We start from the raw sequence: 72,089 nt of genomic DNA, 5'->3' as shown, positions 1-72,089 counted from the left end.
TCATCAATAGACAGGTCATCTAGACAAAAAAACTAAACAGAGAAAGGCTAGAACCAACAGACATGATAAACCAATTGTACCTAAAGGGTATTTACCATACATTACTCCCAAAAACAAAGAATATACCTTCTTTTGTCCACCTCATGAAACTTTCTCCATAATTGATCACATACTAAGTCACAAAGAAAGTCTCAACAGATACAAGAAAATGGAAATAACTCCCTGTATCCTATCAGACCACCATGGATTAAAGAGGGATATCAACCACAACAGAAACAACAGAACGCTTACAGACTAATGAAAACAGAACAACTCTCTACTGAATAAAAAATTGGTCAAGACAGAAATACAGAAATTAAAGACTTTCTAGAATTCAATGAAAATGAATACATAGCATACCCAAATTTACAGGACACAACGAAAATGGTACTAGTTCATAGCACTAAGTGCCTACATTTAAAAAAAAATCTGTAGAGATCTCATACCAGAAAGCTAACAGCACACTTAAAATGTCTAGGACGAAAAGAAGTAATCACACCCAAAAGGAATAGACAACAAGAAATAATCAAACTCAGGGCTGAAATCAATAAATGAGAAAGGAAGAGAAAGATACAAAAATCAATGAAACAAAGAGTTTTGCTTTGAGAAAGCCAACAAGATATTCAAACCCTTATCCAAACTAACTAAAGGACACAGAGAGAATATCCAAATTAACAAAACCAGAAATGAAAACAGTCACAAAACAACAGACACTCAGAAATTCCAGAGAGTCAGTACGGCATGCTTTGAAAACTTGGACTCTACCAAATTCTAACATCTAAAAGAAAGGAATAATTTTCTCAATAGGTACCTCTTAGAAAAGTTAAATCAGATCAGATAAACAATTTAAAAAGACTTACAACCCCTGGTAAATTTTAAGCAGCCATTAAAAGTCTCCCAACTGAAAATAGCCGAGGTCCAGATAGTTTAAGTGAAGAATTTTACCAGACTTTCAAAGAAGAGTTAACACTAATGCTCCTCAAATTATTTCACAAAATAGAAATAGAACCCTGCCCAGTTTATTTTATGAGGCCACAGCTATCCTGATACTTAAACCACATAAAGACCAAACAAAGAAAGATAATTACAGACAAATTTCCCTTATGAACATAGATGCCAAAATACTCAATAAAATGCCAACCAAATTTAAGAACACATCCAAAAGATCATCCACCATGACCAAGGAGGCTTTATTTCAGAGATCTAGGGATGGTTTAATATATGAAAACATGATGATAAATTGTGTGCCTTAATAAAATTTGCCTGAAAATCAGAGAACAGAACAAGTTACTAAATTAAAGACTAGGCAGTGGTGGCACACACCTTTAATCCTAGCACTTGGTAGGAGATCCATGTGGGTCTCTGTGAGTTCAAAGCCACCCTGGACTACATGAGATTGATACAGTCTAGGAAAGAAACAGAGCCAGGCAATGGTGGCACATACCTTCAATCCTAGTACTTCAATCCTAGTAATCCTAGTACTCCATGCCTTTAATCCCAGCACTAAAAGTGAACTAATATGGCTGGGTGGTGAAAGGTATATAAGGTGTGAGGAGATAGGAACTAAGAGTTCTTTAGGGTGAGGATGCAGAGGCAAATAGAGGTTTGTGGAGTTGGTGAGGTGAGACATGGCAGTGGCTGGTTCCTTTGTGTCTCTGATTTTTCAACATTTAACCTGATATCTGGATCTGGGTTTTTTATTAAGAGACCTGTAGAAATTTGAAGAACAGAAAATCAATGTAATCAACGATATAAACAAATTGATTACAAAACCACATGATCATCTTAGATGCAGAAAAGGACTTTGATAAAACCCAGCACCCTTTCATCATAAAAGTCTTAGAGAGAGCAGGTTATACAGGACCCAAAAGAAACCTTCATTTATTTCTTACAAAGACTGACTTCATGCCGGGTGGTGGTGGTGCATGCCTTTAATCCCAGCACTTGGGAGGCAGAGGCAGGTGGTTCTCTCTGAATTTCAGGCCAGCCTGGTCTATAAAGTGACTTCCAGGAAAGGTACAAAGCTACACAGAGAAACCCTGTCTCAAAAAAAAATTGACTTCAGCAGTAAATAGAATGATACCAAATTCAAAAGTTAGACAGATAATTGAATTTCTGGCTTTTGAAAATAATAATGCACAATGCAAAAGGGTAATTAGGCCATCAAAGGCAAGATCAGCACCCTTGAAGGATTGGATCAGAGATACAATGAATATTGAATCTCATAAACATAATAATACTTGGATAGGAGAGGTAATTTCTAGAAGTTTGAAGAAAAATAATGTCAGATGTTTCAAGTGTGGTAAACAAGGTCACCTAAAAAAGGACTGTAAACAGGGTGTTCCTAGAAACAATTTTTTCAAGGAACAATGGCAACAGAAATCTTCTCCCTTCTTGATTATGCAGAAGGTATGGTAAAGGCAAATATTGGACTAATGAATGTAGATCAACAAGGGACAGACAAGGTAATCCTTTGTCTTTGCCATTGGGAAACTTTCTGAGGGGCCTCTCACAGGGCAGAAATTGATAATGATGGAATTGACAAATTATGGGCAGAAAGGGAACTTTGGCAAAGAGCCTGCAGTAATTTTTAAGGAAAGACTAACAACAAATATCCTAAAAGCAATAGAATTAAACTTACAAAGAGACCTAACTTGATTCTGCCTTGCATTGTATGGGAAACACCATATATGGAGCCCCTATATTTTATACCGATGCAAACAAAAAAGGAAAGGCAGGTTACAAATAAGAAAATTTAAGTAAAGTGGTAAAAAGTCCTAATGATTTGGTTCAAAATCAAAATTATATGCTATTCTGATGGTATTAATGGATTTTTTGAAACTTCTTAACATAGTTACTGACTCTCAGTATGCTGAAAGTGTGATCTTACATATTGAAACAGCAAAATTTATCCCTGATGAGTCAGAATTAACTTCTTTATTTATTCAGTTACAAGATGTAATCAGTAATAGGATGCATCCCTTATATATAACTCAAATCCAATCCCATATGGGTCTACCAGGACCTATAGCATAAGGTAATGATGATATTGATAAACTATTGATAGGAAATGTGTTGGAGGCCTCAGAATTTCATAAAAAAATTATATCAATAGTAAGGGTTTAAAAAAAGGATATTTCCATAACCTGTCAACAAGCCAAGGAAATTATAAGGAAATGTCCTACTTGTTCTTTTTAAAAACCAAACTCTACTACCAGCAGGATGTAACCCAAAGGGTACTCAGAGGTATGAAATCTGGCAGATGGATGTGTTTCATTTTGCAGAATTTGGAAAATTGAAATATATATGCCACATCATTGATACCTATTCAAAATTTCCATGGGCAACTGAGTTCTGAAGAGGCTGATTCTGTAATCATGTATTTGCTAGAAGTTATGGCCAAATTAAAAGTGACAATGCTCCAGCATATGTCTCTGGTAAAATGAAACAGTTTTTTGCTTATTACAATATAAAGCATATTACAGGTATACCACATAATCCTCTAGGCCAAGCAGTCATACAAAGATCAAATTAAACTCTAAAGGATATGTTAAATAACCAGAAAGAAGTAACAACTACCCCCCCCCCCCGAAATAGATTACATAATGCTCTATTAACTTTGAATTTTCTCAGTGCTAATGAGAAATGAACAACAGCTGTGGTGAGAAACTGGATAACAGAAAAAAAAAAAAAACACAGAATTAAATCAGCCTGTATACTTTAATGATGCACTGACCTCAGAATGGAAACCAGCATGTATATTACGTTGGTGACAAGGTTTGCCCTTGTTTCTACAGGAAAAGATAAGCTGTGGATACCATCAAAATTGATAAAGGTTTGATTTGAACAAGAGAGACCTCTTAATTAGGAGAGGTGATAGTTCATCAACCAGCATGAACTGTAGCTAGAGTTTTCCTGCCTGGCCCACAGTCAGGACAAATCTCTCTCACCCGCCAGTCCCACAGCTGCTCAGACCCAACCAAGTAAACACAGAGACTTATATTGCTTATAAACTGTATGGCTGAGGCAGGCTTCTTGTTAACTGTTCTTATATCTTAAATTAATCCATTTCTATAAATCTATACCTTGCCACGTGGCTTGTGGCTTACCGGCATCTTCACATGCTGCTTGTCATGGTGGTGGCTGGCAGTGTCTCCCTCCGCCTTCCTATTCTTTCTTTTCTCCTCTCTGTTAGTCCTGCCAATACTTCCTGCCTAGCCACTGGCCAATCAGTGTTTTATTTATTGACCAATCAGAGCAATTTGACATACAGACTATCCCACAGCAATGAACATTCAGTTTAAACTAACTTATACCACTAACAAATGCTTCTCATTTAATCAGATATAACTTGCTAAAAGGGAACCTCCCCACAGTTAGGTTTTTGGAAGGGTTTTTGTTTTTATCTTTCAGGAGAATGAAGGCTAAGGAATCTGAAGAACACTGGATAAATGAGACATATGAAGAAAAAAGACAATTCATCCAGAAAAAATATCCCAAGAAAATGAGTAAATTAGCCTATTGGTATATCATATATCTAACAGGATAAAATTTCATAAGTGTTCCTAAATGTTTGTTTTTGCTGTTCTCTACAGACACATAACACAAATGGCTTTTATGCAGTCTATGGTGGTATTTTATTTGTACTAAAATGTTATTTATATGTTAATAAAGTTGCCCGGGGATCAGAGCTATTAGCAAGCCATAGGAAAGCTGGGTGGTGGTGGTGCACACCTTTAATCCCAGCACTTGGTAGGCAGAGCTAGGTAGGTCTCTGTGTGTTCAGGGATACAGCCAGCATTGGATACACACGCCTTTAATCTCAATACCAATCATAGAACTGGAGGTCTGTACAGACAGGCAGTGACGAAGCGGTCATGTGTTTGGGTTTACAACCAATGAGAAGGCAGAACCGAAAGTCTTTATAAAGACTTTAACACAGGAAATAGCTCTCTTTCGGAGAGGTAGGACCACCGCAGGAGGAAGGGTAAGGTTTTATCTCTTAGCTCTGACCTCTTGGCTTTCTTCTTTGCATTGGTTCTGTGTTTCTTATTTAATAAGACGGTTGGTTACATCTACAGTAGTCCTAGTTCAATTAAAAATTAAAGCTGGCATTGGAGTTAGAGTCTGACTCTTTCTTTCTCTAAACCCAAGCATGTTTGTTAAAAGGAAAACCTAAAATTTCTGTGTCATGTGAGAAAAGCTGCCTGATATGGGACAAAGAAAATCAAAATTGAGGGACTATTCTATTGCCACTAATATCATAATTCTTTGATTCTATTTTGATTCTTTAAAACTTTTCTTAAAGTATGAATTTTATATCAAATATAGGATTAATATATGTATATTTTAAACATTTATCATGATATTAGTGGTCATATAGAGTAATAACTAAGCCTAGAAAAAAGGCTTCATCTAGCTTCCTGTACATGATTTGGGGTTTGAGTTTCTATCAGATTTCTGCAGAGAACCATGACTGTGCCTATCAGGAAATTTGAAGTCTCCAAAAAAAAAATGATGGGGATCCATAAGGATGATTCAACCAGGATGATGATATTACCAATAGGCTGACACATGCCATCCAAAGGTCAGCTTTGGCCTACAAACTGCTCAGGACAATTTTGAGATGGCTAGCTGAGATGATCCAGCTTCACAGACTACTCAAGCAAGGACTAGAGACAAGCCCTGCCTTTTCGCATTATGCAGAAACTGGACAACAAATGATACAGCTACCTCTCCCAGGATTTGACAATTAACCCAAAATTTTTCTTTTCAGGATCCCCTAAAGATGTCATCACCCCCAGACAGCAGGAAGTAGTTTTAAGGACACAATGCTCACATTCCCAAGAGGTGGGGTGGGTGATTTTTGGTCATTCCATGGGTTATAAATAATTGTCATTGTTTAGGATGGTTAGTGACAAGTTGTTAATTAATAATGGTCAGGAAAAGAAGCTAAACAAGCAGATTATATTTAAGATTTTTGATTGAAAGAAAAGATACAGAGAAGTGGTAGATTATTGAATCTACTCTGAAAAAAAGATATAGAAATAATAGGATAAAGGGTAAATTATTGAATATACTATGAAAAGAAAAAAGAGAGAATGTGGATATGATATGATAAAAAGACTATTGAATCTACTTTTAAGGAACAACTACTCATTTTAAATATTTTTATATTGGATTGGATTTTTGTATATTGTATATAAATTATATATATTGATAAAAATTTGAGATTGATTTTGTTAGAAAATACTGAACATATATTTTTAATCATTTTCAAGGTATTATACCTACACAGTTCATTTAACAATGCAGTACAAATTGCAAGTCTTTGAAAGTTATTATTACCAACTAATTAGGATATAAAAAATAAAAGTTAGTACTTACTCTTTACAATTGAACTTAGTCATATTAGGTATGTTTTCAAGATCAAACAGACATACATTTTAGATAGACAAGGCATCTTCAAACACTTCAGAGATCTGCAGAATATGGCATTTAAGATGTTTTAATAACATAGGTTTTTTTTTCTTTTTTTATGATAATGAGACATGTCTGCTCCTGGAAGCACCAATCTACTTCAGAGAAGCTGATGGGCATTGAAGAAACTCCATATGGAGTTTACTTTCTTTGTGGCATGTTAGCCACTGGGCAAGAAAATGCCCTGGCCTTGACCCCTGACAATACACTATTCAAAATGGATAAACCGGACACAAAAGAAAGGACTGCTGATCCTTGCCAAGACAAGGTAGGAAAGCTCTTTAGAAAATCCCGCTTCACAGATGAGTCTGTCAGATATGCTAGGCCTGTAGGCCGAAGGTGAGTGCTCCAATGTTGCAGAGAAACCTCAGGTGACTGTCCAGGCGGCCAGCTGTTTCTGTCATTCCTCCCATTTTTTGAAAGTCACTTGTTCGCACTTCCTATTTAACTAGGTAATATTATTTCCTTCTCAGGTCTCTGAGAGAGTTGAAGATTAGATAGTTATAGTTTTCCTTGTTAATAAATTCAGAAAAGAACTCACTACAGAGGCGTAAGTGTATAAGTTTGAAAGATAACAAAATATAGTTTTCTCTTGGTAATATAAGTTAGGATAGAAGGTGAAAAAGATAAATTTTGGATTCAGCAAAACAGGTAGATAATGGAATATTTTTGCTGAACTTGTCAAATGCAAATGGACTAGATGTTGTTGATGTATTTATTGATGTATATATTGTATATAATTATTGTACTTGTTATATATAGTTTTTCTTATATTAGTTATAACTTTTCAAAATTTTATACAAAAAAGAGGGAAATGTGATATTTTATTTGTGCTCTAACAAATAGAGCTTGCCTGGGGATCAGAGGACAAAGTCAGCCAGTATACTAAACACAGAGGTCAGGCAGTGGTAGCACATGCTTTTAATCCTACTATTCCGGAGACAGAGATTCATCCAAATCTCTGTGAGTTCAAGGCCTCACTGGGAACAGAGTCAGGCATGGTGTCACATGCCTTGAATCCCAGCACTAGTTAACCATGGAGGTCTGTACAGACAGACAAGAAGTGATAGAGCTGGGCAGAAAGAGGAAGTGATGTAGCTGGGCAGAGAGAGGAAGTAAGATGGCAGGGCACGGAAAGGTATATAAGGTATGAGTATACAGAAAGTAGATCTTGGCCTGAGGATTTCCTAGTAGTAAGAACTTGTGACTAACTTTTTCTATTCCTCTGGTCTTTCAGCTTTCACCCTAATATCTGGTTTTTTTTTTATTAATAAGACTATTTAGCAATTTGTGTTAAAGGTCTCCACATTCCAGGTGCTGGGATTAAAGTCACAAGCCACCACTGCTCAGAAAGAACACTTTTATGATTGTTCTTCATAACTAGTTCAGTTTAGTGTATGATATAACAATCAAGAAAGAGCACCAGAATTTTCTTTATGTAATGTGGTGATATATTGTGTACCCCAATAAAGCTTACCTGGGGATCAGAGGACAGAGTTAGTCACTAAATTAGACATAGAGGTCAGGCAGTGGTGGCACAAACCCCTAATCCTATCACTTAGGAGCAGAGATTCTTCTGGATCTCTTTGAGTTCAAGGCCACAATGGAAACAGAGCCAGGCTCTGAGAAGCACACATGCCTTTAATCCCAGGAAGTGACAGCAGGCAGAGAAAGGTATATAAGGTGTGAGAACCCAGGAACTGAAGCAGTTCAGCTGAGACCCCTTTGGGTGAGTACTCAGAGGCTTTCAGTCTGAAGATTTATGGAAAAAGGATAAACTGAGGCGTTAGTGAGGTGAGGTTCACTGTGGCTTGCTCTGCTTCTCTGATCTTTCAGCTTTCATCCCAATATCTGGCTCTGAATTTTTTATTATAAGACCATTTACAATTTGAACAACAATGTAATCAAATTATTACCATCCTCTGAGTGGGGCCCTGCAGGTGTCACACAGGGAAGCAAATCTTGAAAAGAGATGAGAATGAAAACCTGGTGCAGATTGTCTTCCTCAAGCTGGATCAGACTTTGGGGAATCTATTGCCAGGTCTATTGCATTGTAGGCATATTTTAAGCACAATATAATTTGGAAAAGGGCCTCCAGGAAAGAATAATTCCTATAATCATTACAGTTCCAGGTGCACAATAAAGCTTAAGGTGTGGCTACATGTGACTTTACAAAGTCCATGTGACCACGAGTGTTCCTTTTATAGCTAAAAGACCTAGAATCTACAGTGGTCTCTGACTGACAACATAGAGGTCAGTAGGCCATGAAGTACATGTGACATCTTCCCTAATGATGGGTAATTATCTAGAGATGGAAGAATCTGGAGTAAAAATTCCGGGGAGTTAGGGTGAGATCTGTCCCTAGAGATAGAAAACAGGTCACCAGGTTGTTAAAAACCTCTACTCTCCACATTTTTGGACAGACTGTAAGTATTTAATTTTATCTCTTCATGGAGCAGACACCCCTGCACAACTAAAAATTCTTGGTTTTCTTAGTACATTGCTGCCATTTCCTATACTCATTATCAGTTATAATCTATTGCTTAATTCTGAACTTGTGTGAATCTATTTGAGCTTGTGCTTTATTACTAATATGGATGGGGCTTACTGGTGCCCCTGAAACACTGCCGGTGGAGCTGCCCATTTTAAAACTCTGCCAATACTTCTTATTTTACCAAAGGTACTGTGACTCTTCTCCAGACAGCAAAAGAGTTCAGGGGTTTTAGTTACTACTTGTCAGCTTCCTGTAGTTCTGAGATGAGAGACAGGATAAGAATAGAAATGTAAGGGTCACTGCAGAAAGAATCAATAATAATGAATGAGCATCTGGACACACGAGGGAGTTGACAACAGGCATGCAAGTTCTGTAAGGTCTGGCTCTTTATCTCAAAATATACTGGCTATATTTTAAACTTCATAAAAAAGAAAGGATATCGAGTACATAAGAACAAACATTTGGGCAATTATTCACTTAATTGTTGAATGAGACATTACACAGTACAGATGACACAGGATAAGTTGCCATATTCTTATCATAATATCTATTTACATATTAATTCTGTTATTTACTTATATGAAATGTTACTTTTTCTCCAAGGAAAAATTCAAAGAGCACTTGACAGGTGTGTGGTTTAGGGATGGTGAGATAGCACTGCTACAGGATGTCTTTATGCTCTGAATATATGTTGCTGTGATTGGTTAATAATGAAGCTGCATTGGCCTATGGCAAGGCAGCTTAGAGGCAGGAGGTAAATCCAAGCAGATATTCAGAGGGAAGAAAGGAGAGTAGAGGGAGATGCCAGTTTGTCCCCCAAGGAACAATATGCCAAAAGTCTGATAATATCATGGCCATGTGGCAATACTTAGACTGATAGAAATGAGCTGAGTTACATTGTAAGAGCTAGCTAGCAAGAAGCCTGCCATAGGCCATACAACTGGTAATTAATATAAGCCTCTTAATGATTTTTTTTAATAAGTGGTTGTGAGACTGCGGGACCGGGAGGGACACAAGAAAATTTCTGACTACATTTGGGTGCCCCACATATTGGCTGGAGTTTTCACCTAAAACCTGAGAGAACTTAATAAGAGATTCTAAAACAGAGACAAAAACAGCTTCCTACTTCATGTCTCATTCATGTAGCAGGATTCTGGCTTGAGTGCAACATGGCAGATTCCTGCCTCCATACACAGAGGTATCTTCAAGCTGCACAGCATGCTGCATCATGGATTTAGCCTTTACTCATACAGAAAAAATGGTTTATGGGCCAACTGCATACTACCTGATGGCAGCATGGACCCCAGAGCTGGCAAGGTAAGTGTGACTCTCTTGGGTACCTCTGCTATGGTGAGAGATTGAAGTGGGCAGAGTCAGCAGCCAAGGCTGCATTTCAATTTTAGCCATGCTGCAGTTTACAATGATCAGTAAAGGATTAAGGATACACAAAAGACAGATTCAGATAGAATAAATCTCTAAATGGTTTACATTATGTGTAAAAATGTATGTAGGCTTGGAAGAAAGAAGGATGATAGACAGTTATATAAAGAAATAGATAATTAAAAAAATAAAGTCTTTAAAAATACAGTAAAAGTAATATAAAAATTAAGCCACATAAAGATGGAAATCAACAGGAAGTAGTATAAGAAGCTATACCCAAATTCCCAAAATATTGTTTATAAATGTTTATTTTTATTTAAAGGGGGCTGATTATAAATGCAACCTCTTTCTAAAGAAGAAAAGGGATATTAGAGATATGATAGGATAAAAGGATAGATTATTCAATCTACTTTTAAAGAGCAACAACTTGTTTAAAATGGTTTACATTGCTATAGATTTTAGTTTATTACAGATTTAAAGTTACTTTTATTATACTGTATGTATATTTCGACTCTTGTTTAGGGTATTTTGTTTATTCAGCTCATTCAAAATTATATAATTAAGAAATATAGATTAATAGCTATCTAGGATAATCAAACTTATGTCATGTTAGTTAAGTTTTCTAGGTATACATAGATAAATTTCAGTTAGGTAGGTAATCTTCAAATACTTCAAAGACCTACAGAATTTGGCATTTAAAATGTTTTAAAAACTTTGACTTTCTGGACAATGAGACATGTCAGCTCCTGGCACTACTGATTTACTGTTGGGTTATATCCTTCTGTACACTGTGAATATATGCTGTTCCCATTGATTAATAAATAAGCTGCTTTGGCCTATGGCAAGACAGCTTAGAGGCAGGTAGGAAATCCAAGGAGAGAGACAGGAAGGGGAAGGGTGGAGTAAGGGGAGATGATATAACTTTTGGCTACAATTTACTTAAAAGAAGATGATGAGCATCAAAGAAACTCTATATGGACTGTGCTTTTCTTATGGCAAATTTAGCCATTTAGGCAAGAAACTGTTCTTGCTTGGACTGCTTGACAAAATGTTGTATCGACCTGACATGCAGAACCCATGGGAAAATGACCACTAAATTTTGCCCAAACCACAAGAGGTGGTCTTTCAGGTTTCTGCTTCACACATGAGACTGCCAGACATTCTGCAGGACACAGGGAGAAGCGAATGAGAGACTCTAAACCTATAGGCTGAAGATGGATGCCCTAACATTGCAGAGGAACTTTGGATGACTGTCCAGGCATCCAGATGTCTCCGTCATTTCTGGAATTATGGAAGTTGCTTGCAAGGCACTTCCTGTTTACTGAGGTAATATTATATCCTTCTGGGGTCTTTGGTGGAGTTGAAGACTAGATAGTTATAATTTTCCTTGGTTATAACAAAAGATAAATTAGATATGAAAGTATAGGCTCACAAATATAGGATAAATGACAAAACAGTTTATTTATTTTTGCCAAATACAAATAGACTAGATATTGTAACTGTAATTCCACTTGATAACTGTTCTATTATATCTAATTTTAGTATGTTGAAGTTAAAATCTTCCTTTTTAATTCGACGAAAAGGGGAAGTGCCATGGAATGTCTTTCTGTATGTTGTGAATATGTGTTGCTTTGATTGGTTGATAAATAAAGCTGCATTGGCCTATGGCAAGGCAGCTTAGAGGCAGGTGGGAAATTCAAGCAAATATATGGAGGCAAGAAAGGAGAATAGAGGAAGCTGACAGCCTGTGGCCCAAGGAGCAACATGCCAACAGACTGGCAACACCAAGGCTACATGGCAATACATAGATTAATAGAAATGAGCTGAGTTAAGTTGTAAGAGCTAGCTAGCAAAAAGCCTTCCATAGGCCATATAACTGGTAATTAATATAAGCCTCTGAATGATTATTTTATAAGCAGCTGCAGGACTGGGGGCACTGGATGGTACTGGAGAAAATTCTGGTTACATTGTTGAAGGTGCTCTTGCCAGGAACCCACACAAAAGTTGAATGCAAGACCAATCTCACAAAGTTGTCCTAGTGTTAGGTTTGAAGCCTGGGACAAATGGCTCAGGTGCCTATTTAACATATCAAAATGGATGCTAGCCTCCATGTTCTTCCTGCATCCCTCAGCCTTTATCTGATATAAGGCCCTCCTGGCTGGCATACCCTTTTTCTATCCTGAACTCTACAGACCAGGGACTGGACTGCCTTATATAATCCAACCATTTTTATTACCTTTTCCTTTTGTCTACTCTTTTGAGCCTTCTTACTGCTATACCTGGTTCTCCTCTACCCTTCTCCCCACTCCCCCTTACATAGCACAACTAAGTATGGTCATGTCCACTTTTCCTCCACCATATCTAGAACCAGTCATGATTCTTTTCCTTTTTATTTTCCTTTATTTTAATTCACCTATGACTTTCAAACATTTTTCCCTTGACTTCCACATATGTGCTGTGGCATGGACGCCTATGTAGATGTAACCAGCAGTCTTATTAAATAAGAAACACAGAGCTAATTCAGAGAAGAAAGCCAAGAGGTCAGAGCTAAGAGCCTCACCCTTCCTGATTCAGGGATCCTCTCCAGCTAAGAGAGCTCTCCAAAAAGGACTTACTTCCTGTGTGTCTGTCTTTAAAGTCTTCCTGTTCTGCCTTCTCATTGGTTGTAAACCCAAACATGTGACTGCCTCGTCACTGCCTGAATGTACCGCCCTCCAGGTCCTTAAAGGCGTGCGCCACCGCTGCCACGCACTTGCTATGGCTCCAATAGCTCTGACCCCCAGACAACTTTATTTATTAACATACAATTAAAATCATATTTCAGTACAAGTAAAATACCACCACATTTCCCCTTTTCTATTTTAATAAAAAGGAAAAAAAAGAAAAAGGTTATAACTAACAAAAGAAAAAACTATATACAAAAGTACAATGACTATATACAATATATACAAGTAATAAATGTCTAAACAATGTCTAGTCCATTTGTATTTGACAAATTCAGAGAAAATAATTTCATTATCTATCCTATTTTGTTAAGTCCAAAATGTATCTAATTCACTTTCTATCCTAATTAATCTTCAACTATAACTAACTAACCTTCAACTATAACTAACTAATCTACAACTCCCTCAGAGACCCAAGAAGGAAATAATATTAGCTAACAAAAATAAAAACAGAAAGTGCATGCAAACAACTTCCAAAAAATTTGTGAGTTGACAGAAACAGCCAGCTGCCTGGACAGTCACCTGAGGTTTCTCCTCAGTGTTGGGGCATCATCTTCAGCCTATAGGCTTAGCATATTTGACAGACTCATTTGTGAAGTAGGATGTGCACAAGGTCATCAGTTCAACCTCACATTGGGTGAGAGCAGTCCATGTACCAGAAACACCTGAATTCCACTAGTGTCATGTCATGATTCAGGATTTTAAATTCTGGAAATTGTTGATGGTTTTTTAATTCAACTGTCCATTCTTCTTGGCTGTGTATATATGGCTTCATCTCAGCATCCCATTCTTCTCCACATCCCTCTATCAAATGCCAGTTTACTATTGAGAGGCGTGAGCTTAGCTACTCTTCAAGAATAACTGTTTCAGCTGCTGTTCCATTGCACATCAGAAGCCATCGGCCCACTGCCTGTTAAGCTGCCTTCAAAGAAAAGGGTACTGTACCTTTTCCGAATTGCGAAGGCCACTTCAGGGATGGTGCCATATTGTCCTGGTCTCAGAAGATGCCTTTTGATAAAGCCATAACCACACTTGTTTTGGCAAGAATCAGTAGTCCTTTGTTTCATGTCCTGTCTGTCCATTTTGTCAGCAGTTGATTCAAGGATACTTTGTTGTCCAGTGGCTAACTTTTGCCACAATGGAAGTTAACTCCATACACAGTTTCTTCAATGCCCATATTTTCTCTGAAGTAGATTGGTACTGCCAGGAGCCGACATGTCATAATCATAACAAAAAAGAGAAATTTTCTAAGTTATTAAAACATTTTAAATGCCATATTCTGTAGATCTCTGAAGGGTTTGAAGATGACCTGTCTAAAATATATCTGCTCAATTTTTAAAACATATCTAATATGACTACAAGTTCTATTGTAATGTCTAACTACTAACTTTCATTTCTTTATATCCTAATAGTTGGTAATAATAACATTCAAAGATCAGAAAATTGCATTGTTAAATGAACGGTATAAGTACAATTAGAGATATACATATAGCATTTTCTAACAATATCAATTTCAATATATATAATTTGTATACAATATAAAACAATCCAATCCAATGTAAAGTATTTAAAACTAGTAATTGTCTTTTTCTTCTTCTTTCTTTCTCTTTTTTTTTTAAACAAGAACCTTAAATCTAATCTCCTTTGCTTAGCCTTTTTCCTAACCCTTGACAACAACTTGTAACCAACTCCCCTAAACAATGAAAATTATCCCAGACCCAAAACCCATTAAAAAGACCAAAAAACCACCTGCCCCACACCACCTCTTTGGGAATGTGGGCGTCGTATTCTTAAAATTGCTTCCTGCTGGGTATGGGCGAAGTTATCTTTATCCTGAAAGAAAAATTTTAGGTTAATTGTCAAATTCTAGGAAAGGTAACCATATCCTTCATTATCCAGTCTGTGTATAATGCCAAAGTTCAGGGTTTATCTCAAGTCCTTATTCAAGTAGTCTTTGAGACTGGATCATCTCAGCTAGTCATCTCAAAATTTCTCTGAGCACCTTGTAGTTCAAAGCTGATCTGTAGATGATGTTTGTCAGCTTAGTGACATTATTATTGTCCACGTGGAATTGTTGTTGTTGTGGGGCCCCAACTTCTTCCTGGAGACTTCAGTTGATGTTAGGCCTGGCCGTGATTTCCTGCAGAATACTGATAAGAGACTCGAACACAAAGACATATATATGCACCTATTGAAGCCTTTTTTCTAGAATTAATTAGTACTCTATAAGACCATTCATATCTTAAAGTTTAAAATGTATATATAACTATATATCTCTATATATATTAATCTTGTAAAGTTTGATATAAAATTTATACTTTAAGAAAAGTTTTAAAGAATCAGAATAGAATCAAAGAGTTGAGATTAGTAATAGAATAGTCCCTTAGTTAATTTGGCTTTTCTCCTGTCCCATAGCAGAAGATGGCTCTTTTATTCTGGCATGATACAGGGGGTTTGCATTTTCCTTTTAACAACATGCTTGAGTTTAAAGAAGGAGAGAGCCATTCTCCAACTCCAAAGTCAGCTTTAAATTTTAATTGAACTGGGACTATTAGAAGTTAAATAGTGTTAAATTTTTAGAGAAAAGCAGAAACAAACATTTAGGAAGACATAAAATTTTTTAGATAATATATACCCATACGCCGTTTCACTCTGTTTCTTGGGATAGATGATTTTTCCCTTTTCTTCAGTTGTCTCATTTGTCCAGTGTTCTTCAGATTCCTTAACCTTCATTCTCCTAAAAGACAAAAACAAAAACCTTTCCCCAAGACTAATTTTGGGGATGTTCCTTTTTGGCAAGTTATTATCTGATTAAATGAAAAGACATGTGTTACTGGTAAGTTAGTTTAATTTGGATGTTCATGCTGGTTGATGAACTATCACCTCCTCTAATTAAGAGGTTTCTCTTGTTCAAATCGAACCTTTATCAATTTTGATGGTACCCACAGCTTATCTTCTCCTGTAGAAATAAAAGCAAAACCTCGTCCCCAACATAACACATACCCTGGTTTCCATTCTGAGGTCAGTACATCCTTAAAGTATATAGGCTGATTTAATTCTGTAGTTTTTTCTATTATCCAATGTCTCTCTGCAGCTGTTGTTCCTTTCTCATTGGCATTAAGAAAATTCAAAGTTAATAGAGCATTATGCAGTCTGTTTCTGGGGGTTTTTGTTACCCCTTTCTGTTTATTTAGCATATCCTTTAGAGTTCTGTTTGATCTTTCTACAATTGCTTGACCTGTAGGATTATGTGGTATGCCTGTAATATGCTTTATATTGTAATAAGCAAAAAACTGTTTCATTTTAACAGAGACATATGATGGAGCATTATCAGTTTTGATTTGTGCAGGTATACCCATGATGGCCATAACTTCGAGTAAATGAGTGATTACAGAATCAGCTTTTTCAGAACTCAAAGCAGTTGCCCACTGAAATCCTGAATAAGTATCGATAGTGTGGTGTACATATTTCAGTTTTCCAAATTCTGCAAAGTGAAACACATCCATCTGCCAGATTTCATTCCTTTGAGTACCTTTTGGGTTACATCCAGCTGGTAATGGCGTTTGATTGTAGAAGGAACAAGTAGGACATTTCTTTACTATTTCTTTGGCTTGTTGCCAGGTTATGGAAAAATCCTTTTTTAAACCTTTACTATTGACATGATGTTTTTTATGAAATTCTGAGGCCTCCAGCACATTTCCTATCAATAATTTATCAATCTCATCATTGCCTTGTGCTAGAGGGCCTGGCAGACCAGTATGGGATCGAATGTGAGTTATATATAAAGGATGACTCCTTTTCCTGATTGTATCTTGTAATTGAATAAATAGTGAAGTTAATTCTGAAGCATCAGGGATAAATTCTGCAGTCTCAATATGTAATACTACTCTTTCAGCATACTGAGAGTCACTTACTATGTTGAGAGGTTCTGAAAAATCCATTAATACCAACAGAATAGCATACAATTCTGATTTTTGAACTGAATTATAAGGACTTTGAACCACTTTACTTAAATTTTCTGATTTGTAACCTGCCTTTCCTTGTTTGTTGGCATCTGTATAAAATGTACGAACTCCAGATATGGGTTTTTCCCGTACAATTCGAGGCAAGATCCAATCAGCTCTCTTTATAAGATCAATTCTATCGCTTTTGGGATATTTGCTGTTAATTTCTCCCAAAAAATTACTGCAAGCTCTTTGCCAAGGTTCACTTTCTGTCCATAATTTTTCAATATCCTCCTTAGTTAAAGGTACGACAATTTCTGCTGGGTCTATTCCTGCTAATTGACGAAGTCTCAATTTTCCTTTCCAAATCAAGTCAGAGATTTTTTCCACATAAGTTTTTAATTTTTTATTTGGTTTATTTGGTAAAAATATCCATTCTAATATAATATCTTCCCTCTGCATTAATATTCCTGTTGGAGAATGCCTAGAAGGTAAAATAACCAAAATGCAATCCAGCTTTGGATCAATACGATCCACGTGCCCTTCATGTACTTTCTTTTCTACCAAGGCCAATTCTTTCTCAGCTTCAGGTGATAATTCTCTTGGACTATTTAAGTCCTTGTCACCTTCTAAGGTTTTGAACAAATTATGCAGTTCATCATTTTTTACCCCAACAATAGTTCATAAATGAGAAATATCTCCAAATAATCTTTGAAAGTCATTAAGAGTCTATAGTCGATCTCTCCTAATTTGCACCTTCTGGGGTCTAATTTTTTGTAGCTCTATTTTATATCCTAAATAATTAATAGAATCTCCTCTTTGTATCTTTTCAGGAGCAATTTGTAATCCCCAGCAAGGCAAAATTTTCTTTACTTCTTCAAACATTCTTTCTAAAGTATCTGCATTTGAGTCAGCTAGTAAAATATCATCCATATAATGATAAATTATAGATTTAGGAAATTTTTTACATATCACTTCCAATGGCTGTTGTACAAAATATTGGCACAAAGTTGGGCTATTCAACATTCCCTGTGGGAGTACCCTCCATTGAAATCTTTTAACAGGTTGAGAATTATTATAAGTAGGCACTGTGAAAGCAAATCTTTCTCTGTCTTTTTCTTGTAAGGGTATTGAAAAGAAACAGTCTTTTAAATCAATAACTATGAGAGGCCATCCTTTTGGTAACAGAGTAGGCAAAGGAATTCCAGATTGTAGAGAGCCCATTGGCTGAATTACTTTGTTAATTGCTCTAAGGTCTGTTACCATTCTCCATTTACCAGATTTCTTCTTAATAACAAATACAGGAGAATTCCAAGGGCTGGTTGATTCTTCAATATGATGAGCATTTAACTGTTCTTCTACCAGCTCTTCTAAAGCCTGGAGTTTCTCTGTTGTTAAAGGCCATTGCTGGACCCATACAGGCTTGTCTGTTAACCATTTTAAAGGTAGAGCTGTTGATGTCTTTGGAAGATCATCAGTTGTTGTGCCCTGTTCTTGTATAATATGGATGCCTGGTGACCATTCAGAATATTGCCTTCTAATATTTCTCTCAGAAACATGTGCTAGTTTATGATTTGTTTCTGAGATTGGAGGGATGTTAATCTGAGTATTCCATTGTTGTAACAAGTCTCGACCCCACAGGTTCATAGCTATGTTAGCCACATATGGTTTTAATTTTGCTCTCTGTCCTTCTGGACCTATACATTCGAGCCATCTTGCACTCTGTTTCACCTGAGATAATGTCCCAATTCCTAACAGTTGAATGTTTACCTCCTGAAGAGGCCAAGTTGGATGCCAAAATTCTGGTGCAATTATGGTAACATCCGCACCTGTGTCTACCAGACCAGACAACAAAACACCATTTATTTTTATTGATAATTTTGGTCTTTGTTCATTAGTAGAAGTTTGCCAAAAAATTTCTTTATGTTTTCTCCTGAATTTTCTATTCTCTCTGTTTCATCATCCTGACCAGCATGACTTATTCCAATAGGCATTTGGTTATTTAATTGCTCTGAGTAGGGGTTTCCTCTACGACTGCAGGAAAGGTTTGAACTGGATTTGCTATTGGGGCCTGCATGAGGCCCCTCTGGGAGTTTCCCGAAGACTGAGGCAAAGGATTACCCTGTCTGTCCCTTGTTGATCTACATTCGTTGGTCCAGTGTTTTCCCTTACCACACCTTCTGCATACTCCAGAAGGAAGGGGCATTCTGTTGCCATTGTTCCTTGAGGATATATTGTTTCTAGGAATGACCTGTTTACAGTCCCTTTTCAAATGTCCTTGCTTTCCACATCCAAAACATCTAACATTCCTCAAACCTTTTGAAATTGCTTCTCCTACCCACGTATCATCATGCTCATGAGCTTCAACATTAACCGTGTCTCTAATCCAATCTTCCAAAGGTGCAGATCTTGCCTTTAACGGCCTGATTATTGTTTTGCATGCTGCATTCGCATTCTCAAAGGCCAAAGACTCAATTATTATCTTACTAGCTTCTGAATCCGGGACCATTCTCTTTACTGTTGAAGCCAGTCTTTGTAAAAAATCTGTGAAAGATTCTTTTGGGCCTTGTACAACCTTTGTAAATGATTCAGTTTTTTTTCCTGGTTCCTCAACTCTGTCCCATGCATTCAAGGCTACTGTTCGACATAAAATTAGGGTTTGGACATCATATAAACATTGTGCTTGTGCTGAAGCATATTGACCTTCTCCAATAAGCTGATCCTGGCAGACTTGTATTCCTTTATCCCTCCACTGTTTTTCTATGTTTTTAGCTTCATCCTTGAACCAAGTTAGCCACTGAAGCCTTTGACTGGGTTCCAGAACAGCTTGTGCCAGCTCCCGCCAATCCTGTGGTACAATCCTATTATATGTTGACCAAGAGTTTAACATTTGCTTTACATATGGGGAATGCATGCCATAAGATACTATTGCCTCCTTAAACCTTCGTAAATCTAACATTTCAATTGGAGCCCAAATATTTTGTGTAGTCATTTGATCAGGCAACTGCTGTATGGTTACTGGACAAACTAAGGGTGACTGTGTGAAAACAGGCTTTCTTTCTGTAACCCTATGATCCAATCTTGAAGCAACTTCACTGTTAGTTTCTTCTGTCTGAGTTTTTACAGGTTTATCAAGTTTTTCTAAAGCTGTCATCCTGGCACTTAAATTGACTATCTTTTTAAATAGTAAAATGAGAATAAGCATAGTAATAAAATGCATAATTCGGTCAACATTAATCTTCTCATATAGCTGTTCCATTGTCAGACTGTCTAAAATTGCAAACAAAGCTCAATTTTCTTCCAATGAACACAGAAAACCCATTTTTTTTTTTTTTTTTTTTTTTTTTTTGGTTTTTCGAGACAGGGTTTCTCTGTGTAGCTTTGCGCCTTTCCTGGATCTCGCGCTGTAGACCAGGGTGGCCTCGAACTCACAGAGATCTGCCTGCCTCTGCCTCCCGAGTGCTGGGATTAAAGGCGTGCGCCACCAAAAAAATTTCTCTTTTAAATAGTTTCCTTTAAAATATTCGATATGTTAAGTGACTTACCAAGTCCTCGTAGAACAGTACCAATCCGAGGGAATTTCAAAACAGCCTCCTAGTGTCCGAGGTGTGAATCCAGAGAGAGAGAGAGAGAGAGAGAGAGAGAGAGAGAGAGAGAGAGAGAGAGAACACGCAAGAACCGTAGCCACAAGTTCTGCCTAAGAACTTGAATCCAGTCACATGTTCCCGCTTGAGCCTAGTCAAGCCTTGGCTCTGGCTACCTTAAGCTCCAACCACGTGCGTTGGCTTTACAGGCAGGGGCCCTGTTCGGCAGGGCAGGCCTGAATTGTCTGTAGCACCGGCTTTAAGCAAGTAGCTCAAAGTTAGTCCGGCCTGAGGCCAAGCCGACCTGGGCCTGGGCTAGGGAGCCAGCCGCCCTGGTGGGAAACGGGACCTGCCGGCCGCCCTGGCGGGAGACCAGACCTGCCGCCAAGCCAAGTTAAGTGGTTTTTAATGGATTCTTGTCACGTTGGGTGCCAAATGTAGATGTAACCAGCAGTCTTATTAAATAAGAAACACAGAGCCAATTCAGAGAAGAAAGCCAAGAGGTCAGAGCTAAGAGCCTCACCCTTCCTGATTCAGGGATCCTCTCCAGCTAAGAGAGCTCTCCGAAAAGGACTTACTTCCTGTGTGTCTGTCTTTAAAGTCTTCCTGTTCTGCCTTCTCATTGGTTGTAAACCCAAACATGTGACTGCCTCGTCACTGCCTGAATGTACCGCCCTCCAGGTCCTTAAAGGCGTGCGCCACCGCTGCCACGCACTTGCTATGGCTCCAATAGCTCTGACCCCCAGACAACTTTATTTATTAACATACAATTAAAATCACATTTCAGTACAAGTAAAATACCACCACACGCCTATACATATATACTCTCCTCACATAAACTACAAGAATTTAAGAAAATTTAAAATTTAAAAGAATATAGGTTAGATCTCCAAGTGGGAAAGAGACAGAAACTTTTAAACCTAATATGACCACATTAATTACATATACAGAAAAATATGTAGAAAAAAGAAGCACAAAGAAAAGTGATAGATAAGTTATTTTGTTGTTTTATAATAAAATGACTGAAAGCAACCGTATATTTGGTCATAACTCTGCAGTCTGGTAGGGATAATGTCATGAAGTTTAGGATGACAAATAAAATGATGTTTATAGATGTGAGTATTCAAATGAGGGCATTTCTCCTTCCATGAGGTTTCTCAAGATGGGCTAATGGGTTCTTCCTAACATTATGACCTCAAGATATTTTGATTTTTTGCATGGCATCTCAGGTTCAAGATGGAGTGAAAAATATTAGGGTGAATGCTACAGGCTTTTCCTTTTCTAGCCCCAGAACCATACTCTTCCTCTTTCTATTGTATGTCGGGCTAGTCTTAGTACAACGTAGAATGAGACTATGTTTGGTATGAATGCTAGGAGGAGGCATCTACCACTTTGAATGGAATCCAAACTTTATTCAAACTATAATGATTGTAGCAATCCTTTACTAGCTACCATTTGCTAGTAATTTTTATGTCTGAGAGGCTATTTTAAGGACTATGTGTAGGTGATTCATTTTATCCCCACGGTATTCCTAGGAGATAGATACTGTTACTATCAGCATTTGGATGAGAAAATGACAGCATAGAGAACTTTAATTACTTTAAACTTCAGGAGGCCAGTACACAGCAGCACTAGGATTCATATTCTAATTTTGGCATCAAGTTCAAACTCACTAATTTTTCTTTGGTTGAATGTCTTTGAAATACTTTAAAACTGCTCAGAAGTAACAAATGAAGTACAGGGACCATTTAACTATGTGTTAAGTACTCACGCTATCATGATTGACTTATGGGTTAATTTTGAGGTACTTTATTTTGTTAATTGTGAATGTAAGCTGATGTGTTTTAAATATGAAATTGAGCAATGAACTTCATTTACTTTGAGCAAGTGTCTAAGAACATTGTTTCTTTGACCCAAATATTTGAAAGTTGTGTGTGTGTGTGTGTGTGTGTGTGTGTGTGTGTGTGTGTGTGTGTCCACAGAAGCCAGAAAAGATCCCTTAGGCCTAATGTTATAGGCAGTTGTGAGTCTCCTAATATGGGTACTGGGAACCAAACTCAGGTTTTCTAAAAAAGCAGGAAGTGCTTTTATCTCTGAACCCCTTCTAAAGGCCAACATTTGCTAAATCTGAGTAGTCATGATTTTGAGATTTTGAATCTGACATCCAATACCACTCTTCTGGCTTAGGCCAGACCTCTTTGAAGAGACTAATGACTTAGGGAACATTGATAGGTATAGCTCTGAATGACAGTGTTGCATGCCTACAACTTCAGTTCTTCCTCTATTACCCCTTCCCCAGGTCTCTCTGTGTTTCTCTGTCTCTCTCTCTCCCTTTCTTCCTTCTTTTTCTCTCTTTAATCTCCATCTCTATCTCTCTATCTTCTTTCTGTATATTTGAGCTGTTTCACCTTTCCTATGTTCATGAAAGCTGCAACAGTTTCTTGGCATTGGGGATTTCCAAATGCTTCCAAAACTTGTACAGTGATATGTTTGTTTATCAGACTTCAGAACCTCCTGGAACCTTAAACATCCAAAGAAGGCTTAATGTTCTCTATTCATAAGCAGTCATCCTATATTTTTGCTTTGCATCTTTCAACTGCAACCCAAAGAGAAATAAACACTAAGGGCTTTGCTGAACCTTCATTGACACAATTCTGCATGGAGTGGATCCAGTTATTAGTCATTCTATGTCATGATTCGTCACTGTAAAATTCTCCATCTTCATGACTGTCTGTACCACCATTGATTAGGACTTTAACAGTTCTAGCAAACACTATATATATATATATTTGAATGGTTTGTTTCCTCATCTTGGAAGAGATTTTCTTTTCTTTTCTTTTTTTTTTGGTTTTTCGAGACAGGGTTTCTCTGTGTAGCTTTGCGCCTCTCCTGGAACTCACTTGGTAGCCCAGGCTGGCCTCGAACTCACAGAGATCTGCCTGGCTCTGCCTCCCGAGTGCTGGGATTAAAGGCGTGCCCCACCACCGCCCGGCGAGATTTTATTTTTTATATTTAACATAGTCACTATACAGAGAAAAGCTTTAACTTACATTTTTTCTCTGCAGGGATTACTTTATCAACAGAGAAAATTCTTTGCCCCCTTTCTTTCACATTCTTGTTGCTTTCTTCAGCACATCTTCTCTCCTACTTCTCCTGTCTCTATTTGTTTTGTTTTCCTTTTCAATGTCAAAGCTGAAGAAACAGATGAAAAAGCATGACAGCACGCATGAATGAAGCCTGGAGGCTGAGGCTAGAGTCCAGTCAGGATCTCTGTAATACTAGCAATATGGAACACTAGCCATCACTTTTCTCAAGTTCATGTCATAAGCCTGGGATTAGAAATAACTGGCCACCAGACAAAGCTTCCAGTTGTGGGACTCTGAGACCAATTCAACCACAAAACCCTAGAACCTAGGGTCTATCCTGCCTGCACAATATACTTGGGCAATGGAGGTACAGAACTTGTGGGAGTGGCCATTTAATGACCTGTCTTACTTCAGGCCCTTGTCCTGAAAGGGAGCCCTTGCCTGACACCCTGGATAACCAGGAACCAGGGGCAGGACAGCCCAAAAACCCAGGATAGAAACAAATATGACTGGGGAAAAAAGTCAATGAAATGATTCCTAATATAATTATCCTATATTCATAGATAAATGCCTAGCCCAGTTGTCATCAGAAAGATGTCATCCAGCAATTCATGGGAGCAGATGCAGAGACCCATGGCCAAATACTAGGTGGAGCCATGGAAACCATGCAGAAGAAGAGGAGGAAGTATTGTAGGCACCAGTGTGGTCTAGGACACCTAGTGAACATGGCCCATAGATTCACCTAAGCAGGGCTCACAGGGGCTCACAAAGAATGAAGTGACAAACACAGACTCTGCCTGGGTCTGAACTAGCTCCTCTGCATATACGTTATGGTTCTGTAGCTTTGTGTTCTGGCAGAAATCCTAACAGTGGGAGTGGGGGATATCCCTGACTCTTTTGCCTGCACTTGAGACCCTTTCCCTACCTCTTGGCTGCCTTTTCCAGCCTTGATATGAGGGCTTATGACTAGTCTTTTGTAATTTGTTGTGCTATGTTCAGTTGATATTCCTGGGAGGCCTGCTTTTTGGGGGAGGGGAAAGTAATGGAAGAGTGGATGTGAGGAAGTGGGGAGTTGGTGGGAGGGGCTGGGAGATATGGAGGGAGGGGAAACAATGTTCAAGATGTAATGCATAAGGGATAAATAAAAAAAAAACAGTGACTTTTCCTGGACTGTTTTTTCCCTCTCTTTTCCTAGAGTCAGATTAGTTTAGGACCTAAGGCAAAGGAGGAAATTTTTATATAAGCATGCTTGATTTCGGAGAGGGAAGCCATAATCCAAGTCCATATCCAGCCTTTTAATAAAGTAGAACAGCATAAAACAACATTATCTATACCTAAAAGACACTTGAATCCCTACAAAATGAAACCCAGTGATCAGAGGTAGAGACCAGAGCAAGCAGAGAGGAAAGAAGGCTTAGAAGTAAGAAATTCTGTGTGTAGGTCAGCTACAGCAGCACAGTGAGAAGCAGGAGGAGAAACAGGGGGCTTTTGGTACTCAAAAGGGATGTGCACTGGGGCTCCTGCATCATTCCAGCCTGGAGGCCAGGGCAGGGTGGGAGTAGCAGCAAGAGCTTCATGGTCAGAGATAGGGAAAGCAGGAAAAAATACATTCTTGAGAAGCAGAGGGAGGGAAAAGGATTCCAAACAGAAGGGTATACATAGAGAGTTGCCTGATGTGGAGTCGGGCAGGAGAAATCTGCTTCTAGAAAATCCTGAAAATATGGCATGAAGCTTAGGGGCAATACAGCTGTGCTTAGTCTGACTTCCATCTCTGCAACAAACTTGAAAAGTCCAACAGACAAAAGATAATGCAAGTGTTACAGCTCTGGAGGGAAAGATATCCTGACTGTCAGGAAGTCAGGCTACACCTACATCTGTGAAGAGATAGGTATCCTGACTGTTGGGGAAGTCAGGCTATACCTATAGCTGTGTTCTGTTGGGAGAAGGTCTCTCTGCAGGATGTGGTAATCCTTCTCTCTTTGAGAGCCTTTGCAGCTCAGCTTTGCTCCACTCTGCTAAGAGAGTTTCCCAGCAGAGATGACTGTTGCTTCTCTGCTCCACTCCACAAAGGGATTTTCCCAGCAGAGATATCAATTGCTTCTCTGCTCTGCTCTGGCAAAAGAATGTCTTCACTCAAAACTTATTCAAGAGATGTATTGGGAAGGAGAAATCCAGGAGAGTGGCTGCTTCTGCCAGGGTGGAAAAGGGCAGCCCCAACGAACAGGCATAGGGCTTATATAGGGCTTCTTAGTGGTGGAGATTTTCCAGGGTAAAGATTTTTCAGGTTGGGAATTGGTCTGATTACAATCCCTGGGCTTGAAGAAGCTCAGAGATTGGCTGGATTTCATGCTCAGGGATTGGTTGGTTTTCCTGCTGAGAGACTGGTGGGTTTCATTCTCATTGGTCAGGGACAGAGGGTGTATCTTTGCCTCTGGTTTCAGGGCCAAAGTATATTTCTTTCACTGGCCCTTTTCAACCTAGTGGCTCTGGATTTGGGGTCAGGGTGTGTTTCTTTCACTGGCTCTGGTTTCAGGGCCAAAGTGTGTTTCTTCACTGGCTCTGGTTTCAGGGTCAGGGTGTGTTTCTTTGGCTGGCTCTGGGTTCAGGGTCACGATATGTTTTTTTGGCTGGCCTTTTTCCCCCTACAATAATAATGTAGAAAGTCAATACAATAACACAATCAAGGAAGACCAGATGAATACAGACATGTAGTGTTCACCTTCATTTACACACCAATACTACAAGGACAGCAGAGCATTCACTCTGCCCTGGAGACTGGATCGATGATCTTGTCTGATTTCTACTTATCTCTCCAAATGTCTGCACTCATAACCAGAAGGGAACAAGTCATTGATCAGTCTGAACTTCAGCATGTTTGTTGGCAATTCTTAATTTTGTTATTGTTTTCAATTTGCAAATTTGGGGTAGTTACAATATGGTATCCCTAGGGCCTAACAAGGTGGACTTGATCCCTCTGGGGCCTATCACCTACTAGCAACCATTAATTTGTGGAGTCATGGTCTTGGACTCCCTGGACTTCAAAGTATACTGGGGCCTATTCTAGATCCCTGATGCTGAGTCTAGGGACTCCCAGGAATCTTGCAGAGGAATCCAAATGCTATGGAGTTTGTGACATCTTAGAAAAGGCCATAGACCCAGTCCAATTAAAATGAAATGTTTTATTGATGAGCCGATATTAGGACAACAATCTCTGAGCCAAACTTGAGACTGTCATGGGAAGAGAGGTCAGGAAAGGATTCTTATGGTGAAAACATTTAGAAGATCTTCAGTATCTACTGAAGCAAGCAAAAAATTGGTCAGTTTTGCTAAGGTGTCAGGGTGACCCAAAATAATCCTTAACCATTTGCATAAACAAGTACAGAAGCAATAAATTAGTCATATAACAAGTAAATGTTCATGGTTATACATTTTTGGCTGTGTGTGTGTATCTATGTGTGTGTGTGTGTGTGTGTGTGTGTGTGTGTGTGTGTGTGTGTGTGTGTCACTGAGTCTGAGATTACTAAGAATTTATAATCCAGGGACTGGAATTCAAGACAAATGGCTAGTGAGTTCCAATATGGATGGCCAGCATAAAATGGAGTTTTTTAAAGTCATCACACAGCCTCCTATTCCATATAGCTCCCTCAGGCTCAAGAAGAAGGATTTGTAAAGACATAGCATTTAGGATGGAGTGCTCCAAAGTCTCTCATTCTCTGCACATTGTCCAGTTGTGGGTTTCTGTGTTAATTCTCATCTACTGCAAGAAGATACTTCTTTGATTGAGCAAGACACTGATCTATGGGTATAGTAATCATTTTATTACCATGTTATTTAGCCAAATAATGGTAGTAGGATTTCCCCTAACCCTGAGGCCTATCTTACCTTAGATTCTTGGCCACTTTAACAGTGTCAATAAGCATTCCATATTATGGAATAGGTCTTAAATCCAATCAGAAAGTGTTTGGTTAATCTTCCAAAATTTGTGCCATTGTTGCACTAGTATATCTTGCAGGCAGGTCACTGTTGTATGTTGCAGGTTTTGTAGCTGGGTAATACTATGTTTTGAATACCAGCCTTGGTGATTTATTATTTCTTTTCTATAATGACAGAAAAATGCCAAGATAGAGGTTGTGAACAGAGTAGTAATAAAATCAGGAAGGTAGATTTTCATTCATCTTCCCTTTATTTGCTTGATAATGTTTCCTCAGGATATGGCTTTTCCTGATTAAATCTGGTTTACTCTTTTCCAGAACAAAGGCTTCTTAATTTGCTCTGCTTTGGGATCCTCATTCTCAGTAAATGTTGTTACATTGAGTTCAGCCATTTGTCTTAGTTTGGATATCTACTGCTGTGAAGAGACACCTTGCACATGACTACTGCAAATCTCATAATAAAACATTTAATTGGGGTGACTCACTTATAGTTCAGAGGTTCAGTCCATTATCATCATGACAGGGAGCATGGTGGCATGCAGACAGATGTAGTTCAAGAGTAGCTGAGAGTGTCACATCTTGCAGTAACAGAAACTCCACTGAAACACTGGGTGGTATCCTGAGCATAGGAAACTTCAAAGCCAACCCTCACAGTGACATAATTCCTCCAACAAAGCCATACCTCCAAACAGTGCTACTCCCTATGAGATTATGGGGGCCAATTACATTCAAACTACCACATTCCACTCCCTGACTCTCATAAGCTTGTAACAATATCATAATGAAAAATGCATTTAATCCAACTTTAAAAGTCCCCATAGTATATCACAGTCTCAACAATGTTTTGAAGCCCACATTTCAAAGTCTTTTCTCAAACTAATACAGTCGCTTAAGTGTAATCACCTGCAAATTCAAAAATCAAAAAGTAGATCCCATACTTCCAACATATAATGGCACAGGATATACATTATTATTACAAAACACAGGGAAGGTAGCACAGTGAGGAAATACTGGACCAAAGTAAGAGTGAAAACCAGCTGGGAAATCTCCAAACTCTGTATCTTCGTGTCTGGTGTCAAAATGCTCTCCAGATCCATTCAGCTTCATTGACTGCAATGTACTTCTTTCTCTTCAGCTGTTTCCACTCCTGTTATCAGCTGTCTTTGGAAACTATACCACAACTCTGGCATCTCTAACATCTTGGGTTCTCCAAGTCAATCTAGGCTTCAACTTCACAGCTACACGAAATGGCCTTTCTACTAGGCCTCCTCCATTCAGGGACTCCTCTGACACATGCTTGGCTTCAGCAACTTTCCTTAGTCTCAGGGGCAAATTCCATAACCTATTTCTTTTATCCTTAATTCTACAGCCAGAACCATGTGGCTGAATCAGCCAAGTTCTGCTGCTTGTTCAATTACATCTTCACTAGCTTTCTTCACTGCCTAAGGTTGGATGTCCTGAAACTGGATCTCTAGACCAGGCTGGCCTCAAACTCAGGGATCTGCTAGCCTCTGACTTCTCGGTGCTGGGATTAACGGTATGCCCTACCACATTTGGTTCTAAGATTTTCTTTTTTTTTTTTTTTAATTTATTTTAATTTATTTTGCAATACAATTCAGTTCTACATATCAGTCACGGATTCCCTTGTTCTCCCCCCTCCCGTCCCCCTCACCTTCCCCCCAACGCCCCCCCCCCCATTCCCATCTCCTCCAGGGCAAAGCCTTCCCCACAGACTGAGGTCAACCTGGTAGACTCAGTCCAGGTAGGTCTAGTACCCTCCTCCCCGGCCAAGCCAAACAATCCTGCATAGGCCCCAGGTTTCAAACAGCCAACTCATGCAATGAGCACAAGATCTGGTCCCACTGCCTGGATGCCTCCCAAACAGATCAAGCCAATCAACTGTCTCACCCATTCGGAGGGCCTGATCCAGTGGGGACCCCTTAGTTTCTTTTTCTCACCAATTGGAAACAGCTGGGTGGGATCTTGCCCTGAGATCACCACTCTCCTTAATCCATTTATCTTCTTAAATACAGGATTTAGCTCCATTCTACTTCCTGTTTCTCTTTTTCTCCTCAAAATCTTCATTACCCTGCTCAGCTTGCTCCTTTTCATTATAAATCTTTATAAACATGAACGCTAGTAAGTGAAAGGACCAAGCAGATGCCATAACAGGCTGCTCAGTCTTTTCTCAGAGATCAGGCCTCAAATTCAGTTTCCTGAGACTTGAGCAAGCAGTTTCAGGGAGGGCTATGACACAGTCCTTGAAGTAGCTCTGTTTCTGCTCATACTCTGACTGCTCAAGGTTCAGCCAGTCGTTTACTGTCTGGGACTCCTCACCAACCTAGAGCTACGTGCATGGGTCAATGTGAATGTGCTAGGTTAGCCAGCCTCCATGGCAGCTCAAGGACAGAGCTTGGCCCACTGAGTCAGCCCCCACAGTCAGTATGTGCTAGGCCAGCCAGCCTCTATGGTAGCTCAAGGTCAAAGCCTGGGACTTGTCCTAGTCTGCCCCCAAAATGATAACTGTAACCCCTAACCAGTAAATTCAAAGGTTACACACCCTCACTCAATCATATTATGCCAAGGCTTGTACCACCCTGTTTGTGGTTTTTTCCCTTTAAAAACCCCTCCTCCTGAGAACTCAGGGCTGTCCTCCTCCACCCACTGTGTCAGATGTTGGACATGGATCAAGCCAAGGCTTGTAATAAACCCATGTGTGTTTTGCATCGGATATCAGCTCTGTGGTGGTCTTGCTTGGGGGTCTCGCAATGTGGCCACAACAGTAACCACATGAACAAGGCTATACTCAAGACTGCCTTGAGATTTTTTTTCTGCCAATGAAATTAATCCAAAAGTCATCACTTTAGCCTCAGGCAGACTCTTGGGTCAAGGGTAAAAAGCAGCCACTTTCTTCACCAAAATATTATAAGACCAGTCTCTAGGCCACATGCTAACATTTTTCTCCTTTGAAATCTCTTAATCTCCACAGTTCATCAAATTACATTCAGTACCACTGTATTCCATGCTTCTATTGTATAGCCCATTAAGCAGCATTTAAAGCATTCCGCTGCTTTCTTATCCCAAACTCCCAAAATCCCCATTACTCCAAACAAAAACATGGTCAGGTCTATTACAGCAATATTCCCAGTCCCTGGCACAAACTTCTGTCTTGGTTAGGGATGCTATTGCTTTGAAGAGAGTCAATGCACAATGAGGAATGGCTTGTTTACAATTCAGTGGTTTGCCAGGGACCAGCCTCAGCAGTTTCGGGGGTCCGAAGGACACGATACCTGGAAGGCATAGTAATGACTCAGAGACAGTGCACGTGCAAGCTGACAGGTCACTTTGGGCTTCTGCAGTTGCTAAGTAGCTTCTTGCTATAGCTTGCTAAGTAGCTTCTGCTTTTGCCTTGGTTACCTCAGTCTTTTATTATCATAAGCAAGGGGAAACAGAAAGAAAAGGGGAAATTACCCAATACAAAGCAATCTCATGATTCCAAAGGTTATTCTTAGAAAGTCACCAATATATTCATCATCTTTGATTAAACACAAAAACTATCCCAGACTTAACACCAAAGTGAGTATAATCTATTTTTATTATTAATGATTATACAATCTTCTGAGCACTTGACCCAGAGGCTAGCAACACGCAATTTCGAAAAAAAAAAAAAAGGTAAAAATAAAAACAGTGGTTAATATACCAGGCAGTCTATTTCTTCTCACAGAAAAACATCCCTTTAGTAGAAAATCTTCATGTCTTGAAATACTAACTGGTTTAATTTTATATATTTCATTTATAAGCAACAATATTGAAGCTGCCACTTAAGTTGATTTTCAGATCCTTTGGAAAATGTGACATTTGTGTGGCAGTGTTAGTATTTATTTTGTCAATTTTTCAAATCATCAAGTACTTCTTGCTTTGTGATTTTGGTCCATGAATCTGGAATAGTACCTAACTCTTTAAATTTTTTTCCATATCTTCCTTCGAGCTCTGTTCTGAAGTGATAGACAAACCACTTCCAATATGGCTGGGTAGATGAGTCTGGGGTGATGCTCCAAGTGGCATACTCACCCCCTGCTTCTCGATATTTCTTGTATGGGAATTTCTTGTTATCACTTAAAATAAATGAACAATCACTTGCTACAGAACTAGTACAGAAGTCAATGTGAAAGTGGTCTGTTTTATACCAATGCCATCCATTGACAGCGGCAGGACGGTGGAAAGGCACACTGTGGTCTCCTTCATGTTGGGGAATGGTGTTGGTACAAATTGCTTTACAAAAAGGACACTGTTTCCAGCAGCCACAGAGATGTTCAGAGAGAATTTTCTCAATGTCAGGAACCATTTCATCTATGGGCTTACTTGTGCAGTCCTCTTCTACCTTCTTCATTGCAGGATCCAAAGCTGTACTCATAGCTTCTTTGAGAAACTCCATATCCTTTATCTCCTGATGCTCAATGCTTATCAGGTCTCTTCTTGGAAAGATCAGGTTGTTTCCTAGGTGATCACAGAACAAATCCAACCAGGCAGAAGCAGTGCTGCCTTTATCTTTAGCAACAGCTGTGGACTCATGAATAGCAGTGAGGATGGCATTCTTGATGTCACCTAAGCTTATTTTTAAGAAAGTCTTTATTTTTTTACCTTCTTTTTCAAAACAGTATCTTCTAATGTGGTCACTAATGTAATTCCTGAAGAAGGATTCTGGCTGATGAATGTATTGCCAATACTTATCAAAGTTTTCTTCTTCTGCCAGAGAAATGAGAATATGTTTCTCCAGGTTAGCCCTGTTTCCATTGAATGCAGGGCAGGTGGCTCTCATGTCCCCAGCTATTTTAGGGCCCATTTGCTCCCATATAGTGACATAAATAGCAGGAGTGAGCTTGAGCCACAGGAAGTCAACAAAGGATGTGATGGAGGTGGCACCTTGGCAGGAGATCTTAAAATTGATGAAGAAATCATCTTTCTTTCTCTCCAGATAGTTTACAGGATCATTTGCGCTCTTGAATGCCCTGTTTATTTCCCTGAAACTCTTAGATGCTCTTTGGAATAAACATAAGGATAAATCAATAGTGTAGTCTCTGGTAAATGTGTAGTCTTCCTCAGGGGGTACAGATTTCAGTTCATTTTCTATTATCCTCAAGATTTCATGAAAATCATTTGGACTGTAATCACGCTTTTGCTTCAAAATGTTTTTAATTGTTTCATTAAATCTTAATTCAATGTGATTAGTAGTCTTCTTAATGGATTCTTTATGACAACTTTCTAAGCTCTTTGTAAATACCTTATACCATTTTTTCACTTGGACATGTTTGGCATAATTGATTTCAAACATCTCTCCAGAGTTCTTTTTAAGTCTTTCCACAATGTTTTTCTCCTTATTGAAATAATCCAAAAGGATGTTTTCAGAATCTAAATCAATGTTAGGCTCTTTGACAGGAGGTGCAGTAGAAGACACACTGTAGATCCAACTTCTCCAAAGTTGATCAAATTTCTCATATAACTCTTTATCACTGAATTCTTTACCCTTCACACTTAAAGCCAACTTTCGGCTCTTCTCTAGCAATTCATTTTCATATTCTGACTTTTGGTTGTCTAGTCTTTCTTGGCTTTGTTTGAGATTGATGAGTTCATTGCCTTTACTTCTGGTGTCTGTAATAAGTGCACCTTTAAGCATTAGTAGCTTATTTTCAAAATTTGTTCTCCATTGAACCAGTGTTTCCCTATCTGGGTCTTCTTCAAAATATTTGTCAAATTCTTGCTTGATGGTTTCATATTTCTTATTAACTGGACCCTCAAGTTTGTCAGATGTGAGTGTCAGGATTTTCCCATTCTGAATCTGATTGTTCAGCTGATTCTGTAAATCCAGAACATGACTCCTCAGCTCCCAGGTCCAGTGGTTATACATGGTTTCCAGTTTCCTCATGGCTATGACCTCTTGGGTGTTCCTGAAACTGAAAATGAAGTGCTCACTGACCAGGGCTTTCCACAAATCTTGAACACGGAATTTTACATCTGAGATCTTCAAAATCCTTCCCCTAGATTCCTGCTGGGCAGTCTTAAGAATCTCATTCTTCAGTTCCTGGACATTGTGGCTATAGCGAGGATTGGGAGGAGCCATTGGAGGATTGCCATCCCAGAGGTGAGCAAAGTAGTAGACATGACTATTGACATCAAATTTAATTACATCGCTGAAGCGGGTTATGTTGGAGCACTCTTCCTGTTCAGCAGCTAATGCTGTCATTTCATCCAGTCTCTGCTCCAGTTGCCTTCGTCCTTCCATAGTTTGGTCTTTTGCTGTACCTTCACCCACATTCTGGTGGACAAAGAGACAACTGGGGGAGATTTTCACTTGTTTCATTCTCAGAAAGGCCTGGACAACAATTTGTAGGATGTCCTGCATCTCTGATGGATTTTCCCCAAAAATATTGATCAGAGTCAAGTTTCCAAGGCCAATGACAAAGGTTGCCAACTCATTGTCCCAATTGTGGGACTTGTTGTTGAGTTCTGGAGCCCGAAGTCCTTCTGTGTCTACAACAAGCACAAAATCAAAGCCAAGTTCCTCTGAACATGTCACTTCCACCTTCAGGAGCTGCATGTAGGCCCCCTTGGTACACCTGCCTGCACTGACTGTGAACTGCAGACCAAACATGGCATTTAGCAAAGTAGATTTCCCTGAGCTTTGCAGACCAAGGATAGAGAGAACGAACAGTCTTTTGTCTCCAAGTTTCTCTGAGATCTTGTCAAAAACTGCTGCTACCCATTTTAGGGGTACATAGGAAGCATCCCCATCCATCAGTTCAATGGAAACACCTGCTACCATCAGGTCTGCAGCAAGTTCAGGGAGGCAGAGAAAAAGTCTATCTCTAGAGGAGCAAGTTTCTTCCAGAGCTTCATAGATCTGGCCAACTTCTCGGAGAAGATGCTCAATTCCTAAAGTGCAGTCAAGAATCTCAGTAGAGATGGATTCTATCTGCTGGAGTGTCAGGGAGCTGCTCTTTGGTGCTTTTTGCTTTTCCTCCTGCACCATTGACCACAAAGTTTGTTGCTTCCTATGCAAATTCTCTAAGTGCCCTGAGGTTAGGTTTTCTAAAACCACACTTAACCAGTGTAAGAAATAGAGTTTGGGGTAAATTTCTAAATCTTCTTTGAGAATTTGTAGGACAGAGCACATTAAAGGATTGAGAGGAAAGGCCTTTTTAAACTGCTGGCATCGTATGTTTTGTTTCTCTATCTCAATTTCACTCTTGTGTTGTTCAATGCTCCGATTCCCCTTTTCTCTCAGATGATAGAGTTCCTTGTCCTTCTTACACCAATGGTGCCACAGCTGTCCCTGCAGGGGCAGCAAGTTTTCTTTTAGCTCAGGTAACTTTGATAGCTTCAGGAGGTCCAGTATAGTCTGTGCCTTTTCTTTGGCTGCTCTCATTTCTCTTTTATCTTCATCAATCAGAAATCCTTGTTTTTTAGCCATCTGTGAACAGTCCTCTAAGCTGAGAGGAGTGCCAGAGAGTTCTAGTAAATGTTTGATGGCGTTTGAGAGCTCCTCTGTTAGTTCTGCCTCATTTCTATTCCTGATGCCAATTCTCATCTTTTTACCAGAATTATTGGCTATGGCCTTTTCTTTGTCATCAACCAAACAGATCAGAGCTTTGGGTGACTGACAGAGGTGTCTCACAAGATTCTGGTTTTCTTTATTGTCATCAGAAGCTGACATGAGGATCACAATGAGAGAAGAGACATCCTGCAGGAAGCTGAGTTGTTGCCTGTGTTCCTTGGCATCTCCATGAAGATTGGTGAAGGCCACACACTTGTCAAATATGTCCTCCCCTTGGCCCCCAGGACAGAACCAGAAGATCTCCACCACTCCCTCCATCAGGAGACAGTGATTGTTGCTTCCTCTGCAGTGTCTGTGAAAAAACACATCATGTTTATGTTTACTGAGGAGAGAGTTCATGATCTGAGATTTGGAAGCAGAGAGGCCATTTCCAACTCTAATGAAGGACACAATGGGGGTAGAAACACAGCACATCTGCTGATTCTTGTGACTGTAGCTCTTGTTCTGTTGTGAGTCATTTTCCTCTTGCCAACTTCTCCTAATTTGTCTGAGAGACCAGAGAGAAAATTCAATCTCAGAAGTGTTGGGATTTGGCACCACAAGGGGGAGTGCAAATTGACAAATGTAAAGTTTGGACAGAATATACTGTCTGGCAAGATCATCTGCACAGTGAAAAATGGCCATCTGGATGTCCATTGGGTGAATGTGGGGCTGGGACTCAGTGGGTGAAGAATTAGTGACTTCATCTCTGTCATCAAACAACTCTTCATATGGATCAAAAGCCTCATTTTCCTGGTTGCAAGGAACTAGAGAGCCTTGGCTTTCTGCATTTCTGGGATTTTTGAAGACTAGATATCTAAACCCGCAATCTAACATCAGTAGCTTTTGTAGGAAATAGAAGGGAAGTTCCTGTTCAGATTTTGGCTGTGTATTGTACACTGAAGTCTTATAGATTAGATGGAAGTCAGCTCTGCTCATCTTTTTTAGGTAGTTATGTTCTAGATCCAGACGTTGGAGTAAGTCTAAGAAAGGTCCTTTTTCTATGGTTTCCTTTTGGTTATTTTCATTATCTTGTTGGTTATAAGTCTCTTTCTTTTCAGGGTAGAGACTTTGCAGTTGTTTTCTCATCTCATCCATCTGCAAAGTTGAGATGTTGTCTTCATAATTCCCATCAATGTGTAATCTCAAACTTTTCTCTAGATTTTCCCAATCATGATCAGTTTCAAATTTTGTGAGAACATGTGAAAATTTTGTAGACAACAAAGGCTTCATATGCTGCCTTGTTAATGCCAAGCGCTGTGTTTTTTCTTCTGGAGAAATGGTTGAGATTCCAACTGTGGTTGTCAGAGCTTTGAGCACTAGGAATGCCTGTGCCCTGTCTGTGCAGATGGTTTTGAGCTCCTGATATCTGTGTTGGACAGTTTGTATTTCATCCAGGAGAAAGCTTATCTCAGTGCACCCCAGAAGAGGCTGAAAAACATTGCTTTCCAGCTGATAGCCTGCACCAGCTGCAATGGAGAGTAGCAGCAGCTGCATGTCTGGCTGTTCTGCTTCTCTGAGGTAGTTCAAGAAGGAGCCAAGAGCTCTGGTGACCTCACAGGTGGCCTTTCTGTGAGCTTCTTCCACTGTTTCTGAGTACCCAGACTTGACCTTTACTTCTATGAGAGATTTTTGGATTTCTTTCAAACTTTTAAGGAATTCAGAAAATTCAGTGATCTTCACTTGCTGTTCCTCGGAGTCTTTCTGGTAGATCCACTGAATGATTGAACTTAGCTGAGGAAAGTTTTTCACTTTGTAGATATGAGGTTCTAGAAGGCTGCAGAACTGAGATTTAATAAACTGAGATTTTTTAATGGAAGAGTTTGACTTGCAAAAGTTGACAGTTCTCACGAGAAAATTCTGTAGATTCAAATTTGTCAGGCATGTATTAATCCAAACATCATAACCTTTTGTTTTGTTAGCCAATGTTTGCATGAAATCCAGAAGGTTCTTAAGCTGTTCTTCAGGGTCAGAGACCTCCCATAATTTCACATTATTCAGGAAAAGTTCTGCTTCCTCTATGGTGCTCAGCAACTCTTCTCCAGCCTGGATGTGGGCAGCAAGGCCAGTCAGAGCAGAGTAGTTATCTGCCAGGCATTTTGCCACCAGAAAGGGATCCTTAAAATTGCTTCTGTGGTTAGATAGGATGATGTCCCAAATGGGTACCAGCTGAAGTTCTCGTTCAATGACAGACCAGGTTTTGTTGCTGGTGAGAAGGCCCGTTGTCCACTGAACAATTCCATTTGCTTCTGGTGGTCCACCTATCTGAGCCACAGATAATTGGACTTTGATTTGGAGCTGTTGATTAGTTGCATTTTGGCAGGATCTTACTAAATGTGAGTCTGATGTTGCCTTTTTTGCCCCACCTTCAACTCCATAGCCAAAGTAGCTCCCTCTTACGTAACTATCTAAGGCCTCTGCAGTCTGCTGCTTCACACAATCCAGCTGGTCACTGTTGAATCCCTGGGAAATGGCCTTCCAGCAGTAGATTCCCCCAAGGTACAGAGGGCCTTGATTAGCATGAGAGCCAAATCTGTTGAAGAAGTTTTCAGTCCTGTTCCTCACTACGACGAATCTGTCTGGTCCATCAGTGTGCTCCAGTTGTTCTTCAATGATTTTCAGTTCCTTGAGAGCAGCAGTGGAGAGCTGGAGCTGATCAATTCGAAAGTGGCAGGAGACCAGAGGCATATAGCTATACTTGGCTGAACAGAAATAAGAATGCTCTGAATATGATTCATTGATGTCCTTCGAGTCTGACTGATTACTTTGATCTCTACCACCTTCCAGACTAAATCCCCAGCATCCACTCATGACTGATGTCATTGCTCCAAATCCCAACTTCTCCACACTTTTGGTGAACAGGGTTTCTTCTTTAGAAGATATGAATTCTTTTGCTTCCATCCTTTTTCCTTGCTCAGATCCAAGGAGGAAGAATTCCTTGGGGACCCTGAGCAGTTCTTCTCTTCTTGCTACCAGGTCCTTTTGGTGGCAGGTCTTATAAATTCCCTGCAGGGCCAGCCCTCCAGATGCCCATCTTACCAGGTCTCTATCAGGGAGGTTTCCCCTGTAGGTCAGTTTCTGCTCCACATCCTTTAATTGTCTCTCCATTGTTTCAGTGACATCTTTCAGGGGCACTTCAGGCCCTGGCCAGCACTCTTCAGGGATCTCCATTGCTTGTCTCAGCTCTGCTTCTTTCCTCCTCACTGCCTCTTCCTGTCTGTTCTTCCCTTCTGATTGGAAGGCCTTCAGTTCCTGCAGTGCCTGTCCTGCCTGCTTCTTCCTGTTCCTTATCATCTCCCCTAGATTTTTCTGGAACTCTGCAACACTATTTGGCTGTGAGAGGTCAAGCAGTTTCTCCAGAGCCTTTTGCTCCCATGTGTGTTGTGTCTGGGACTTCAGCTTCTGGAGATCTTTTTCTTCTAAGTGCTGTAAGGCCTGGGTACATGTCACACCCAGGTCTTCCTGCAGCTTAGGCAGCCAGTAGTCAACAGACAACCCTACTTCTGTCAGCATCTCCTGGAGATCTTGCTGTCTTCTAGGCTGAGGATCGTCAGTGGTGCACTTTGTTGTTGCCATGGCTCTGTGAAGAACAGATACATTTTTAATCTATGTCTAGACTAAATTTCTTACAAATTAATAGACTAAATACATTTTATTATATTTATTTATTTATAAATCCTATTCCATTTTAGTCTATTAATTTGTAAGAAATCTTCTACACATGATCCAATTTGTGAGTGTTCTAAGGAGGCAAGTCTTCAAGGTTTTCATCCCTTCATCTAATTCTCTGATATGTATTTCTTTAAAGTCTTTGTAATATTTTTTGTATACTGAACATAATTTGTGTTTATAGTTGTTGATATGTGCTTCAATGTAACAGACTGATTTTTGGCATTTCCTCCTACATTTACTCAACATCAAACCAGTAAGGTAATGGCTGGAATTTTAAAATATAGATGACAACTCACTTTTTACTTTATAAATAAGAGTGACTTCATCTGCTGATCAACTTTTCTGTATTTGTTTCTATGAAATCTATGTTGACTCTTTCCATTCATATATCCCTAAATACATCTCAAGTTATATAATATTCATTTAATTTCCTATCCTTATAAATGCATTAACTAGTTGACAGAAAATAATCATAGAGAGGCAGAGGGAGTCTGGAAAATGAACAGACAGATGCCCAGGAAGTCACAGAGAGGAACTTGGAGTTTCAGTACTTTTTGTTTTGCAGCAATTGAAGGGGCCTCTCTTTCTGAGATGACAGCAAACAGGGAAGGTCAGCTAGTTTTTCCTCAACTTCTCTAAGTTAGCAGATTTTCACCACAGCCACTGACTCCTGAGTCTGTGTTGGTAAATAAAGCAATAGAGATTTAGCTAAAAACTACTTTTGGTGGCAGCAGCAGGATATGGATACAGTGATCATAAAAGTCCTTCTAGGCTGCTGCCAGAGAAGCAGATCAGGAACTGCAGAGCCTCTGTAACTGGCTGAAACAGCATTTGGTTCAGGTGCAGCCACAGTGCCAGCAGAAGAACAATATTTGGCACTCCAACATGTGGCACGACCACACAAAAGGAAGTTACTCAATCTGATGCCTCTGCTGTCACTATTAGGTATTCCAGAAAGCAGCTTCATGCTTAGAAATCATGGAACAGGCCTGAGTTTGCTGATGGTCCGATATGGACAAACTGAGAGACCTAGAAAGTCCATTAAGATGGAGTTAAATAATATTTTTAAAAAATCTTTCCTATGCTAAGGATGTGAAACATCATAATGCAGGAGTTAGGACCCTGTATAGTGCAACTATTGATGGCTTGAAAATGGAAACAGTAAGTAAGGGGATAAATGACTTAGCTGAGATTTACATAATACTGATTGTAAGTATTATCAGTCTGGTAATTCATATTTCATTCATAATATTCATAGTGGTTTCTTATGCCAAATAAAGAGTGGTCTGGTAATTGTGCCAAATATGAAAAGTTGAATAATAACATACAAGCTTTAGAAAGACATGTCAATGAAAAATAAGAAAAATTTGACTGATAATATACAAGCCTTAGAAAGTCATACTAATGAAAATAAGAAAAATACTCAGACAAAGACAGAGGGATTTAGAAAAGAACCTACCATACCACTGCATGATGAATATGTAGGGGCTGCCCAAGGTTATTAGAAAACCAACCTTAGTTTATACAGTTACTATACGAGAACAATGAACAGACAATAGGCACCCCTAAGATTATATAGAAGTTAAACGGAATCCTATAGAAATTTTAGATATTATAATATTTAAGCAAGTGGTCATTTTATATGCATTCACCTCATGTGAATCACATGTTAAATTTACGGGCAATTCAGAACAGAATTATCCCCCAAGACGGGAAAGATTTGGTCACAACAATATTGGAAGCTAGTCTTCAGTTACAATTGTGAACATGGTGGAAAAATAAGCTAGAGTCATAGAACAGCAAAATAAGGCTAGGAATACTGATATTTCCCAAGATTGGTTACTAGATAAGGGTCAATATGCTAAATTGCAAAGGCAGATTGATTTTAAGATCATACCTTGGCACTATGTTGTTTAGCAGCTTTAAATGGTTGGGACAAGGTTGAAGAATCAGAGAAGAGGTCTGAGACATTTACTAAAATTATACCAGGCCAAACAAGAAGCCTTCACTGATTTTTCGAAAAGATTGACTTCAACTGTAAATAGAATAGTATAAGATCTAGAGGTCAGATAAATATTAATTGAATCTTTGGCTTCTGAAAATGCTAATTCTGAATGAAAAAGGGTGACTAGGCCTTTAAAGGGAAGATCAACAACAATAGATGAATGGGTTAGAAATATGGCTTATATTGCATATCATGTTTATGATGCTACTTTGAAAGGAGGAGTAATTTCTAAAAAATTTAAGAAAAATTAAAATATCAGATGTTTTAATTGTGGCAAATAAGGTCATTTGAAAAGAGATTGTTGGCCAGGCATTCCTAGAAATAATGTTCTTTTCTAGAGATAATCCAAACAAAGCCTAACCTTCTGGAGTATGCAGAAGGTGTGACAAAGACCAACATTAGACTAATGAATGGAGATCAACAAAGGATAAGCAAGGCAACTTTTGCCGTTGGAAAATGCCTTAGGCATCCTTTTGCAGATTCCAATATCAAATTTGGTTCTACTATTGCCTGTCAGCATGAGAGAAACTCATCTGCAAGTCAATTAAAAGATTTAATGCCTGTTGTTAAGAACAGCACTGTTCTGGATGTGATCAAGGGCAGAATAGATTCAGTAGATAAAACAAAAAATTCAGGAGAGATCAAAAAACAAGTATTTTGGCAAACTGCTATAAAATATCAAAGAACAAAGCCAAAAATTCAAATATATGGCATTGTAATTGAAGGATTACTGGACATAGGTGTAAATGTAACAATACTTCTACTAAACCTGGCATCCAGATTGGCCTCTTCAGGAGGTAACTATTCAGCTTTTAGGGATTGAAACTTTATCTCTGCTTTCTTTCTGTACACTATGAACATGTGTTGCTCTGATTGGTTGATAAATAAAGCTGTTTGGCCAATGGCAAGGCAGAATAAGGTTAGGCGGTACATTCAATCTGGAGAGAGAGGAGAAGAAAGGAGAGTGGGGAGACCCAGCCTGCTGCTCAAGGAGCAACAAGATGCCATAAGACCATGGTCATATAGATTAATAGAAATGGGTTGAGTTAAGTTATAAGAGTTAGCTAACACAATTCCTGATCAATAAGCCATACAGTTTGTAGACAATATAAGCCTCTGTTTGTTTACTTGAGACTGAGTAGCTGTGGACACAGGTGGGAGAGATTTGTCCCAACTGCAGGGCCAGGCAGGACCAGAGAAACTTCTGGCTACATATCTTAGGTAAAACAAAATACAAGTTGGTTCAAGTATAGAGAACCAGAAGGACAGATAGAAAAATTAAAGCTATATGTGTCTAACATATCAATGCACTTATGGGGATATGATTTGTTGCAGCAATGGAAGAAACAGATTAACATTCCTCAAATTTCAGAAACAAAACATAGAGAATGCTTCTGAGATAAATATTAAAAGATATTATCAGGAACAATCACACACTGTTAAGGTTGTACATAAGCAGGACACAACAGCTATTGGTCTTCCAAAGGTACCAACAGTCTTACCTTTAAAATGGTTAACTGACAATCCTGTGTGGGTGGACCAATGGCCTCTGACATCAGAAAAATTATAGGCACTAAAACAGTTGGTATAAGGGCAGCTAAATGATCAACATATTGAAGAATCAACCAGTCCTTTTAATTCTTCTATATTTATTATTAAAAAGAAATCTGGAAAATTGAGAATAGTAATAGAACTGAGAGATATAAATAAGGTAATTCAGCCAATTGACTCTTTGCAGCCTGGAATGCCCTTGCCTTCTTTATTACCTAAAGGATGGTATATTATAGGATTGATTTAAAAGACTGCTTTTTGCTATACCTTTACAAGAACAGGATAGAGAAAATATTTGCCTCATAGTACCTATTTATACTCATTCCCAGCCTATTAAGAGGTATCATTGGAAAATTCTTCCTCAAGGAGTGCTAAACTGCCTCACCTTGTGTCAATATTTTATACAAGATCCATTTCAAATAATTTGTAAACCATTTACTGTTTATCAATATAATTTACCATTACATGGATAATACTTTATTGGTTGATTCAGATGCATATACCTTAAAAAATGTTTGATGAAGTAAAGAGAATTTTTCCCTTTTGAAATTACAAATTGCTCCTGAAAAACTGCAAGGATGAGATTGTATTAATCATTTAGGATATAAGATAGGTTTTTTAGGAAATTCAACTGAAGAAATATAAATAGGAGAGGTCAATTACAAACTCTTAATGTTGGCATGTAGAAGATTGCAAAGAGATCCACATATATTGCCATGCACAAAACTCAAGTCCAAGTAGATCAAAAAAACCTCAACATAAATCCAGTTACACTAAACTTGATAGAAATTAGGAAGTAGCCTTGAATGCATTTGCACAGGACAACACTTTAATAAGGTGTACAAAAATGAAAGAAAGGAATCCATGTTTTGTCTACAGATGATATGATCCTATACATCAGATACTCTAACACTTCTACTATAAAACTTTTTAATTGACAAACACTTTCAGCAGAGTATTAGGGTGCTATATGAACATGAAAAATACCAATAACTTTCTAAATACTAATAATGAACTTAAAGAGAATGAAACCAAGAAAAAACATCTTATTCACAAAAAAATGAATGGATAATAAAAATATGACATACACACAATATGATTTTATTCAGTTATAAAAATAAAATTACGTTGTTTTCTGGAAAATGGATAAAGAAGGAAATCATCATATTCAATAAAATAAGCTCAGCAAATTTATACCTATTTTATTTCTTTTATGGGGTCCAGAATTACATAGATAAATGTTGCCCTAATCCCACCTGACAGAGCAGGGCCACCTGACACGCAACAGCTGTCACCTGATAACCAGGGGAATGGTTAGGACAGCAAGGGAGGGGGAACTGACCACCCACTCACTGTTGGATGAGGAGATCAGGCATCAGGAGGCATGAATGTTAGAGAACTGAGATGGGGTGGGGGTTTTGTAGACTGAATCCTGGGTTTTGGCACCAATGAAAGGAAAAGCATTAGCTCAGGACTGCCAAGACCAAGTATTCAGGCCAAGATCTCAGCACAAAGGAGATTTATTTGCCCCAGAAGGACAGAGGGCAGGGATAAGGGACAAAGACAGAAGACAGAGGAAGAGGGAGAAGGGGAAAGGAACAATGGAGAGGGGAGAAAGGGACAACCTGGAGGGGTCAGGGGCATTTGTCCTGGAGTCGGACAAGGGACTGCCTCTGGATAGAGAAGAGACAGATGTGGCACATAGGGCAATGGTGGTTTATAAAGGAACAAAGGGAAATCCCATGTTAGAAAGAGGTGTTTAATTTTATTTGGCATGTTAATTAGGTAAGCCAAAGGGGGCTTTTTATTGCTTAATTTCCATCCTTTGATAGCTGTACACTGGTAGTCATCCTCAGGAGGAGGGATTGGCCAAATAAGGGAAAGACCTTGGGAATAGCTTCAGGAATGTAATCTAACGGTTTTTTGGCAAGGCAGACAGAATGGGGGAGAAGGGAAAGGCTGGCAGAGCCACATGCTGGAGTGGGCTAGAATCTCTTCTTGTATTTCATGTATATTCTAATCCACTACTCTATCCCACTCATTTCCTTACTGTTATTCTTCCACCTCTATCGCACAAACACACAGACACACACACACAGACACAGACACAGACACACACACACACACACACACACACACACACACACACACACACCCTCAAGCCATTTATCTATAAGGCAAATGAGAGTGTACAGGCTTCAGCTGCATTCATTAATTATGCTTCCAATTCTCCTGTAATTTCTGCCTTATTCAGAGACACAACTGGATTGTCCAATGATTATCATATGAATCTCTTTTCCACTTTATATAAACTTAGGACCCATGGGTTTCAGATGCCTTCTCTAACCTCTCTGTAGTCTTGTTTGTTTTTCAGCCTTGTCAGGATTTCCTTACATTTTGCCTTCACGTGCACTTATTGTAACGGCTGTAACAGGCATCACGTCTGATGTTAGTTCCTCTTCTGCTCTTCAAGATTCATTTTGAAATCAAATGGCATTCAGCATTATTAAGGTGTGTATGTCATACTTTTAAAAACTGCATTACCCCTATATTTCACCTATATGTACTGCCAGTGGTGAGGCCTGTGGAAATATTAAGGAGAGAAAGACCAGATAGAGCGTGTTCTACCAGTGTTTCCCAGAAATAACTCAGACATGGAGCAAACACTGAGTACCAAGCAAAGGAGGATTTGTTCTCAAAGTTACATAGTAGAGAGTGACTGGGAGCTTCTTAAGTAAGAGTTAAATTGTACAGGCTTTAAAATTGTGTGCTTTTTATCAATTCCAGAAGATACTGAGTGAGGTTACATATTTGATTGTAGGTTATTTTTGATTAGGAAGACTTAACTAAACTATTTCTTTTGTTTGTCATGTCAAAATGTAGATTAAAATGTTAGACATGTCTTTGGTTTAGTTTCCTTGTAACATAAAACCCAGTTTTGTGGTTTCTAAACCCCACACCTAGAGATTGTATGTTTTAATTTGTAATTTCCTGTTCTCCCCATAATCTGTCTTGCTTTTCTTTATGTTTTTCCCTCATACTCCTCTCTCCTCACCAGTAAATCCTATCTTAAAACTTGAGATTAATATCCTCAGGTAATGATGAGTTCAATAGCCCCTTGCCTCTTTGCCCTTTTGTCTGTGTGTGGTGAAGAAGCAATAAGGCTCACTTTGGGTGCCTATGTATTGATCTTAGATTTTCCAGTACTCAGAACTGTAAGCCCCAAATTCTGTTCATTGTAAATTTTTAGTCTCTGGTAGTTTGTTACAGATCAGAATGGAGAAGACAGAAAATGGTGCAGGGAGCTGAAGTGATGAAGTTATGAGAACCACCTGATAATGTGGAAACAGCATGGCAAACAAGTGTTGAAAGGAAGTTGGAAGGACATGGGGATCAAGCCCACATTACCACAAACACAGTGCTATGTGTGCTTTTGGTGAGAACCTTGACTAATAGAAGAACTATGAGAGTATTTGTAACTTTTGGGAGATGAATTGAGTTGTCATGCTTCACATATCTATAGACATATATGTACTGTTTGCAGTCCAGTGAAATCTTAGGTAGAAATGAGGAACAAGGTGTTGGAAACCAGATATAAGGCCCTTCTTATGAAGAGGCAAATAACATCACTAAATTGTTGGTACAAAAGAACAGAACAAAGATCAGACAAGAAGGATTAGATAGAGTCGGCAATGAGCTCAGCATTGGAGCACCTGCTTAGCAGGTAAGAGGGGCCAGGATTAATCCTCAGAAGAAGCAAAATGAATAAAAATATGAGATTATAATCTGACTTCACCCATATAATGTTTTATGTTAATCAGTGATGAGTAAACTTAAAAACCAGAAACACTTGGCCTAGTTTATATCAGTGAATCATATGAAGTATGTAAGAATATCTTTAGCTGTATGGAAGAAAGTATGTAAGAAAACGATACCTGATTTAAAGTAATTTCTTTCTAAAAATAAAAACATATCATACTTCGTAATTGATTCTCTGAGGCCATCTTACCTTACTTCCAAATCCTTATTGAGACATTAGAAAAAATAAAATCTCCAAACAATTATCTCTTTTTTTTTAATTTATTTTAATTTATTTTGCAATACAATTCAGTTCTACATATCAGCCACGGATTCCCTTGTTCTCCCCCCCTCCCGCCCCCCTCACCTTCCCCCCAACCCCCCCCCCCCATTCCCATCTCCTCCAGGGCAAAGCCTTCCCCACAGACTGAGGTCAACCTGGTAGATTCAGTCCAGGTAGGTCTAGTCCCCTCCTCCCAGGCCGAGCCAAACAATCCTGCATAGGCCCCAGGTTTCAAACAGCCAACTCATGCAATGAGCACAAGATCTGGTCCCACTGCCTGGATGCCTCCCAAACAGATCAAGCCAATCAACTGTCTCACCCATTCGGAGGGCCTGATCCAGTGGGGACCCCCTCAGCCATTGGTTCATAGTTCATGTGTTTCCATTCATTTGGCTATTTGTCCCTGTGCTTTATCCAAATGAATGGAAACAATTATCTCTTATCTCAGAAAAAAACTATTAACATATGAAATCCAACAATATATAATAGAATTTTTGACCATGGCCAACTGAACTTTACCTAGATGTGGTAAGCTGGCTTAACAGGTGAAAACCAGTGAACATACATTTTATCAGTACACTAAAAAGAAAATGACATGATTATATCCCTCAGACACTAAGGCATTTTGACCAAATCCAAAAGGTCAATCCTGATTTTAAAAAATCTCAGCATATAGGAAAAAGTGGGAACATCCTTCAATTTGGTAAAAACACATATGCAAACAACATACAGGCAACAATTTATTTAATATTGAGAAACAGAAACAGAGCAAGAATCCCTCCTTTTATAACTCTTATTCAATACTCAACTTGAAGTCTTAGCTAATAAACAGGATAAAAATAAAAATGAAATGTGTGTGCAGAAAGTAATAACTAAAAAGACAAACTAACTTTACTCATAGATAATATGACTTAGTATGTAAAAAATCATGAAGAGTGAACAACAAAAACTGCCGTGAACTAGCATGAATTAAAAAAAAAATTCCCCACTCGGGAGGCAGAGCCAGGCGGATCTCTGTGAGTTCGAGGCCAGCCTGGGCTACCAAGTGAGTCCCAGGAAAGGTGCAAAGCTACACAGAGAAACCCTGTCTCAAAAAACCAAAAAAATAAAAAAAAATAAAAAAAAAGATTCCCAATATAAAGTTAAAATAAAAATGCTCTTTGTATATCAAAGAATAAGTGAGTGATATTTCAAATTAAAACACATTACTATTAGATGAATACCCAAAAACCCCAGTTAAATGTAAACATTACAAAATATGTACAAGACTTAGCTGAAGAAGACTGTAAAATTCTAATGGACGGATTAAAGAGTATGTAAATTAATGAAGCCATGCTCTTTAATTTATGCCGTTAAAATTCTAATTGCCCTATGCATCCCTGAATGAAAAGAATCAACAGAATGTGCATGCAACTATATTATAAAAAAAAAATTCATTACATTGACTCATGTAGTATAAGGCATTTAGACAATGCTCAACTATGTGCTGCAAAGGCTGAGAACTATTTCCCAATCCAGGAAGGATGCCTTTGCAGTTCCAATCTAATCCTGAAAGTCTTGGGAATTTGCTGGAATTGAGTCCACGTTGAATGTCTGAAGAGCTGGACTCTAATGTCAGCAGGTGGCAAAAGCAAAAGAAGCAATCACTGTGAGAAATGAGACTTGACACCCTGTATGTTGCATTTATCCTACTTCTTCATTAGAACAATTTACCCCATTGATAATCTCACCCTTCTTCATTGGAGCAGTTTACCCCACTGATACTCTCACTCTTATTCAAGGCAGGCGCTTCCTCTCTATTGACTGTCTGACATGTCAAACCTATCTGAAAAAGTCTTCATAGCCATGCAGATGCATTGTACAAGTTCTACGCATCTTCTACCTAGTTACATTGTCACTTCAGATCAACTATCACACTAGCTCTTTACAGCTTGGTCATTATATATTCACTATAATCTAACAAACCCCCTACCAAGTTATTTTCTGAATAAAAAAACCAAGCAGTTTATATGAAAGATGAAAATGTACAGAACAATCATTATGCAACATTAAAGGAGGAAAATAGAACACTGACAGCTCAAGGCTTAATAAAAAGATACATCAATCAATGAAATATGGTATTGATAGAGGCTTTTAAAAATCAGTGGAAAATGGGATCCAAATGTATAACATGTAAATAGATTTAAGGAGTAAAGACATTGTCATAGAGGAAAAGATAGATTTTTTTTCAGTATGTGTTTCTAGAAATATTCATATTCACATCCATATATATTTTAAAAATCTTGAGGTATACCTAATCCTTTAAAAAATGAACTCAAAGAAAAATATGGGGCCGGAAAAACACAGATAAAATCTATGCATCTACTGCTAAATGTAATATACTGTACTACTTAGGTACTCTTAATGTCTATAAATCCAGGAAAGTGGTATTTTAAAGTCTATTTCATAAATTACTAAAATGTTTTAAATACAACTTACATGATATTTGATCCCCTGAAGCAAATATGTTAAAAAGATTATAAATATCTAAAATACTTTAGGCATAGTTCATTTAGAACAACACTCTTTAATTCATAATATAATTTTCATTAAGCTATCAAATTAAACACTGACTACATTAATGTTAATACTCCTAAACATGTTCATAAGAAGTAATAAATTAAATTTTATCATTTAAAACCTTCAAGGATAATAAAATTAAGAAACAAGAAATGTTTTATGTTAATCAAATATTTTGGTATACATATAAATCTTCTGATTAAATTAATTGACTTGGTTGTGTTTTAAAAAAATAATCCCTATATACAAATGATTAATTTAAGATTTTCATTAAGGCTGTGATACACACAAAATGATAAATATGCCTACATAAATATTTGTCAAATATGTTAATGTTGCTTTTCTTTTCATAATTGAAATTACAGAAGATATAACCCCACAAATTATAACATTCATAATGTAAGTAAGCTTACTTCATCCATGTCTTTTAAAAGTTTATTCATTTAGTTTCAAAAGTTTATTCATAGCTAAGACAATATAATACATCTTAATGATAATTTTTAACTAAGAGTTGTATCATTAATATGTAAAAACTATTTACTCTATGCCTGTGCTCTCCCCTCTTAAAAGAAAGAAAACAAAACAACTTTCTCCCCAAGTTTCTTATTTTTGCCAATTTAAGACCATAAAGACAGGAGGCTAAAAAGAAAAAAAAATGATCTCCAGGATTTCTAACATGTTTTGCTTGAGTTTCAAATACAGCTTCCTGTTAATTTATTTGAAATATAGATATCTTGTTAAAAAGTAAGGATTTTCTAAATTCTGCCAGCTCAAATATATATATATATATATATATATATATATATATATATATATGAAACACTACAAACAAATCAAGTAAAATGTAAGATATTAAAATTTATGAATGTAAAATATGTTTTGGTAAGAAGATTTTATATGAATTTTAAAAGTAAACTTTTATATGAGAGGGGATTTGATGCATCGATTTTATTTTAAGGTAAAAGATTTTTCCAAAATAAAAATAAAAAGAAATTGAAAAAAACTGAAAGTTAATGTGTATCATAAAATGATTTCTAAAAGTTAAAACCTGGCAATAGTACATTGAGTCAGTGAGATGGCTCAGTGGGTAAAGGCACTCAAGGATCTGAGTTTGATCCTCAGAATTCACATGCTAGAAGGAGAAACTGACTTCTACAAGGTATCCTCTGAACTTCCACATATATGCTGTGGCACACATATTCCCAACACACACACACACACACACACACACACACACACACACACACACACACACAATTTAAGCAAATATGAAAGTCATATCGATATATAAAAACTTGTTTATGGAGCAAGGATTTTATGTTTTATCAAAATAACTGCTTATGGTTTTTAAACAAGAAACTCTGTCCTAAAAGAATAAAAATTTGTTTAAAAGTATTTGTCAAGCTTTATCTTAGTGTTATACAACGAACTTTATTCATTCTTCAATACTGTTATAACCAACAGTCTCAGTTTTCAATAACCATAGTTAGATCTCAATCAATGAGGCTAAAAAGGCTAAAAGGAAAATAAATATGCTGGCCATTGCTTCTAGGTCAACAGATTACCAAGGGAGCAGAGAAGGAGGCACCTTTAAGAGTGTCTTATAGCTCCAGTAAATCAGCTGTCTTCCTGATCATAGAGGACGAGGAGAGAGATTTCCAGGATTGTACTGTAACCAGTGCACACTCCACATGATGAGGATCATCACAGAAGGAAATTTTTCAATGATTCCAAGGAAAGCCATGGTTAATGTACCCTGCCCCATCCCAACAAATGACATAACTTCTAAAGAGAAATTAAAAGAGCCAAAAAAAGAAGGCTGAGAGGAAGCAGATTTTAGCTCCCAGCTTTCTGAGTACAGCACTGTTTATAAAGATTCAATTTCTGTTTTGTTGTTAATTCTTGGAGGTGCCATGGACCAAAGTCTGATTTTGCTATGAGCCTTAGGTCTGGTAACATGGCAATGTTAAATTCCTGTCCGAGGCTTTAGCATGTCACAATCGCTGTGTGTCTCTAATTTTCATCATTGCTCATTCTACTCTAGTTCCTGTGTCTGTTGTACTTATCTGTCTACCCAATGCCCCCTTTTCACTTACTTGTCTCCTGAAAGCCCAGTACCTGTCTTCAGGTTGTTGGTCCAGAAAGAAGTGAGAGGAGATCATGCCCCTTATCAAGGCTGCCAGACTGCTGACCATCAGCTGAGTCTCAGGTGGGGCTCTGTGAGGGCCTGGGCTAAACTCCTCCTAAGGACCAGGCACCTCCCTTTTCCTTCCTGCTCATTGAGGTTTTGTTTCTTTCATGCTTATATTTTTTTTTCTTGTTGCACTAGAATCAGGGTCCCTTGTGTAAGTTCCTGTAGCTAGAAAAACTAAAAAAATTGTTTGAGAAGTAATCTCAAAAACAGATTTATTGGAATTTTAGAGAAATAAACAAGGGAGGTCACCTGCAAATCTTATTAGCTGCCAAGAGGAGGGGGTTGGGTAAGAGGAAGAATGTCATAATTTCTGAATCAGATCTTTAAATAAAAAAGCAGGCAGCCTCAGCAATGGTGTTAACAGGATTGTAGTTACATCCTGTGCCCCAAAAGCCAGGCTCTGCCATCCATCCTTGGTAAGCCAAATACATAGCAAAAAGCAGGAAAAGGTTTCATTCAATATGAGCACATATGGAAAAAGCATAAAGAGATTCAGAGATATCTTGCCCCCCCCCCATGTTTATCTTTGTGATCCTTAAAGGAAGTAAGTTTTCAATAGAAGAAAGAGATGTATAAATAAGCAATCTGGCCAAGGTGGGGCCCAGTGAGTATCATTGTTTCAGCTCCAGTTTCTCCTGTGAGGTCACCTGCAAGGCAAGCCACTGGGCACTGTCCTGAGGGACTCTCTTAATCAGACAGTTTGAACTGTTAAGACCTACCCTAGGTATGGTCAACAACCTTCCGATGGCTGCCAACATAAAAGGATATGGGAGAAGGAAAGTTTGGCTTTCCACTGCCTGTTTCATTCTTGCTGGAAGTTTGTCTGTTCCACTGCTGTCACTGCCACCTTTACTGAATTACTCAGAAGAATGTAACTCTCCCTTTGATCTTTTCTGTCCCTTTTGTGAGCATCATTTCCCTGACACTTTAGACTTTACTCTTTTTCTAAAGCTGTCCTTCCTGCTAGGTGGCTGCTTATCCACCATGTGGCTGACCTCCATGCAGCATAACTCTAGACATGACCTTTTCTCTCTCTGCTCCTAGATTTATAACCTGTCTGCCCTGAGATTGTTCTTTCAAATACAAGTAAAATTTCCTTTGAGTTTCTTTTTGAGTCTATTCTTAAATTATTTTATTAATGAGACAAGGAGCTCTAATAGGGCACCACAACTTCAATGTTAACGGCTACAGTTTCACTTCACCCTGGTAAATCTATAGGGTGACACTTATCCATTCCCAGAAACAGTCACTTCCAAGTCTGTGCTGTGTGGGTGGTGCTCATTGAATGAAAAAATAAAATGAGGACAGGACACGACTAGGTATGGTAGATGAGAAAGTTTATTGTAGATGTGAGGCAGAAAATAGTCAGAGGCATCTGGAAGTGGCCAGACTAAACAGGGCCATTGGGGAGGGTGGAAAAAGGAAGAGAAGATGAAGAGGAGCTGTGATGCTAAAGAACAAGAAGCAAAAAGACTGTGTGTCCAAAATGGCTGAGGTTATCCAGGGAAGAAAAGCTGGAGAAAGAAAAGCAGAAGCCCAGGTCAAGGGCTGGAGAGACTCACTTTAGGGGATAGATTGAGAAGTGCTGAGAAGATCCAGGACTCTGCAACAGGTAACTGTGATCCTGGGGGATGGTGGGAGAACCTGGAAGCTAGTATCTGCCTGGATATGTTAAGTAGACATCTCAGCCATTTGTCCAGAGATTGAGACCTTACATTACTACTACTCACAAGGTGGTGTTGTCCTGTCCTGTACTCGTAGGAGTGCAAATATCTTCCATTATCAAACCAGAGTCCAGAGTAGCTTGTAAAATGGACTCTTTCAGGACAAGGCACAGCATGAAAAACCCATGCTGTAGTTCTTTCATTTGTATATTAATATATATAAAAATGATTTTTTTCTATTTACTCTTCCCAGATAATTACAGTGAACCAGTGAATCTTGAATAAACAACAAAGAAAATTTCCATAATCTTTCTCTATCTTTTCAATGATTTATATTTTTACATTCTGTTAAGTCTTGCATTAGTGTTTCTGTGCTTTGGTATTTAAAAGCTATGATCCGAGAAGAGTTAGGATCTGTCTTCTATACCTGAGATTTCAGAGAATGAGACAACACTGACTATAAATGGAGGGAGCACAGTATTGTGCTTTATGAAGTAGACAAAGACTTCTCTCCACAGTACAAACAAACAAACAAACAAACAAAAAACAACTAATTTGACAACAACAACAAGGTGTTCCTACCTCAATGGGAATAAGATGATTTACTCTACAGCTAAATATGAGTAATGATTCAACTTGCTGCAAATATTGTATTCCAATATGAACAGTAGCAGTTCAATAATGTTTTCATAATCACAGAGAAATGAAAATCATGAATCAATTCACTTTTCAACCTGTTGGTGGAAACATGAGTGAGGCAGGCTACATCAAAGGGAGGAAATCTCTATTAGGGCTCAGATCCTATCTGATGATATTTTTAACCTTTGAATTGGTAGAATATAAGGGTTTGCTTGTATTTTCTGAAATACTTATCTCCCAGTTACAAAGTTGTTAGGTCTAATACAGAAGTGAACACAAAGGACTATTTAGAGGCTAAGATAGCCCCAAATAACTTAGTGACAATGTACAGCATTTTAATTCTTCAAAATAAATAGAATTCTAATCAGTCAGCTTTGGAGGAAGCTTAATGTAGATTTAGCCTTCCCTCCCCTCCCCTCCCCTCCTGGAAACTTCAGTTAACATTTCCTGTTATTTAAGCCACTCCTGACCTGCTACTGAACAGACACATTCAGTTTCATTTCTCAGTCAAAACTCATTTCTAGGAAATGCTTATTTATAACCACAGATAAAAGGAGTGTTAGCGGTCAGCTGAATGTCTGTTGATTAACCAATGTTTTTGTTTGTTTGTTGTTTGTAAGCTAATTTCTCCTACACTTTCCTGTTTCTTTCATTTTTTCTTTTACTGTCACGAATTTGAAGTAAGAAGACTTGGTGGCACAGTCCTTTTTCTGTTATGTACAGTGCATCGTGAAAGCTTCCCCAGGCCTCAATGTTATTGTTTATGGAGACTGGCATGTTATTTAGAGTAGAGCCAGCATGAAAGGAAAAGTGCTTCACTCCATCTATCCCGGGATGGGCTGAGTCCCAAAGGACACTTTAGAAAACAGCTATGTAAGTAGCCAGACCAACTACTGGTAAGCTAGGAGCCCCCTCTGGAGAGAGTCAAGTAACCTCCTTACTCTCTGTTAATCTACACACTTTCTCTAGAAATGTGGTTATTTGTCCTATAAACAAATGCCTAAATTTATCTCATAAAGTAGGCGTGGAGGTAAAAATGTTTTCACATTCAAATCAAAGTTGTTTAGCCACAAATCTCACAGGAATGTATTTTAAAAATATTATTTTCCTAATGAATTACTTGAGGTTTCATGGAGTATTTCAACCTCCTATATGTTGTAACTTCTTGGAATTTCCTTCCAATCTAATCATATTCTAAACTGGAGAATGTTTAAGTTACTTATAAATTCATAGTCCATTCCCAGCTCTAATCATTCAGATAAATGATTATTTCCCTTTTAACTACCTTGGAGAAAATGTCTCCAGCTTCCCCCAAATCCTTCTTCCAAACCCCAGTTCCGATGGTTTTCGTTTTGGAAGATGTCATTCTGTCCTCAGCCCTGAACTTTTCTCATCCATCTGTAGACTTCTTCATTTGCTATCCCACACTCTTGGGCCTTGTACATAGCCTTAAAATGTCTTATTTTGCACCTCACTGAAGAATCTCAGGGTAGAAGACAGAGCTCCTGGTGAACTAACTTCTCTCACCAGTGGACTATGTAGCTAGTACTTGGCAGGAAGGAAGCAGTGCAAGTGTAGAGAGCTCCAAGGAACAATCTTACAAGACTGAGCAACTTTATGAAAAGAGGGACTCTGAGACAGGTTGTTATTTAAGAAAGAGATCTATTAGATCAGATAGGTAGCCACACAACAGGGCTGTGGGGGTTTGAGGAGAGTTCAGACCCACAGCATATATCCCTGCCAGGGACACTATAGACTGTGCAGTATCACCTAACTTGCATTTGCATTTTATGGCCTTGGCATTGGAGCTTGGCATTTCCCTTTAGATTCAATCTATGTTTAGTTAGGATAATCCTTGGGAGAGACTGACAAGGATTCCCACTAGCAGAGAGACCCTTGGATATTTTTTGTGTAAAAATCATGGAATTGTATGAGAGTTTGGAGTAGGTTCCTGTAGCAGGAATCTTAATAGGTCTTATTAATAAAATCAAACCTGAGGCCAGTTATTGGGGTGAATGCTGGATGATCAGAGAAGCAGAACCAGCCACAGCTACCTCACCTCGCCAGTTCCTCAGCTGATCCTGTTTTTTCAGACTGGAAACCTCTGAGTCCTCATCCAGAATGAATCTCAGCTGAACTGTTGATGCAAAGCCTGAAAGCTTAATCAGCCAAAAGCTTCTAGTTTCTGGTCTTCACGCCTTATATACCTTTCTGCTATCTGCCATCACTCCCTGGGATTAAAGGTGTAAGTCACCATGATTGGCTATTTCCAGTGTGGCCTTGAACTCACAGAGATCCATGCCTCCAGAAAGCTAGGATTAAAGGTGTGAGTCCCACCATTTTCTAGTGTCTGTATGTAGTGGCTGTTCTGTTCTCTGACCCCAGATAAGTTTATTAGGGTGCACAATATTTTGGGGAACACAATACCACCACATTTCCCCCTTTTTTTGTCTAAAATTAAAAAAAGCTTATAACTAATACAAGAAAAACTATATCCAATAAGTATGTACAATATATACAGTCAAGAATTACATTAACAATGTCTAGTCCATTAACATTTGAAAGATTCAGATGAAAAACTCCATTATATATATAAACAATGTCCAATCCAGTAATATTTGATAAACTCAGCCAAAAACTTTCATTACTTATCCTATTTAAAACAAGTAGTTCCTTTTTAAAAGTAGATTCAAAAATTGACCTTTTTATCTTATATTCATATTCTCTCTTTTTCCTTTTCATAAAAGTTTCAATAATCTACCTTTTGTTGTTTTTATATCTCCCCCCTTTTCTTTTCAGTGTAGATTCAGTGATCTACCCATTTATCCTATTATTTCTTTATCTTTTTTCCTCAGAGTAGATTCGATGATCTATCTCATATCTATATTCTCTTTTTCTTTCTTTTTTTTTAAACAAAACCTCTGAATCTAATCTCCATGCTCAGCTTTTTTCCTGACCATTAACAATTAACAACTTGTAACCAACCATTGTAAACAATGACAATATCCAAAACTCATTAAACGACCAAAAACCTCCCATCCCACCTCTTGGGAATGTGGGTATTGTTTTCTTAAAATTACTTCCTGCTTTCTGAGGGTGAAGACATCTTTAGGGAATCCTGAAAAGAAAATTTTGGGGTTGATTGTCAAGTCCTGTATCATTTGTCCAGTTGCTGCATAAAGAGAAAGTGCAGAGCTTGTTTCAAGTCCTTGTTCAAGTAGTCTGTCAGGCTGGATCATCTCAGCTAGCCATCTCAAAATTGTCCTAAGCAGTTTGTAGTCCAAAGTCAATCTTTCTGTGGTGTTGATCAGCTTAATGGTTTTACTATAGTTCATGTGGAATCGACATTGTGGGCTCCTGCCATCTTTTTGAAGATTTCAAAGTCGATGTTAGTTGTGGTCATGGTTCCCTGCAGACTTTTTTTTTGTGTGCCTCCTCTGTGGTTTGGAGCAATCACAGTCTGATAAATGTCTGTTTCTCGGAACCGTGAACATTCTTCCCTAGAACAGAAAATCTTCACTGCAATTTCTCCCCACCATTTGTCTTGCCAAACTTTTCCAAACTGACCTTTGTTGATGCTTTCTTGTAACACGATGGTCCTGGCAATTCTTCTCTGAACAAGCAGCAGTAAACCCTTTGTCCTAGGTAGCAACTTCACCGCAGTCACCAACATAATGAGAAGAAGCCAGCAACTCAGAGCAGCAGCTGCTGCCTCCATGGTCCCACCACCACTGTTTGTGGCTAGGCCCCCGCTGGCTGCAGCTTTAGCAAACCTCCTAGACCGGCCTCAAACTTGGGATCCTCCTGACTCTGCCTCCTTCAGTAAATCCAACCAGTATGTGCCACCACAACTGGCAATGTGTAGCTCAATGTGTAGCCACAGGCAAGTAGCTTTTTCATGATTTCATACTGCGAACATTGGGCACCAGATGTAGCAGGAATCTTAACAGGTCTTATTAATAAATGACACCCAATGGGTTGGCAAGAGTTTCCACCTAAAACCTGAGAAAAAAGATTCTAAAATGGAGCTAAAAACAGTTTCCTAGTTGTCTCTCTCAAGTTAGCTGCAAGCCTGTGAGTTTGAGTTACTGTATGGCAGGTTCCTGGTGTTTGACCTGCAGTATGGCAGGAAGGAGGCCTCTACAAGCAGCACATTATGCTGCTGCTGTATGGTGGATTTAGCCTTTTCTAGTACAAAAAAAATTCTGGGCTACATGCTGCTACTGAGAGTTGGCTCCCAGAGCTGGTGGTAAAATGTACCACCACCTTGTTGGGAAGCTGAGGTGGGTGGAGCCAGCAGCCACAGCAGCCCTTTCAGTCTTAGAAACACTGCAGTTTAAAGCAACAGGTTCACTATAAGACAGATTCAGATGTAATAGTTTACAGTGTGTGTAAAATATATGTACACTTGAAAAAGACATAAAAGGTGAATATACAGTTATATAAACAAATACATATTTTTAAAAAGTAAAGTCTTTAAAGAGACAGTAAAATTAATATGAAAAGTAAGCCACGTAAAGATGGATATTACACAGAGAATCTGGATTGTGTTGTCTTTGGGATTTTTAACTGCAAAAAAATTTAATGGTTAAAGCTGTTGAGTTAAATAAAAATGTAAATTTTAAAGGTACCTTGACTTCAAAATTTGGATCTAAGGATATGTTGCTTTGGAAAGGAGGCTCTTTTGTTTCCACAGAAAGCCAGAGGCTATGGAGTTGCTCCAGATTAAGATACGTCAGATTTGACCAGCCAAGACCCCCTGAAAGGTCTCCAATGACACCATGGCCCAGATGATCCAACATCCAGAATAGTTTCAAGGCCACTGGCTCAGACAATACAGCCTCATGGACTACCCCATAATCCTAAATTTTTTTTTGTGTCCCCATAAGATACAGCACCCCCCTGCAACAGGAAGTAGTAAGAGAAGCTACGCTCAAATTCCTAAATATACCAAGCTGGCTTTGGAGATGGAATTGGCTCACTCCTTCTCTAAACCCAGGCATATTGCTAAAAGAAAAGGTTAAGAGAGTCTTGTATCCCATATCAGAAGAGCCCTCTGGTGTGGAACAGAGAAAAAAACAATATTTTTATTTAAAACAGGTTGAATATAAATGCAAATCTCTTTCTAAAGAAGAAAAGAGGATATGATATAGATATGGTAGGATGAAAGGGTAGATTATTAAATCTGCTTTTAAAGAGCAACTTGTTTAAAATGTTTTACATTGCTATGGATTTTAGTCCATTGATGCAAGTTTAAACTTAATTTTGCTATACTGAATATATATTTCTATTCTCGTTTGAGGTATTAAGTTTATGTAACTCATTTAGATTATCATGAATAATTAAGAAATAGGTTAATATTAGTCATCTATGATAATCACCCTTGTAGCATGTTGGTTAAGTTTTCTAGATATACATAGGTATATTTCAGATAGATAGGTAATCTTCAAACACTTCAAAGACCTACAGAATATGGCATTTAAAATGTTTTAAAAATTTAGACTTTCTGGACAATGAGACATGTCTGCTCCTGGCAGCACCGATTTACTTCAGAGAGGAGGAAGGGCATCAAAGACACTCTATATGGAGTTTATCTTCTTCTTGGGAAAAATAGCCATTTGGGCAAGAAAGTGATCTTGCCTGGACTGCTTTAAAAAATGTATCGACTGGACATGCAGGACCCATAGGAAGGTGACCACTGAACTTTGCTTGACAAAATGGTCCTTCAGGTTCCTGCTTTGCAGAGGAAACTGCCAAACATTCTACAGGACACAGAGAGAAGTGACTGAGAGACTCTAGGCCTGTGGGCTGAAGACAGATGCCCCAACTTTACAGAGGAACTTTGGATGACTGTCTAGGATGCCAGCTGGCTTTGTCTACTCTTGCAAGACTCTCGAAAGCTGCTTGCATCCTTTCCCCATTTCTCAGGTAATAGTATATTTTTCTGAGGTCTTTGGTGTAGTTGAAGACTACATAGTTAAATCTTCCTTAGTTATGATAAAAGATAAATTACATATGAAACCTTAGACTCACAAATATAGGATAGATAGGATATCTTCTTTAATTTTGCCAAATACAAATAAACTAGATATTATAAATAGACTAGATATTGTAACTGTAATTCTTGCTTGATAATTGTTTTGTTATATGTCATTTTACTATGTAAAAGTTAAAACCTTCCTTTTTGAAAAAAAAGAAAAGGGGAAGTGCTGTGTGATGTTCTGTATGTTAAATGTGTTGCTCTGATTGGTTAATAAATAAAACACTGATTGGTCAGTAGCCAGGCAGGAGAAAGTATAGGCGGGACGAGGAGGAGAAGAATTCTGGGAAGTGGAAGGCTGAATCAGAGGGACACTGCCAGCCGCCACCATGACAAGCAACATGTGAAGATGTCAGTAAGCCATGAGCCACATGGCAAGGTATAGATTATAGAAATGGGTTAATTAAAGATATAAGAAGAGTTAGCAAGAAGCCTACCACAGCCATACAGTTTGTAAATAATATAAGTATCTGTGTGTTTATTTTATAAGTGGGCTGTTGGACTGCCGGGGCTTGGCAGGACCCAGAGAGAAAACTCTAGCTACAAGTTCCTATATGAGAACACCCAAGTCTCAGTGTTCAGTGACTAGACTGAAACTACTTGGGACCTCTCTTTCTTATCTCCCATCCATCTTTCTCACAGTTGTCCACACTACTCATCTGGGCAAGAAGGAGAAGTATAGCCCTGATGTTTTCAGATCTACAATGCATAAGTAACAGGAACATTCTGATCATCCTTGCTCCAGCAATCTCTTTTGTTGTTACTGTTATTGTGTGTTGTTTTTTCAAAGCACACTTGCATCTTGATGCAAGAGAAGCTATAATAATTTTTTTTTAATCTCAAACGATATTTACTGAACTGCAGGGATCCAGACCTACCCAAGACTTTCTAAGAGGCTCTGATAAAAAGAGAAAGGGAACTTTAGTTCAGTTTCCTTGTACAGGAGAGGACTTGGCAAGGCTGGTCTAGGGCTGGAGCCAGTGCCTCCTCAGAGGAGGCAAGGTTGCAGCTTCTGGGAGCCTGACTCTTCCCCCTGGACTGTAGTTACCAATCTATCAGAAGCTGAATTATAGGCAGCTGTGTCTCAGGTATCCCTAATCATCTTTGCCACCATTGAATGACTTAGTTCTTCACCATTCTTGGGTATTTCACCTTGCAAAGGTTATATGATGCTCTGCTTCTTAATAAACTTGCTTGACGTACATGATTACCTTTTGCAAGATTTCATTGTATCAGCTATTGCCTTTGTCTTCTTTATTTCTTGGTTTCTCTATTTGTCATCGCTGGTCCTCCAACTCAACACCTCACCTTTTAGAATGCTTATTCCTGCCAGTTCAGGACACTGAACATTTAAGTGTGGAAATTATGCCATGTACTGAAATGCCACTAATATACAATGAATCAATGGCCATTTAAACACAAAACACATCTATGCAAGTAAATAATGGGATTGAAATATCTTTCAAGATGTATTTTATATTTTTATGTGCATGAATATTTCAGCTGCATGTATATATGTGTACCACATGGTTGCTTGGTCCTCACAGAAGTCAGAAGAGGGCATCAAATATCCTAAGACTGAAGTCAAAGATGGTTGTGAACAACCATGTGAGTTCTGAGAATCAAATCTGGGCCCTCTGCAAGAGCAACAAATGTTCTTTACTGCTGAACAAATTATCTAGCTCCCAAAAGAGTCTTATTATAGGAGGTGAAGGATGTCTCATTTAATACATTGAGAAAATATTTCTTACTCTACTAAGTTCATCTTTCTAAGGCCAGTTCAGATAGAGCTTCCCTGTAAACAATTCCTTAATGGTTAGTCACTCACACTCCTTATTCTCACCCTTTGAACAACTTCCTGACTTTTTGACATTTATGTCTCTTAACATATTGTACTGTCACTAACCATTGGATTATTAGCATCTTAGTTGATGTGTGTGTGTGTGTGTGTGTGTGTGTGTGTGTGTGTGTGTGTGTATGTATGTGTGTGTGTATTTCTAAATATCCTTCTCAGTCTGTATAATGTTACTTGTATGCATGTTTTCAGGGATGACCACTTGGTTTTAGATAACCAATGGGTGTATTCTGCCATGGGGAAGGCTATTTCTCCCTCTCTCAGCATTCCTTGTTTGCTTGTAGTTCTTTGTGAAGGACTGAGGCCTAGTGGACTTTCCCTTCTTTACTTTGGCATGTCTATTAGTTTTGTTCTTGGTCAGCTCGTGCTTAGGCAGCATTTTGGTGTGAATTTATGGATGTAGAATTTAACATTACTGGTAGACACATTTCACAACAAACTCTCTGAACCTCTGGCTCTTACAATCATTCTAACTCCTCTTCTACAATGTTCCTTGAGCCTCAGGCTTCAGACTATATTGTAGATATAACCATTGAGACTGAACTCTACAATTTTACAGTTTGATTGATTAGATTGATTGTGGTTTTTCTGTATTGATTTTTTTCTGCTGCAAAGAGAAATTTCCTAGTTGAGGAGTGAGGAAAACACTTATCTGTTGGTATAAGGACAAATGTTTAAATTGTTGTTAGGGAATATGCTGGTTTAGTAAATTAATGGTTGTAGGTTCTCCTCAAATGAGCATGATTTCACTAGCACTAAATAATTAGCTAGATTTCTGGTACCAGTCATAGTTTCCCTCTTGTTGAGCAGATCTTAAGTCTAATTAGAGAGCTTTAGGTTAGTGCCCAGGTATGCATGACACTACTACACTCTTAAGGTTATTGTATCATGCTGGTTACTGTGGTTTATAGACATTATAACAGGCTACAATGGTTGGTTGCCTCCTTCCTTTCGAAGCTTACATGATGACTTTTGGTAACATGAAAGCTAGTACTCAAGGAGGGTGTATTCAGGTTAGTTCCAGATATGGGCCATCTGGGCCCTGTTTCTGAAGTGCATGCTATGTTCAGCAATAGGAACTTATCTTTGGGTAAGTCCATCTCTAGAGGCTCTTGGGGGGACAGAGATCCTTGTACTCCTAGAAAAGCACTAAGATTCAGGGATGTTAATCATAAAGGGTGTCTTCTCAACAGAAGAGATACAAATCAAATATCTGCATTCCATCCAGAAACCTGAGAATGGATTATGTTAATAACCTGGGGACATTTTCACTCTCAGAAGGGACAGACCTCACATTAATCCTCCAGGATGATTATTCCAGACTCTTCCTTTCCTAGACAATTATCCATCCTTAGGGGAGATGTCTCATGTACTTTATGGACTGCTGACTTCTATGCTATCAGTTAGAGACCACACTAGATTCTAGGTCTGTTAGCTATAGAACCCACCCTAATGGTCACATATACTTTGTAAATTAGTCTGTATAAACACACCTTAATTATAATTTTGCACCTGGAATTGGACTGATTGGGTTGATTGTGGCCTGGAAACCTTTTCCAAAATTGTACTGTTTTAAATATGCTGATAATGAACCACCTGGTTTTAGACTCCCCCAACTCTGATCTAGATGACAAAGTCAATTGCACCAGGTTTTCACTCTTTTCTCTTTGTGCTGTTTGCTTCTCTTTATGACACCTGCAGGGAAAACCACAGGGGTAAACCAAGGGAAATAGTAAAAGGCCCTTGTTTGGAATAACCTGGTCTGACAAGTCAAAAGAGAACTTTTCATTCTTGGTTCTGGGGATTTTATTAGGTGGTCATGGCTTTTGGAGGGAACATTGTCAACTCAGGTGATAGAAGTTCATTCAAACTATATATGAATGTTTGTAAAATGAATTATGTGTACTATAGTTTTCTCCCTTAGATAATAAGTAGTATGATTCCTTATGGCTTTTTCAGACATCCTTACTGTTATTTAACCCATCTCCCTCTTGCTTCTGTGTTTACTTCCTTTCCCCTTTCCAGAGAACCCTAAATTCCCTCATTTCTCCCATCAAATCATTTGTACCCTGCTATTCCCCTATGCCATCTCCCCTCCTTCTTTTGTGTTTATCTCCTTCCCTCTCCCTTAAAGGCCCTTTCCCATTTATCTTAGCAGGTCATATGTACCTTGCTATTCCCCTCTCCGTTGTTCCCCAGACCCTTTTCCTGGCAATAGTCCTGTTTCACTTTTCTGGTTTCTGCAGTTATTCCAGGATATTTCCCACATCTGAAAATTTGTATCTCTCATGAGAGAGAACATGTGACATTTGTCTTTTTGGGTTAGGAACACTTTATTCAATATGATCTTTTCTAGTTCCATTCATTTACCTTCAAATTTCATGGTTTCATTTTTCTTTAGAGTTGAATATCATTCCATAGTATTTATGCACTACATTTTCATCATCCATTCATGGATTGAAGGACATTTAGGTTGTTTCTATTTCTTAACTACCATAAATAGAGAAGCAATGAACATAGCTGATCACCAGTTCTTAAGAAAATCTTGGATAAACGAATTCATCTTCTAAGTAAGGAGGATTGCTCTTGTATACAAAAAGTTTGTGATCATGTTCTTAAATATGTAGATATCCTGCATAAACATATCCAGGTTATATTCAGGAAGATGAACTGGAAAACAGATTCTATTCTACTGAGTTAGTACTTTTAATATTTTAATTACATATGTATTTATTTATTTATATTTTGTGTGTCTGGGGGATACACATGTCATTGCATGTGTGTGGAAGTCAGAGGACAACTTGTAGGACTCACATCTCTCCGTCTATTATGTGGGTCCTAGTGATTTAACTCAGACCCGCAGACTTGGCAGCAGGTGTCTTTACCCACTGTGCTGCCTCACCAGACCTACATAGTACTGTTTTATAAAACTAAACATACTGTGATGTAGCAGCTTCTTTATCTGTTGACCAATTAGTTCCTGGATATTGGAATTGTTTCAGTCTATGGTTCCTATAAATAATGCTGCCATAAATATTTGTATATGAATGATTAGTACACATCTATTTTCATCTCTCATCAATAAACACCTAAAAGTATAGTGGCAGAATGACATGGTAAATGGAAGTTTACCTTCAAATACAGACGTGTTTTCTGAAGTGACTGAACCATTTGTCATCCTCACAATGTAAGTGAATTGGTCTTTTGCCACCTGCTGGTCATAGCGTATACTGCTAGTTCTTTGAATGAACTTGATATGAACTTACATTGTGCTTGAATTTGCATTATGTGGAATTAAGTTGAATGCATGTTCATGTTCCTATTAATATTTAACATATCTTCTGTTATGGGATTTGTTTTAAAATATTATGCCTGTTTTCTTTTTGACTGTATTTCCTCTTATGATTTTCCACATGTCTTTATGTATTTTAAGTCTTTGGCTAGACAACTTTGTGAAAACTTTCTCTTAACTTGTAGCTTGACATTTCCTTTTCTAGCTGTTTTCTCACCCTATCAATTTTCATGTTTTAATGAAACCTATTTAATAATTATTTCATTTTTTAATGTTAATGAGCTAATTAATGAATTAGTTCATGAACATCACTTGCCTAACCACTGTCATGGAGATGTTTTGGCATAATTCTCTAAGAATTTAATAGTTCATCTTAGAAAGAGTCTATGATCTATTTTTCTTTAATATTTGCTTTTATACGACATGATAAATGAGGATCCCCTTATCACACATTAAAACAACTACCTATTGTTTTAGGCACCATTAAATGAAAACACTGTCATTTCCTACCAATATTTATGGACAGTTTTGTCATAGATTGAAGATATGAATAAGGATGTTTTTGGACTTCATTCTACTGTAAAACACTGCAAAGAGAAATGAAAAAGCATCTAAATTAACAGAGAGATACTACTTGTTCATGAATTACAAAACTCAGTTTTTGAAGCATAAATTTAAGTTTATATACATTGATTTCAGTACCAATGAAATTTCTAAGCTTCAAAATTAAATTTTATTCATGTAATTTTTCTTTTTATTGAAAATAGATTCTTTTCTCATATAATATGCCCTGATTATGGGACCCCCCTTTTCCCCCCAAATACACTCATCACATTTCCTCCCCACCTCCCTTCCCATTCTGGTCCATTCCTTTTTGTTTCTTACTAGAAAAAAATAGAATTCTAAGAAATAATGATAATAATAAAGTTTCACAAAATATACTATAATAGGACAAAACAGAAACTATCATATCAAATTTGGACAAGACAGAAAAATAGAATAAAAAGAGTCCAGGAGATGGCTTAAAAATCAGAGACCTACTAGTTCGCATACTCAGAAATCCCATAAAAACACTAAACTGGAAGCCCTAATATGTGGCAAGTCACAAGAATATGAAATAGAGAGTCCAGCTGTATATAATAAGCTATACTGTGACCGACCAAGGATCTGTCAAATGGGAAGCCATTTATCACAGAATATTTAGTGTTATACAGCTTTAATATTCAGCTGCTCCTATGAATTTCTTGTGCTCATTCCCATAGCATGTGTATGTGTGAGCATCCTGCTCAGGCCACTACTTGGATAAGCGCATGTAGGCAGGGCCTTCTGCCTCTGAGCTCATTGCTCCCTTTTTAGCATTTGAATTGAGTATCTGCCTTTTGTGAATATCCCATTTTAGCTACATCCAAAGATAGGGCCTGCTCCAAACAAAACATTGAAATACAAGTAAGGAACAGAATAGCCACTAGACCACCTGCTAGGAGCCTGAAGCCCCTGAACTAAAGTAAAACATCCTTTTAGAGGTAACCTGGCTCCTAGATACACAGCTTTGTTTCTTGTGCAAATGAAGCTCAAACCATCCCCTTCCTTCAGGCCTAAGGGAATAGCAGAGAGATTAACTGAGGACAATAAGGCTTTTTGCATAACCAGGAGCAGTAAGGACTGGAGCAGAATTCCAGAGGCAGACACAGAACCGCATGGCCAGAGAGAAGAGAGGAAGACAGGGATTCTGTAGAGGGTAAGGCAGATCTCTTGTAGAGTTTATCAGGGCCAGGGGGAAGGAGCCAGGAAGGATAGATGGAGGACAAAATAACAGAGGACGAAGATGAGACCAAAAGGACAAGGGCTTAGTTATTACCAGGGCTACGAGGGGACAAAAAAGGAACAAAGAGGCACTGAGACTCAGGACGGAACTGAAGCTGTATAGATAGAGTTTTGTCATAAAGGAATAAAGTAAACAGACAAAAGAGCATGGTGTATATATAGATTCCTTTCCCTCAGATACCTCATGCTGGATGTAGCGTCTTCCCTAGGACTCTGGGAGAAATTTTCTCAGAGCAGGTACTTGGGAAAATTCTATTACTAATATATACTCAGAAGACGGGGTGCACACCTGTGCAGGCCCTGCCCATGCTGCTGTAGTTTCTGTGAGTTCACTGAGCTTTGACCATGCTGATTTAGAGGGTCTTGGTTTTTTTGATATCCTTCATCCCCTGTGACTCTTACACTCTTTCTGTCTCCTCTTCCATGGTGTTCCTAGAGCCCTGAGGAGAGGAATTTGAAGGAGATATTGTTAGTTATTTGGCGGCGCTCTTACCCTGTGAGGAAATGTCATGAAACATGACAGAATCCACTAACAAGAGTTTTATTAAGATAAGAGAGAGACAGACGTGACAGGCCTGCGGGAAAGACACGTGCCACCACCGCCCGGCCTGGTTCCTCCTCTTTGTATACTTGCTGCAGGTATTTAAATTTTAACTAGCCTTTGATTTCCTTGATTGAGAATCCCATGGAAAATAATCCAATTTTTGTAGGAATTAAAGTTTAATATGTCCTAGCATGGTTGTGCAGAACCTCCTACAGCTAACAGCTTATCCCAGCTTCTGTCATATTGCTTGTTTACATGAAGCCCACCCCCCATCTTCATGAAACTGATGAGAGAGATACCAGGATGTAGTTTTGCCTTCAAAAGCCAACTTGTTCTGGACACTCAGAGCAATACCTAGATCTCTGAATACTTGGGTATGCCTGGAATAAAGACTTTCAGTTGGTTATAAACTGTGTCTGAGTAGTCATCACTGGGTTCAAAGGGTTTGTGGCTGTACATTTTTCTTTCAGTAGCTTGCAAAATACCTTCCTATAACAAAGACACTATAATGTAGGGTTGAAGCTCTATGCAGGCATCAGCTTGACTTTCCCGTGTTCAATGACTTGTATAGAGGTTGTCTTCAGCAAGGGGACCTTCCTTTCAGTTTGTTAGATCCTTGGCAACAGCCAGATTATTTGGGGATTCTCATAGGATCCCTTTGGCCAACAACTCAATTTGGTATAACTCATTCTTGGTACTAGAAGCTTCATTTGGTGACAAGAGATATCCAGTTTGGACTTTGTCTGCCTTATTATTGTGCAATTTCATTTACATCACCTTCATATAAGTAAATATTTTAGAAGCTTCTACTATATTGGGTTTCCATATTACTCCTCGAATGGCCCTTAATTTTTCACTGTCTCTTCCCATATACTGTCCTTTGTCTGCTTCCACCTTCTCCTCCCAACTTGATTCTCCTGTTCCAGTCCCCAAGCACATCCATCCACAAGTATCTGCTCTCTGTCCCTTCCAAACAAAAATCTATCTGTCCCTTTTAGTCATTTACTATATTCTTACTCTCTGTGGTTCTATAGATTATAGTTTTGTTGTCATTGATTTAACACCCAATATTCACATATAAGTGAATACATACCATTGTTTTCTTTCTAGGTCTGGGATGTCTTAGTATGATTTTCCTAGTGCTACTCATTTGCCTGCAAATTTCATGATGTCATTTTTAAGATCTGAGTAATACTTCATTGTGTATATGTGCCCTATTTTCTTTACCCATTCTTCTGTTGAGGAACATCCAGTTTCCAGTTTCTGGCTATTATGTAGAAAGCAGTAATGAACATGGCTAAGCAAGTTTCCTTGTGGTAGGATAGAGCTTGAGTATATACCTGAGTGGTTTTGCTTTACATTACCCTGATTGCTAAGGATGTTGAACAAAAATGTTACTCAGCTATTTGGTTTTCCTTTACTGAGAATTCTCTGTTTAGATCTGTACCCACTTTCTACTTGGATTTTTTGTTTTCTTTATATCTAGTTTCTTGAATTCTTCATATATGTTGGATATTAGTCCTCTATCTATCAGATATGTATGTGGTGAAAACATTCTCCCATTCTGTAGCTCCTGCTCTGTCAGAATGACAGTGTCCTTTGCCTTTCTATAAGCTTTTTAGTTTCATGAGGTCTTACTTATTACTTGTTGATCTTGCTGTCTATTATAATGGTGTTCTGTTCAGGAAGTTGTCTTTTTGTGCCAAGGCGTTCAAGTCTATTCTCCACTTTTTCTTCTATCAGAAGTTGAGTGTATCTGGTTTATGTTGAGGTATTTGATCCATTTGAAGTTGAGTGTTGTGTGAGGTGATAAGTATGAATTTATTTAGATTCTTTTCCATGCAGTCAAACCAACTTGTCCAGCACCATTTGATGAATATGGTGTTATTTTCCCGTCTGTGTTTTTAATCTTCTTTATGTTGCTGGAGAATTTCTCTCCAGCTCCTGCCACCAAGTCTCACCAGTTCCAGAGCCCACTTATAAAATAAACACACAGACTCTTACATCATTTAAACTGCTTGGCCATTAGCTCAGGCCTATCATTGTCTAGTTTTTACTCTTGTATTTAGCCCATTTCTATTAATCTTTACTTTGCCATGTGGCTCGTGACTTACCAGTACTTTATATCTTCTTCTGTCCTGGCAGCGGCTCCAGGCAGTCCGCTTTTCCTTCCTCCTTTTTCAATTCTCCTCTCTGTTAGTCCCGCCCATACTTCTTGTCTGGCTATCGGCCAATCAGGGTTTATACATATAGCAATATTCATAGCTTCTTTACAAAAAAATCAGGTGTCAGCAGTTGTGTGAATTTATGTCTGAGTCTTCAATTCAATTCCCTTATCACTGTGTCTGTTTTTATGCTAAATCCATGCTTTTTTAAAATTATTATGGCTTTATAGTACAAGTTGAAATTGGGAATAATGATTAGTAATACTTCCTTAAGTTTTTTTTTTTATTTCCTTTTAAGGTCTGTGAAGAATTATGTTGGAATTCTGATGGGGAGTATCTTGAATCTGTAAATTATTTTGAAGAATGGTAATGTTTAATATGTTGATCCTACCAATCCAAGAGCATGGAAGATTTCTCTATCTTCTGATATGTTCTTCAATTTATTTCTCCAGTATCTTAAAGTTTTTTTTTTTTTAATACAAGACTTTTATTTACTTGGTTAGAGTTACTCCAAGATATTTTATATGATTTGTCTTTTATAAAAGGTGTTGTTATCCTGGTTTTATTCTCAACCTGTTTGTTATTTGTATATAGAGGACTGCTGACTTTTGTGAGTTAATTTTGTATCCAGCTCCTTTGCTGAAAGTGTTTATCAGCTGTAGAATTTCCTTGGTGTAATTTTTAGAGTCACTTATGTATACTACTTTATCATCTGCAATAAACTTTTGACTTCTTCCTTTCCAATTTGTAACTCCTTGATCTCTTTCAGTTGCTTTATTGCTCTAGCTAAGACTTCAAGTACTGTATTGAATATATATGGAGAGAATGGACAACTTTGCCTTGGTCCTGATTTTAGTGGAATTACTTTGAGTTTCTTTCCATTTAAGTTGATGTTGGCTATGGTTTTATTGTAAATTGTCATTATTATGTTAAGGTACTTCTGTCATATCACTGATTTCTCCAGTACTTTTATAATGAAAAGTGTTTAATTTTGTCAAAGGTGTTTTCTTTATCTAATGAAATGATCATGTAACTTTTGGCTTTCAGTTTGTTTATATGGTGGATAACATTTACCCATTTATGTCTATTGAATCATCCTTGCATCTCTGCTCTGGAGTCCACATGATCATAGTAGATTATCTTTATGATATGTTCTTGGATTTGGTCTGCAAGTATTTTACTGAGCATTTTTTGCACCTATGTTCATAGGAGAAATAGGTCTGTTGTTCTTTTTCTTTGTTGGGTCGTTATGTGGTTTGGGAATCAGGGTAGCTGTGGTCTCATAAAATCAATTGGGCTATGTTTCTTCTGTTTCTATTTTGTGGAATAAGTTGAGGAGTACTGATGTTAACTTATTTTTGAAAGTGTGCTAGAATATTTTCCAATAAAACCATCTGGTCATAAGCTTTTCTTTGGTTGGGAGCCTTTTAATGAGTGCCTCTATTTCATTAGGGGCTCCAGATATTGGTGTTTCCCGTACAATGTGAAGTAGGATCCAATTAGCTCTCTTTATAAGTTGAATTTTATCATGTTTGGGATATTTGCTATTAATATCTCCCAAAAAACTACTGCAAGCTCTTTGCCAAGGTTCACTTTCTGCCCATAATTTGTCAATGTCATCCTGAGTTAAAGGTACTACAATTTCTGCTGTGCCTATTCTTGCTAATTGACAAAGTCTCAATTTTTCTTTTAAAATCAACTCAGAGATCATTTCCACATAAGTTTTTAATATTTTTTTACTCTCTTTATTTGGTGGAAATATCCATTCCAGTATACTATCTTTCATTTGCATTAAAATTCCTGTAGGAGAATGCTTAGAGGATAAAATAACCAAAACGCAATCAAGCTTTAGATCTACATGATTCATATGTGCATCCTGTATTTTCTTTACTACCAAGGCCAATTCTCTCTCAGCTTCAGCTGATAATTCTCTTGGACTATTTAAGTCCTTGTCACCTTCTAAGATTTTGAACAAATTACTCAGTTCATCATTTTTTACCCCAACAGCAGTTTATAGATATGAAATGTTTCTGAATAATTTTTGAAAGTCATTAAGAGTCTGTAATGGATCTTTTCTAATTTACAACTTTTGGGGTCTAATTTTTGTATACTTATTTTATATCTCAAATAATTAATATAATCTCTTCTTTGTATCTTTTCAGGAACAATTTGTAATCCCCAAAAAGGCAAAATTTTCTTTACTTCTTCAAATGTTCTTTCTAAGGTATCTGCATTTGAATTAGCTAGTAAAATATCATCCATGTAATGATAAATTATAGATCTAGGAAACTGTTTATATATTACTTCCAACAGCTGTTTTACAAAATATTGGCACAGGGTTGGGCTTTTTAAACATTCCCTGTGGGAGAACCCTCCATTGATATCTCTTAACTGGTTGAGAATTATTTTAAGTCAGCATCGTAAAGGCAAATCTTACTCTGTCCTTTTCTTGTAAGGGTATTAAGAAGAAACAGTCGTTTAAACCAATAACTATAAGAGGCTATCCTTTAGGTAACAGAGTAGGCAAAGGAATTCCAGATTGTAGCGAGCCCATTGGCTGAATTAACATGTTAATTGCTCTTAGGTCTGTTACCATTCTCCACTTACCAGATGTCTTTAATAACAAATGCAGAAGAATTCCAAGGGCTGGTTGATTATTCAATATGTTGAACATTTAACTGCTCTTATACCAGCTCTTCCAAGGCTTGGAGTTTCTCTGTTGTTAAAGACCTGAACCCATACAGGCTTGTG

The 72,089-nt window shown here is 38.2% G+C and overlaps 1 protein-coding gene across 1 annotated transcript; it reads right to left on the bottom strand.

Moving 5' to 3' along the window:
- Positions 1-29,387: 29,387 nt before the first annotated feature.
- LOC128094681 (interferon-induced very large GTPase 1-like) lies at positions 29,388-51,335 on the bottom strand. Its single transcript, XM_052713162.1, has 2 exons — positions 51,218-51,335; positions 29,388-38,833 (listed from the first exon to the last, which is right to left on the bottom strand). Exon 2 carries the CDS (start codon positions 38,827-38,829, stop codon positions 31,549-31,551), a length of 7,281 nt encoding a protein of 2,426 aa, XP_052569122.1. The 5' UTR covers positions 38,830-38,833; positions 51,218-51,335; the 3' UTR covers positions 29,388-31,548.
- Between the last annotated feature and the right edge of the window lie 20,754 nt (positions 51,336-72,089).

The sequence above is a fragment of the Peromyscus californicus genome, unplaced genomic scaffold (genome assembly GCF_007827085.1).
Source record: "Peromyscus californicus insignis strain IS unplaced genomic scaffold, ASM782708v3 Scaffold_4__1_contigs__length_199733344, whole genome shotgun sequence".
Lineage (NCBI taxonomy): Eukaryota > Metazoa > Chordata > Mammalia > Rodentia > Cricetidae > Peromyscus > Peromyscus californicus.
This window is presented reverse-complemented; position numbering and strand designations above follow the sequence as displayed.

Bases quoted from the DNA above. Each gene is read 5' to 3' on its own strand.
- LOC128094681 (XM_052713162.1), bottom strand. From the start codon at position 38,829: ATGGCAACAACAAAGTGCACCACTGACGATCCTCAGCCTAGAAGACAG.